Source organism: Sebastes umbrosus, chromosome 2 (genome assembly GCF_015220745.1).
Source record: "Sebastes umbrosus isolate fSebUmb1 chromosome 2, fSebUmb1.pri, whole genome shotgun sequence".
NCBI classification, from domain to species: Eukaryota; Metazoa; Chordata; class Actinopteri; order Perciformes; family Sebastidae; genus Sebastes; species Sebastes umbrosus.
Window position 1 is genome coordinate 24108500 of NC_051270.1, and position 71629 is coordinate 24180128.

The following is a 71629-nucleotide window of genomic DNA, read 5'->3' on the forward strand; positions in this document are numbered from 1 at the left end:
TGCAATTATTTTAACTGATATTGAAATTGCAATATGATTTACAATATTAAACTAACTACGGTGTGATTGTTGCAGGGATCTGTACTTAACACAGATGTTTTCTTAAGTCTGTAGAATATGATGTGTAGGCCAGGACATCTCTGCAGCACCACAATATGTAATTTACAATGATATTTTGACACATATTTCACTTTTAACAAATATTGCGCCTCCTACGATTTGAAAATTGCAGTAGGCCATATTGCAATTTTCATGAAATTTTGATAAATTGTGCTGCCCGATTTCACAGTGAAATATGTCAACATCAGCTTGATGGATTGGAACAAAAACACAAACTTTTGAACAAACATTCACAGTTCCCAGACAGTGTAGTCTACTGACTTTAGTGATCCTGGCTGACTTTTCTTCTTGAGTCACCACGTGATTGACATTTTTGCATGTTATTGAAATATCTCGATAACTATTGGATGGATTGACATGAAATTTGGTACAGACATTCATGGTCACCAGATGAATCTAGTGCAATCATCAGGTCAAAAATTATTTTTGTCCAGTACTTTATTTTATGACCTGCAAAATTAATGACATTCCCATCGGCCTCAGTTGTATCTTGTGTTAAGTGCTAATTAGCAAACGTTAACATGCTAAACAAGACTCGGTCAAAACCGAGTATATGGCTGGACCGTGTTTGATCAGTCTGTGAATTTGTGGCTAAATTTTTATACAAATAGTCAGTGGTCATGTCTATAATGTTAAATCCAGCGGTACATGGTCCAGCGAGGACACTAGTGGACGCACTGCTCCACTCAACTGGACGTTCAAGCGGTGACGTACCCTATCATTAAATGCACCTGATTGGTCCCTGGTTTTCTACTCTTACGAAAAAACACAGTGTTGTCAGCCAATGAGAATCCAGTAATGCGACTGATCCGTCTTTCATATTTCTTCTCTTTACACACCAACCTCCATCCAACCTGTTAATACGCATTCATGTGAAATGTAGTGGTGTCTGAATTCAAATATTGGCTCTGTGAAGTAAATGTCCCTCCATCCCCATTTTCAATTTCAAGAGATTTTTCACCACCAAACTTATTTGCGGGCAACCAATAATGTGTTACAAACAGCTCGAGAAAAAGCATGAACAACAAAAGGGCAGTAATGAAAGATTGAAAATCTTTTGTAAAAGATAAGGATGGCGTTTTGCTATTTTTAGTTATTGTCAACAGACAAAACTCATGAAAGACCAAAACCAACAGTCTCTTTCTCAATACTTTCCAACTTCCCTACCATGTCTGTGGCCACAAAGCTCTAAAAAACAAGTCACAAATATACATTGTCTTTTCTTTTTTTTAAAAAGGCTAATTTTCTACAGCAAATGGGCACTACAGTTTAGCAAATGTTACTCAAACAGAAGTAAATATTGTGCATTTGTATGGGACTATTTTCCGCTGCGGATTAATCCACATTTGGTGCTCTCTGAGCATTTACAGCACCAGGACAGTGTATGTAGGATTGACTTAAACTACAGTTCCATGTTCATAATGAAGGAGCATGCCACTCAGGGCAATGTTGAGTCTCATTGGTCTGTTTTTGATCAACAATAGGACAACATTGGAGCTCTGTGGCACAGAGGAATAAGCTCTATGAGCCTTTGGATACAGACCCATCAATACATTAGTAATGCAAACAGCACTTAACTATGAACATAAATGCACTTTTCTCTGCTGCTAAACACAACTGCAAATATGGTGTATGACTGCAAATTGTGTGAAATTGTGTCTGAAACGTTTACTTATTTTATTTTTTGGCATTGTTAATTGTAGTACTTATTTACCCTATCTTTTTTAATGCACTGACGGGAGCTGGGAGAAACAATATTTCATTTCCTTCTGTGTATGCAAATACTCAGTGAAATGACAATAAAGTGAATCTTGAATCTTGAATTTTGAATACATAGTTTGGTCTTTTCATGGGATTTGTTGACAATAATAATAAAAAAATAGAATATTGTTTAACTTTAAACATAACAAGAAAAAAAAATACACACTCACTTTTTGATATCTGCTCTCCTGTTGGCTTCTGGTGGTGTATACAGGTATCACAGGAGGTATCCCAAACCACATAATCCTCAATTTAGTAAACCCAAGGCTGGCCCTGAAATGAGTTGGGACAAAGACTTTAAGTAACGAAAACTTGCTATTCCCAATCACATTTATTTGTAAAACCTAAAAACAGTCTCCATGACATCACCATGCCTCCACTTAAGTGCCCCCCACTGCTCACTCATCACTGCAGCACTGATAAGTGATTAGTCAGCTGCACCTTGAGAGCCTGTTAGAATATTATCATCATTCATTACCATGAACACACAGACATGACACATAGGCCTATATTTGTAGATTTAGATTTAGACTTACACTTTCCGAGGATATCATCAGCTTATCTCCGATGTCCATGATGAAAAAATGAAAGTCCACAAATCCACTTAGACATCATAAGGAAAAGACGCTCCTTCGTGACTCCAGAAGTCGCCTAAGAATCATCACGTTTTTATGTTTTCTTCTGTATTTAAGTGATCCAGTAATACTTGTCTGTACATACATGAGGACATTGCAAACATCAACTACCAATAGATAATTCGGCATACTTTCAAGGGTACTAATTTAACAACATGTCAACAAATATAAGCTAATAAACAAAACAAGTTCAAATTGTAGACGACTGCAAACCATCTTTACTGCCACCTACTGGACTGGAGTGTGGGGTAGTAGATTGGCAAGAAAATAAATTAAAATGTATTTATTTATTTATTTGTTTATTTATTAATTTATATTAATATTTAATAAAACTAACAAAAAACAACTAAATCATCTCTATTACTTCTGCTGCTCTTAAGTAATGAATTACTTATTAATTAATTACTGACTGGAAAGGTAGTGTTTTTAATTCTTTTATCAAAGCCACTACCAAGTGCCTCAGGGCAAACACGTTTATCTTATGTACTGTGATCACATTTTTCTTTTTAATGATTTAAAGTCAATTACTGGTAATTAAATGCGTGTGGCAGGAATTACTACACGCTTTGTATCTGTTATTCTCATTTGATTTGATGTAAATACATGGTAGACATATGTAAAAACCCTTTAATTGTGCAAAGTTTAAAAAAAAAAGATGCAGTTTTATTTTTGTTGCCGCTCTACAGGCATGTCCAGAGAAGGGACGTTTTGGAAGAGTTGATTTAATTCGTTAAAAAGAGATAGTTATATGTTGGATAATAAGGGAAACCACTGAAAGGACTCTTCAAAACAAAAGTAATGGATTATCTATTTTTCTCTGGGCTTACCTTTTAAGTTTTCTAACATTATAGCACACTATAAAAAGCTCAGCAGGCACTGTAAGTGATGTAATGGGGTCTCAGCAACTATTGCTGCTACCACAGAGACTCACATTTCTACTTTTAACAAAGTAATGAATTACTTATTAATTCATTACTTTCCTTGATGTATTCTCTAGCAGATTCCCCAATGTAATATTGTGTTCAATTAGTCCTGATATTAATTCCCTTCTTAATTTCTCCATCATACCTGTTGCAATCTATTAGTACATGTTTGACAGTTTCTGGTTTATTACAGTGTGTGCATAGTTAGTCCAGTTGGGTGCTTGCCTAGACAACTTGCTGACTAGGATCGATACCATAGAACGTATAGTTGATATAAATAGAAGTGAAAGTCAATTGTTCGTTCCATTGCAACATCAGAACTCAGCAGCAAAGCAATACGCTTTCGCCATTTTGGACTATGCGACTACCGGACGCCAGTAAAACGTCTGCCTAAGAAGTGCCGTAAAAAGTTAAACAAATTAAAATAAATTCTATTGTCATATTCTACCGAAATGGCCTGTGCTGAACAACAAAATATTGTAAATATAATAAGCGCTTTCAGTCCAAAATGGCGGCAGCGGCTGTTGTCAAAAGAACACCGGAGTTTCTAGTCTCTGCTTCTATAATCTTTATCAATGTATGGCAATTTTATACTTCCTGTTTACATCTCCCAAAGCATTACGGGAACCATTGTTCCAAAATGTTTAGAGCATGATTGTAACTCAAGTTAAGACAAAGAATAATAATAGGAGGAACAAAATCAATTAATATTACCTTTTTTTCATGTTGCACAATGACTTTATATACTGTGTATATATATATGTATATATATATACATTTTTGTAATTATTTGTTTTTTTTACATTAAATCAGACATCAGGGTTGTGGAGGGACGCACATGTTTAAATTTTGTCTGAGGGTGGGGGCACACATTGTCAGACTTTGAAGACCTCTGGTCCACTGTTTATAATCCAGAACTGATTTATGCTGCTTTGAAGTCAGCAAGTCTTTGAAGTGATGTTTGATTTTTTTCTTGGTGTCTTGAAATCAAAAGTTGTGGCGAAAGATGGGAACACATTAGGCCTACATTACATTACATTACATTACATTACATTCATTTAGCTGACGCTTTTCAAATGCATTCAACCATGTGTACACAACTCTGAAATTGCAAGAATCATACAAGTACATCAACTTCAGCAATTATGCTGAACTGCTTCAAGTGCTACAATTAGAAACAATAAGAGATGGTGAAAGAGTTTTTCTTTTTTTCTTTTTTTCTTTACAAAAACACACCCACTAAATGATCTCCAATGTTAGGCCATGTTGTACAGTGTAGTATTTTATTTTCCCCTCACACAAACACAGGTAGGCCTAGATTACTCATCTGTACTGATTGTGAAGATGTTGGGGTTGTATCACTCTAACAGTTGAACTAAGTGTGTGTGTGTGTGTGTGTGTGTGTGGGTGGGTGTGCGTGTGTGTGTGCGTGTGTGTGTGTGTGTGTGTGTGTGTGTATGTGTGTGTGTGTGTGGTGTGTGTGTGTGCTTGTGTGTTGTCTTTGCTCTCAGCTGCTTGTCTCACTACGCCTGAGGTCTTGCCACAGGGAAGACTTCCGCCTGTCATCTTCACTCAAGGTAAAGGCAATAAAAACCTTAATGAGGTTCATCCTCTATCCTCCCAAAAATATTTTTTCTTTTGTGTTACCACCAGTTAAATTAAAAATAAAGGTATTGCTCTGTTATGACATGAAAACAATTGCCTAGAGCTGTTAAAAATACCATCCATTTCACAAGCCAGTAGGGTTAAATGTGTAAAATCTAGGCAATTGTTTAATTTTTTACTTTTTAACATTCCCATTTATGCTGCATTAACATAATTATCTATGTATTTATGTACTTATAGATATTCACAGATAATGCAATCCATGCATAAAAAGCTGAAGCAGAGTTAAAAGAAACACAATGATTCATGTCACCATATCTCGCCTTTCCCTCCCACTCCTCTTAGTATTTTAAAGGGAATTGAATCATCAGTTCACTTCTTAAATATTCACAAGATTCTTTCATAATGTTAACAATCAAAGCACTCTCATGTAAATCTTGGCCTTGATCCCTTTGAGTTATAAAATGTTATGATTGCCGTCACAGTTGTGAAGTGATACCAAGAGCATGAAGGCAGATGGATGATCTCCCAATCTGACTTTCACCAAGCATATCTGAATATTAAAATGTGAAATCAATCTGTGCATGTCACCCACAGCATGGTTAACATTGTTAACCTTTAACTGCTCATAAAACATTGTTTTATGAGCTGGATACTTTATGGCTTTTCCTAATTTAATGAAATTTGCTCATAAACATGATTTTGAACTGATAACATCCTTCAGAAGTCCGCTGCATATGTCTGTTTGTGGTCTAAGAGACCCCAGCTGTAAAACATGGTTAAATACAGTGGATTTTCCTGTTTTCTACATCTGTGATTGGTGTTGACAGCAATATTTATGAAGTGTATCACTCCCACATCCTAAATTAGTCTATTAGGATTAGGAGAGGAGCTAGACCTCTCTGGGGGTCTGATTGAACCCAAATAAGTAAAGTTACCAGCAGGCCCAGTTTGTGGCCAAGGGATGGATTATCACTTCAATACTTTTTTTGTAAGTTCAGGAAAAATAATGCATTTCGCAATTATTGTTATTATTTTTACTACGGCTGTCAAACGTGATAATAACATGTTAACTCAAAATTGTTTTAATGCCATTTGATGCCATTCTTTGACGCATTAACACAACTTTTTAGGTTGTATCAAGCTCAGTTTTAAAGATAGAGTGAAGATCCTGATATCATATGAAACTAGAAAACCTGAGGAATCCATTAATTAACCAACCATGTCACAGTAGCTTGTCGGGGAGGAGGTTAAATAATTTTGGTGAGGAAAAACTGGCATGGCCATATTCAAAAGGGTCCCTTGACCTCTGACCTCAAGATATGTGAATGAAAATGGGTTCTATGAGTACCCACGAGTCTCCCCTTTACAGACATGCCCACTTTATGATAATCACATGCAGTTTGGAGCAAGTCATAGTCAAGTCAGCACACTGACACACTGACAGCTGTTGTTGCCTGTTGGGCTGCAGTTTGCCATGTTATGATTTGAGCATATTTTTTTATGCTAAATGCAGTATCTGTGAGGGTTTCTGGATAATATTTGTCGTTGTTTAATTAATTGATTTCCAGTAATAAATACATACATTTGCAGAAAGCCAATTAATGTATGTTGATAAGAGTGTTAAATACTTGACAAATCTCCCCTTAAGGTACATTCTGAACAGATAAAAAATGTGCGATTAATTTACGATTAATCACAATTAACTATGGACAATCATGCGTTTAATCGCGATTAAATATTTGGTGGGCTTAATGCTCAGGTTGATCGGAATTCTTCTCGCCACCAAAATCTAATGGATTGTTCATTGTGCCACACTCCACCCCTTCAAAAAATTTTATTCAAATCCATTTCGAACCTTTGGAGTAATCCTGATAACAGAAGGACAGACAGACAGACAGACAGACAAACAGACAGACAGACAGACAGACAAACAAACAAACCAACGCCGGTGAAAACAATACCTCCTTCCAGGCCTTTGGCCTTGGTAATTCGTAGGGAGCCTCGGCTGTGCCTTTAGTTAAGCATGCGTAATAAAAGACACTGCACACGGACATAACTGCCTATTGAGTCTTGCAGGACACATAAATCCATGCAGTCCTCTCTGAATGCTGATATGACCATGTAAATACCAAGCCAATACAGCGTAATAGAGCCTACAAACAATGGCATCAATCAGGCAATCAGATTGACACAGTCTCTCTGCCCGAGCTGTACTCTCACCTGAGGGACAAACACAGCTCATTCATTCACACCATTTCATGCCTTGTGCTCATTTCAAGACCATGAACTGTTGAAAGTGGGCGAGCTGTATGCAGAAAACTTTGCCTCTGAACATAATCCAGACAGCGATTACGTATGTCAGCACAATGTAGGCTAATGTTAAACTGGGCTGCTGAGAAACACGGAGCCAAGAACGCTAGGAAACAGAGTGATTGGGCTCCCAAAACTCAGTGGTGATATTACACGTTTGCAAAAAAGACATCTGAAATTGATTGCATCAGATTCACTGTGAGAATCTATACGGCACGCTCACGATGATGATTAAGGCTTCAATGACACTATACGATATAAAATCTATCCTTGCACCAGGGGCCAATTGTCGCAAGCAAGTAGCTCTTTCTGATTATTTGTCTGAGTTTGAATAAAACCATACGGATCATTAACATTAAATACACCTAACTGAATGACAAAAAGCCTTCACTGTAACAGCTAGAGGAAGATAGCAGTGTTACATATTCCATGTCTGAAAAGGGCTTTTGTACTTGGGGGTGAATACTTTCTACAGGCACTGTATAATAATCTTTGATTAAATATATGAACAATTTCAACTTCATGCATCCATTTAATGTTCTATGCTGTTAGCATTGCATACAAATAAAATAGAAAAACAATAAAGGTCCGCAAGTTGTATTATTTGTTTACATACAGGCATGTTTTAGTGGTTCAGAATTTGCTCTCCGTAGCAATAATTCCCCTGTGTTTTTACCATCTGCGTCTTTGAATTAAATTTGTGGAAGAAAGACTGATATTCAAATTCAAAGTAATCAAGCATATGTGAGCAAGTTGTGAAGCATATGAGCTTTCATGTGCAATTCATCTGAGTCTTCATTAAATCCTGAACAATATGCTGGTCACAGACTGTACACCTATAAGTGTTTTTTTCTGCTTCTCAAGAGCCTCTCTTTATTCTGAGGCTAATTCACTGCTGTTAACTGTTAAAAGGATTTCTTGTCTCACAGCTGCGATGTTTTGTTGACTGTTCCTGAGCCCAAAGCCACAGTGAGAACATGGGTTTTGGTTTGGTTTTGCTCTGAATATGTCCATTCCTGTTACCCTTTGTTTTCTTGGATGTGTGTACCTTCCTGCTCTCCAGCCCAGTGAACAGCATAAATGATTGAAGGACCCATGTATTCAGTTGTCAGCTGAGAGAGACATTTGGTACTGAACTTAGAGTCTCTCTGTATAGGTTCTGACATCACCGAGGTGCTTCCAATAGTGTTGGGGCACAAGAACAGCATCTACCCACAATACACAAGTAGAAAAATCACTGTCTGTACTCTGTTTGGAAATCTTGGATAAAAGATACCTAGCATTGATATGTTGATATGTTTTTTTCAGGCTGTTCTCATACATTGTTCGTAGCTATGCCTACTAAAAGTTAGGATCTGTAATTTGTATATATCCCACAAAATCAATTTGTATGTAATCCACTTAATTGTGAATCAGGAAGTATAAAGAGCGACAGCGTCCTTCCTAACGGAAGTTTATTTTGAAAAGACTGTATGCATGGAACAAGCAGAAATTAAGATGTGTTGCTGGATATGGTAATTTTTATAAACACATCACCTTAAAACATTGCAGGTACTGTAGTGTTGTCAAGTCTTTACAAAGTTTACCTCTCCACACCCTCCATACATTATTAGATTATGGGCTTGGCTTGATATATGACAGTAAAATGATGAATAAAAGGTATTTTTTGTTAGACGATCAATGTACAGGCATGAAATTCACATTTTGCAACATATTAAATTGCAGCTAGGTGTATGTTAGGGTCGGATATGAAAAGAAAGTGACATAATAGTCACTAGTCACAGCTAAACTTCCATTCATTCATTATACTGTATGTAACCACTTATCCCATTCAGCCAGCTAAACTTAATATACAATTAAGTTAATAATAATAATTTAATATATAATAAATAATATTTGTATCACTTATGTAGATGAGGTTACAGGTTAATATACAAATCAAAAGCAAGGATCTTTACAAAGTAGCTGCTCCAAATGAATTACTAGCTTGAAGGGACATTTTCTAAAGAAAGCTAAAAGTCAATGCTAAAAAAAACTAGAAAGTGCTTTGGGTTTTGGCAATTAATATGAATGAATATGAATACCTTACATGCTGACATTTGCAGCTGAAACACAGTGCAGAGGGCAAGTCAAAGTGTTAACTGTTATTAACTCCCGCTAAAAACAAAATGGGCTGACATATTCTACCCTGAAACACCATGCCTTTGTCTGCACTTACAAAAATTACAAATTGAATGTGATTTTCTGCGACAGAACAGCATTTAGAGAATATATAATTTTTTGTTGACTGTTGATGTACAGTAGGAAAGTTCAAGGATAAGGTCAACTCTCCATTTGTTTGACAGATTTTCCCCTTACAAAACCTTTTTTTTTTACAGTAATGAGTGTGCTCAGGTGAAATTTTTATTTGCAAAGTCCTTCACGGTTTTAATTAATGACATACAGTACTTTATGCTGCTTTTAACAAGATTGGATCATTATTTGGACAGATGATTTAACTGCCTTCTTATATTTTTCATTTTTCATCAGTATAGTTTCCCAGTCCAGGACATGGTTTCCTGAGTGGCCCGACCACCTACACATCACAAGGGGTGAAACCAGTCTATCCTGGGCCATGACAGCTCTGCTTCCCAACGTCAGTGTCGCTCTGCTGCCGACTACAGACTGTCCGTTTAACATCACTGCAGCTGCTCAGGCAGGACTTGGTTCAGGCCAGTCACTGGCCCCTCTCTGCACCCTCTGCTGCTGTGGATTTATCAATCGTACTTTGGCAGTGGTGTTCATGGTCAGCCTGGCGTTTGCCATCGTGGTTGGAAATGTGATCACCCTTACTGTCTTTGTGCAAACGAGGCAGTCCCGAACACCACAGGGATACCTGAAAGGTAAATGTTGTTTATCATCTGACCACTCGATGCTTAACGCAAACTTGTTATTTCAGAATACTATTTAAACTAACCAAGTGTAAATCAGTGTTTAAATGCATTCCACAATGCTAATCCACAGGGAAGGTACATTTTGGCAGAAATTCAATACTGAAAATAAATAAATGGCAAAATGGAATTTCATATTTCTAATAAAGGTACAGTGTCTAGTATTTGACGGCATCTAGTGGTGTGGTTGCAGATTGCAAACAACTGAGTACCCCTCCGCTCACTCCTCCCTTTCCAAGACTGCAGTAATGTGATCCACCGAGTGTAAAACTTTGGTAACGCCGTTCGCCTCGCTCAGAGGTCATCCTTACCATAATAACACTACCACGGTTTTGCACTCTATGGCCTTCTGGCTTTCAGGTAACGTAAAAACGTGAAAGTCTCTCTCTATAGTCAGTGTTTGGTTTGTCCGTTGTGTGCTACTGTAGAAACATGACGGAGCAACATGGCGGACTCCGTAAAGAGAACCCGCTCCCTACGTAGATATGAAGGACTCATTCTAAACTAACGAAAACACAACGATTCTTAGTTTCAGGTGATTATACACCAATGAAAACATAGTTATGAATATTATATTCCATTTCTTCGAATAGATCCCCCGAAATGTTACACGCTGGATCTTTAAAATCAATATTGGTAAGGAAGAAGAAGAATTTATCAACCTGCTAGCACGAAAGACCATCTAAGGTGTAATTGCAAAGATCTAAGAAGATCTTGGTAATTTATCTCAGTGGTTTTCAAAGTGGGGTCCTTGAGGCAGTTCCAGGGGGTCCCCAACAAAAATAGGAATCATTTATTTGCACTATACTTCCATCCATAAATAACACAATGACAGAAAGTATGACGATTTTGGTCAAACATCTCAAAGCAAAAATCCAATCAGATGGGGTAACCTGGGACAAAATCTTATCAAATGGGGGTCTGAGATGTAATTTGTGGTTCTTGAAGGGGAAAAGTTTGGGAACTATTGCCTTATCTAATTGAAATGAAATGCCCATATTGCACTGACCAGATATGATTATAATTTCAATTCTCAAAATTTTTTATTCCAAAACACTAGTTTATTTTAGCCCGTTCTCATTCCCAGGGCATTAAATACTGAGGCTTTGTCACGGCCATCAGCATTCGGTACCACCGCACACGGCACCCTTTAGCGCTGGTAACGCACCGGGGGTTCCATTAACTACAATGTAAACCCATCCGTGGCAACTGTAAACGCTCAATGAAAGTGCGTCAGGAGTGTGGTGACGTAGTTTTAAGAGCAAAAAAACACACCAGACGGGTGGATGGGTCCAACAAACACTTTCTTTTTGGCTTTCATCCAGGAGACCGCTGTTCATGTCCCGTGCATCACGTTACAATCAGCTGTTGGTTCGTGTCCCATGTTCACAACATTCAGTGTCATTTTCATGTAGTTCATTTTCATTTTCACTGTACAAACGTAGTAGTTTTAAGCTCAACCATGTATTTCTTTCTAAAAACTAACTACGTGGTTTTGTTGCCTAATCCTAAAGTGACACCAAGGGTAACTATAGTGGTTTTGATGCCAAAAATAAAGTGACGCCAAGGGGCGTGACAAAGCGGCACTATCTGACGAGTTGGGATGAAAACATGTTGATTTAATACAGCAAAAAATCTAAGTAAAAATGTTTTATTTTGTACTGCTTTAAAAATATTCACAATACTGTGCTTTTCCATTTCATAGTGAAATTTTAACTAACAGAGCTGGAAGTGTATCGACAAGAGAACAGCCTGAATGTGTCCCCTCTTCTTCTTCTTGTTGTCTCTCTCTGACAGTGTCTCTGGCCATAGCAGACATGATGGTCGGTGTCCTTGTGGTCCCTTTCTCCGTCTACACTGAGATCTCTCTGATGGTGACCAGCGCACCTCCTATTTGGTACCAGGGTAGTTCTACATCCCCGGCCACCACCTCTTCTCCTGGGGGACTGGTGAGCCCTTGGCAGCCCTGCATGCTGATTGGTCCCGTGTTCGCTGGATGCACTTTTGTCTCCATCAGCACCATCTTCCTCATGACAATGGAGCGAAGCGTGGCCATCCTACGGCCGCTCCACAAGGACTCCTTGGTGACCCGGAGACGGACGCTGCTCCTCATCCTGCTCTCCTGGGCTGCCAGCTTCCTGCTGGCTCTTGCGCCCCTCATCTTCAGCAGCAACTTCACATTGGAGTACAATGAGTGCAGTCGTATGTGTAACTACAGCCCACTATTGTTCGGAGGCCAGCTGCCACCCGATGCCAACATTTTGCTGTTATTCCCAGCGTTTGACTTCACACTGCTCGGTGGCACATTAGCAGTTAACATTGTGTCTTTCACCAGCATCCGACGGTACTCTCGAAAACGCAAACTGCTCTCAGAGGGGAGTCTGAGTGACGGAGGGGGAGGGGGAGGAGTGGGAGGTGGAGGAGGCGGAGGGTGCTCTCACAGGCCATCCTTTTCAGACATCAAAGCTGCCAAGACAATTGGTATACTAACATTCGCCTTCACAGCATCCTTCTCTCCCATCGCAGTGTTTGTGCTCGGGAACGTGGTGGGATACACCTGGTGTAACTTTTCCTTTTTTGCCTTCTGGATCCTGACAGGAAACAGCTGCTGTAATGTCATCATCTACAGTGTCAGGGACCACCGCTTCAGGAAGGGCATGACCCTGCTCTTTCAGCGAGACCACTCCCACCAACATGGCGAGAAGTCCTGAGGGATACGTGAATTTAAAAGCAACAGCACATGTTTTGTGGCTACTTTTCATTAAGTTTGATCTTAAAGGAATAGTTTGACATTTTGGTAAATATGAATATTCACTTTCTTGTCGAGAAGATAGATGCCATGTCTGAACGGTAAATATGTTGCTGAAGCCATGAGCTGTTTAGCTTAGCTTATCATCAAAACTGGAAACAGGGGGGACAGCTAGCCTGGCTCTGGCCAAAGGTAACAAAACCAGCACATCCAAAGCTCACTGTTTAACACTTTATACATCCTTTATTTGTAAAAAAATAAATGTTTTTATAAAAAAATTAAAAAAACACATGGATTGTGGTTTTACGGGAGGTTATGTTGCGGACTTTTATTGGCTGTAAAACCACAACTTATCATTTTTAGTGTTCACACTTGGGTTTTTGTCAATGGGCAACCTCCGGTTCTGAAAAATGAAGCAAATGCGGAAGTGCCTTAAACCTGCATTCTTTCTAACAGCCAGCAGGGGGCGACTCTTCTGGTTGCAAAAAGAAGTCTGATTGTATAGAACTACTTCTCACTTGATTTATTACCTCAGTAAACATTGTAAACATGAGTTTATGGTTTCAATCGCTACATTCAAGTCTTCTTCTATACGGCATGATGTTCAGTTAGTAAATTATGGTCCCATTTAGAGTGAAATAGACGATAGATAAGGATATGCTTTAGGGCGTGGCTACCTTGTGATTGACAGGTCACTTCCACAGCATTGTCCGATCTGGGAGTTTTCCGTGTTTTCGTCTAACAACTCTAACCCTTTCACAGTGTGTTTTAATTGTAAAATTTTGGTCACCTCATCTTATTCAGCGTTCGGTTGTACTTAGCTCCACCCTCTCGTGTCACTTCTGGTTCCAAAAAAACAAGATGGTGACGGCCAAAATGCCGAACTCGAAGCTTCAAAATGACAGTCGACAAACCAATTGATGACATCACGGTGACGACGTCCACTTTTTATATACAGTCTATGGGCTTTGTACAGATTAAACAAACGAGATGTAGCCTACATGTGCTAGTGAGTTTTAGAGGTGCTGGTAAGCACATTTTGTTAGCTTCAAACACAGCCCTGTTTCCAGTCTTTATGCTAAGCTAAGCTAAGCTGACCGTTTCCTGGCTCGAGCTTCATGTTTATGGTACATCCGTGAGAGTGGTATCAATCTTGTCCCAAAGTGTCAAACTATTCCTTTAATTCAAATGTAAACTCCATATGAGACTAGCAAAAATAGGTAATTCAAACATAAAAGGAATGCAATTCTTTGCGACTAAGAATTGTAAATGGATCCACATTTGTCGCCTTCCTCTATCATCAAACCTCTCTCCTGAAGCTTTACATCAGAGGGCTTTTATGAGCTTTTCAATCAGGAATCAAACCTACTGTACTATATCTCCGGGAGCAGCACTGACAACCACAATAACCACACAGTTAATGTTTTGTTTTTTATGTCAGTGGTGGTTTTGTCATCTACTAATTTACAAGTGGTCTTGTGTTTAGAAATCTTGCCACTGCATCCTCCTTGGAATAATATGGATTACAAATGTTTTGGTTAAGGGAAGAGTTCATACTATAGATTTGATTCTGTTGTGTTACATACATTTACTTTTGAGAATCTAATGTGATAATAATCTGCCTCAAGTATCCGAAATGCACTTTATCAGTTATTATGGTGAGACATTTGCATTAAGCCATGTGGCAGACAATGTTAACTTTGTACAAGTTTTATTTTTAGCGTTTTATAATATTGGTTATTTTTGTCTAAGCAAATGTGAATGATAGAATGATCTGTATATTTATTAAATCAGTATAGACTAAATGAATGGGATGCCAACCACAGAGATTTAGATTATAGCAGATCCTCATACTGTGCCAGCCTATCTCTTCAGGGTATAACATACTTGTAACATGTAAAATTATTTCACCAGTGTGTCAGCTAGAAGTCTTGTGTATTGTTTTGAATTCTGTATTGTACAATTTGACAATATAATTATATATAAAAGAGGCCGAAGAGCATTTTGCAGCATAAAATGGCTGTATTTTCATTCATGATACATTTTTTTTGCATTGTTGCATTTGGAAAATAATCCAGCAACAGAATCAACGAAAACAGAAAACTAAAGAACACAATAAGGAGGATTTTTTTTCTTGCCATTAATTGCTCTAAATTGTTTCCAGATTTATTTTTGCAAATCTACAAACATTATTCCAATAATTCAATAAACATGATAGTAAAAGACCCTGAAGTGCCCATTAAAAGAATAGTTTCACTTTTTTGAAAAATATGCTCATTGGCCCTCTTGCCGTGAGTTAGATGAGAAGATTGATGCCACTCTCATATCGGTCTGTTAAATATGACGCTAAAAACAGGCAGCAATTAGCTTTAGAAATTTAATGGTCAACAAAAAGAAAACAAATCTAAATATGTCAACATGTCGTGCAAATTTCAATCAATGAATTAAATTTGTTTTTTTAGGTTTTTAATATCATTCTGTTAATCCAAGTGGTATTCCCAGGCCTCTCCAATGGGGAACTGAAGCCATTATATCACCCTCTTCAAAGCCACAAGACTACATTCACAAAAACAGTAATTTTACCTTGCAGAACGCGGGCGTATACATACAACCCCACTTCAAAAAATCCAAACTAACCCTTTCAGTTATTTCCAAACTTAGCTCAGTTAACTTTGACTCAGTACTAGAGTTCACATTATTCATAACTTTACTGAATATTGATGAATGGCTGAGTGGATGTTTCCATTTGAAAAAAAAACCCAGAAAAGAATGCAGATGGATCCGCCCTTTAATATCTTACATGTACAAACTAACAAAAAATGGTCTTTATTTTTCTAGTTTAAAAATCTGCCATAGTGATGGAAAAGTTTGAAACCTACAGCGTCCTAATCATCGTTGGTTATGTGTAAGAAAACAAGTGATTATTATTGTGCTGATATTGAATCACTGTACAGAATTGTATCAGTAGTGCATAATTCATCAGTGGTGATTGCATCAGATTCGGAAATAATAAATGTATTTGGGAACATTTCATTTGTGAGTTTAATGGGGTTCGGTGTGACAGTAATGCACTCAGCACAAGCTGCTGGAAAACAACCTCAGCATATCTCCATTTACTCTGAATTATTATTGGCTTGATCCCAGTGGGATCAGATTTGCCATGTCATTTAATGTGGAGAAGGAGCTATAGTAACACCGCAGGATACCTGGATACCCAGCAGGAGGGGATCTTTGGTGGTGTGCAGGTAAGAAAGCAGAGTGAGGTCTATAGTGTCTCATCTCTGAAACATCTAGCACATCCTAAGTCTAAAGACACAGAGGAGAAGATCTTGAAACCTAGTGACCCAAATTGTAATTTGAGGAGAGTGTGTGTTTGCAGAGATGAGGAAAAGTGTTTTTACAATTACTCTGTTAGAGAGTGATCTTGCAATTTGAGAAGACATTAGAGAGTGAGATGGAAGAGGTGAGAGGCAGCGATGTGATAAAAGCGTACTCCACCTCCAGTCCCAACATGAGATAAATGATCTGACACTTATCCGCTCATGTGACCCAGACCAAGAGTGAGGAAGACGAGAGAGTCAAAGTGTACGTGCAGTAGTTTCTGATGGGGGATTTCCGGCGTGTCAGGGGGAGACAAAAATCCACAGTGCCTTGAGCACATTGAACAACGCCTAAGTGCTAGCAGTTCAAATTAAACAAAACTGTCATCACAAACAAAGCATTATTTATTTAAACTACATTTATTAATCAGAACATTCACAATAATCACTCAAAATATGCAGGGGAAGGCGCATAGAGACAGCTGGCGGTGGGGGAGACTCATGAACACCAACCTGATTATTCTGGTGGGTCGCGACTCGAAAAAATTGAGAGCAACTGATGTAGAGAAGACTCTGTCGCAACAATGTGAGTAAAATGTTAGAAAATATGTCATGTTATTACATAGCCTTGTTGAATACTCATTTTTTAATGGGTCAATCATGTCATTCTACGGTCTGCTATTTCTTTATAGCAGACCATTGCTATGTATAACAGACTGTTGCTATGGACGCAGTTCTGATGTCGGACTCTGGAGGACCATTTTTGTGTCAAATTATTGATTTCTTAAATGTAATAAGCGGGATAATGTACAGCAAGCGGGTCATTGTTGTGAAATAAACCTGTTCAAGGCGATGCAAGACCCCTCTGTGTGCCACATCGCCCTGTCGGAGTTCATTTCACAACAGCGACCGGCTTGCTGTACATTATCCCTTACTTGTTCAATAGCTTGTGACTGAAAACCTTTATGGGAAACTGATCAAAAAGTGTTTTGTAGTGTAGGAAAGATTCAACAAGGAAAATACAAATTCAGTCCCCTATAAATGAGCTAAACACAGACAGAGAAGACTAATTTGCAAGTAAACAAAAAACCAGGATGGTGGTTATTTGTTAGTCAGAATCATTTAAATGTGGTCAAATGTCTGGGGACAGTGTGCTTGAGCTTAGTCTTTAAAAGACTATTTGCTTTGAGGAGCAGAAAAATGAACTGAAAATAGTTGAAGGTAGAAGTGAATTTCAGGGCTCCAAAGTCTATAAATAAATGTCCCACTGTCGTGTGATTTTCAGGGTAAGGGCAGCCTTGTTTTCTATATTAGACAGACTCTGTATCTCTATAGTTACACCACAACACAACCACACATAGTGCCTCCAGCAAGAGACATTGTAGACGATAGGTCAGAGCACTTTGGAGCCTCAGCAAGGTTATGTGATGTTGTCTGTCCTATTTCTATTTTATTCTCTCTCGTTTCATTGTCCTAATGAATTTTTAATTGTCTCTCTAAGCTCTTAAGGCAAGAGATGCGTGTCAGAACCGATAAAGCACAGAGACCACCTGTGGCTGGTGTCTGTTTTTGGCTCGACAGAGGAAAGGGCAAAGGCAGAGATGGCTGAGAGGGCTGATAGGGAGGGGCGGCTTTGGGAGCGATGCTGTTTTTTTCTCCACAGGGGCAACAACGAGCCACGTCCACTCCAGGTTCACAGGAGGCTGTAAGATTACAATAATCTGTAAAATGATACTGAACTACTGGGAATACCTTCATCTCTTTATTTTCTTCATCCCATCTTTGGTCTACTGTTAATTAAAGCAAAGTGTGAGGGATGACTAGAGGGGTATTGCACTTTATTTTACAAATATGGGTATGCTGAGAAACTAAACCAACATTTTTTACTTTCAGGATAATAAAATGTGTATATGGAAAAGAAGAATTAATTTATCTAAGAAGCAGAGAGCTTTATTTGAAAAGTTGAAATCTGGTATTTTACCAATCAATGTTGAAAACGGACAGGATGTCAGTCTGGAAATCTTAATGATAAAGAAAATGAGTTTAATTTTGTTATCTTTTAATTTTTTACTGGGAAGCAAGCAACGCTTTATTTAGTAAGATGAAAACAGAAATTGAATTTACGAAACATTTAAAGCAATAGTTAGACATTTTCTCCTTCAATGAATTGCCACCTTATCGTGGTGGAGGGGTTTGTGTGTGGGAGCTGTGTGGGAGCTGTGTTGTCGCGGGCATTAGCTCCTGGTAGGGTCTCCCAAGGCAAAATGGTCTCAGGGGAGGGGCCAGACCAAGAGCGATTCACAAACCTCAATGATTCGGACCATACGGACTAGAATAACCTTGCCCGGACAAGGGAGACCGGGGCCCCCTCCTGGAGCCAGACCCGGGAGGGGAGCTCGTCGCTGAGCGTCTGGTGGCCGGGCCTTGGCCCATGGGGCACAGCCGGTCTCAGCCCAAAAAGGCATCATGGAGCCAGCAACCTGTGGGCCCACCCCCCGCAGGGATAGACATTGGGGTCGAGTGCAGTGTGAGTCAGGCGGCAGGCAAAGGCGGGGATCTAGGAGTGCGGATCCCTGGCATCGCAGACTGGCTTTTGGCACGTGGAATGTCGACTCTCTGGCGGGGAAGGAACTGGAGCTGGTGTGGGAGGCAGAGCGATACCAACTAGATATAGTTGGGCTCACCTCCACGCATAGCTCCGGTTCTGGTACCACACTGAAGAGGGGCTGGACTCTCGCCTTTTCCGGAATTGCCCAGGGTGAGAAAAGCCAGGCGGGTGTGGGGGTCCTCATAAGCCCCAGGCTGAGCACTGCTGTGTTGGAGTTCTCCCCAGAGAACGAGAGGGTCACCTCTCTGCGGCTGCGAGTCGCTGAGAGGAAATCTTTGACTGATGTGTGTGCTTATGCACCAAACAGCAGCCCTATGCGGCCTTCTTGGAGTCTCTGGCTGGCGTCCTGGAAAGGGCGCCGACTGGGGACCCTATAGTTCTCCTGGGGGCTCCGTTTCAGCTCCGCTCTAACTAGCTTTGTTTGAGACCATGCCAAATTAGCCACAAGGCAGGTATTATGCAAACGTGTTACTTGGTGACATCACCACATTATGGATAAAAGGCGGAACTTCAATCAAGGCGTTTCAGGCAATTCAGGAGCAGTGTTTCTGTGGGGGAGAGTAACTCCCTTTGGCTGGACTTTGGGCTTTGTAACTGCAGACCTTTTACATGGACAAAAAACTATATAACACACTAATGGAAATGGAAAAAGCACAAAAGCATAATAGGTCCCCTTTATATTGCAGTTACAGTGCAGTATTACATTACCGAAAATTGAAAACCAATCAAACAAAGGCACCAGCAGAGGTTTAAAGGATGAGGAAATAAAATACATTCTGTATGTTCACTGTGAACAACCTCTGTTGTTTATCATTGGTTGATTCGGTGCAGAAACTCTGAGTAACCATGTGATCAATCTGTATAAAACCACCATTATTTAATTATGGCAACACATATCTTAACCACTACGTCACTGTCCCTGACCAATGTTTTTTTTCTATTGAGAAAATCACATTATTTCTCTCACATAAATAATATATACAGTATGTCAATCAGTTTACTGCTGAAGTGCTGTGCAGAGAAATTTGGAAAAGCGTGATTAAAGTTTGGGATTGACCGCCCATGCAGACTTTCTCTCACTGTCCTAATAGGAAGTTTCTATGCTCTAGAAAAGAGCAGAAGGTCCTTCGAGAGTCCCAAAACACCGGCTCAACCATCACGAGCTGTCCATCTTGCTCGGTCCCACACCTCGCAGATATGTCACCTAGATTATTCACAGCATGGCCCAAATGAGCATCAGACGAGTATACAGACTGCTGGTCTGGTGTCACGTCTACCTGGAGTCTGTGCTGACGTTAGCACCCACCTGCACAGTTCATCCATCCTCAATAAACTCACTATTGCACTTAACTTGAGTGGTCCTGTCACTGCAGCCTGTCCTCAGACAGAGAGGTTGCTCTGTAATATTTATCACAGGGGTTTTACTGTGTCTGAGGAGGGTGGTGTAATAACACAACAGCTATTGCTCCTGATATCATCAGCTTTCCAGCGAGAGGCACAATACAACTGTATCATCAGTCGGTCACATCCATCCAAACTTATAATTCATTCATTACTAATAAACACTGGGTTAAAGAGGACCTATTATGCTTTTGTGCTTTTATTCTTTTCCTTTATTGTGTTATATAGTTTTGTGTGTAAAAGGTCTGCAAAGTTACAAAGCCAAAAGTCCTGGCCGAAGGGAGTTACTCTTCCCCACAGAAACACTGCTCCTGAACTGCCTGAAACACCTTGCTTGAAGTCCTGCATTTTATCCGTAATGTAGTGATGTCACCAAGTAATACATTTGCATAATACCTGCCTAGCGGCTAGTTTGGCACACCCTCAAACAAAGCTAGTTGGGGGGTAGGGACAGAGGATGAAAAAAGCACAGCCGGTATGAGAAAAACATGTTCTCGTAGAAACCCAAAATACAAGTATGCACCTGGACCTATTATGCTCATTTCCAGGTGCATAGTTGTATGCACCTGGAAATGAGCATAATAGGTCCTCTTTAACATATTAAAGTGCTATAGAGCAACCACTTCCAGAGTTGAACGAGGGTTAACTCGGATGCCTTTCAGCCGACTTGTTTCACGCTTTCTTGGGCTAATGAGAGCTGAAGTCCCATATGGCTTTCCTGCATAACTGAGAGTGAGTGGGTGTTGCTATCGGAGTTATGTAAAACCTGAAATGATGTTAGGACAACGTTAAAAATAGAATCAGTGAAACCGCAATAGTTGGGAAGCATCTGAAGTGGGACCTTTGCACTTTTGGCTTGATAAATACTATCTCTCATCTCCTCCTATATTTCCTCTCTCCTCCCTGGAATCATGACTGCCTATGGATCGAAAAGGGCCAAAGCCCTGAGCTATCGACCAGGCTCACGAATTTACGTCTACGTCTACGATAAATACTATGAAGCTTATTGTGTTATTTCCTTCCTTCCTTTCTCCTTTCTATCCTTCCATTTCCCCTTTCTTCTTTCCTTCATCTCTTCCCTCCTTCTTTACTTCCATCATTCTTTACATCCTTCTTTCCTTTTGTCTTTCCTTCCTTCCTTCGTCCTGTGTGTTTTATATGTAAACACACACTCCCATCAGTGGTAATTGGTTTGGGCAGCGTGGTGTGTCATTTATGGCTCCGTCTGCCTCCATCACACCTGTGACTTCCTGTAGCCAGAGGCTTCGTCAGCTTTCATAACAGCCATCTGCAGAAGGACACTAGGCCGTATACTTCAGTCTCATTGCACTGCAGACATGTTCTCAAAATGCATTAAGGTCTTTTCATGATGAGTTTTTATTTTTTCATACAAAAAGGGCAGATGTAATGACACAAAATTGGACTTCTTTTTTTCTGGTCTTTTATCTTCTTTGATATTATAGACATCAATGTACTGTTCTGTACATTGTGCATTCTCAAGTCTTTCTAGATCTAAAGATAACATGGTGCTTTCTGTTCCCAGGTGGAAAGTAGTCATCTTGAGCTGAGTGGCACTCAGCTCTTATTTGCATGACACGCAGTGATGTATGAAAGACAAAGAGGGTGTGGTGACGCTGGTGTCGAGTGTGGAGTTACAGTATAATGTACTGATATGGGTTGGTTAAGACAAGCAGAAAACCACATGGAGCATGCGGTCAAGTGGTCTCCTCGAATAATGTCAGTGCCTCTACCACACATTTAAATTTAACAGGGTATGTCGTGTTGACAGTGTAGCCTTTGTGTGTTGTATTTTGAAGGATTATTTTATTTGACTACGCATACAGAAAGACAAGTATAACAAGCTAAAAATCTATAGTCAAAAAAACGAATACACATGCACATATATTGGCTTCAGTTTAGAGTCTAAATGAACTGAGAAAAATAGGAAGCAGAATGCAAAAACATATTAAATTGAGCATGATATAGATTATATAATACTGCCGAGGCTATTGTTGACACAGATGCAGTACTGAAGCCTTGCCCTGATGTATCAAGTGTATGTTGTGATATTCATATATTAATATTCATATGAAAAGCAAAGGTGTTGACTCCTGAGCAATGGATGGATGTAAAAATCAGCAAAGCTGAAGGTTGCATGTCTAACAGGCTACTTTTTATATACCGGTATATAAATTATTGATACTTAATTATTTAGCATACACGTTGGCTATTGTCCTTGACGATGTTTAAAATGATTGTGAATATTATAATATTTTATGCATGTCATTAAGCACAGTGACTGTTATCCTTCGGGGTATTGATGCAAAATAATCTAATTTAAAATAATTGACAATTTTATCTCAATATGTTCATTACCGGGTAAAAAGAATAATTCAGTACAATCATCCAAATGACATTAAAGCCCTATCAGGATTCAGGAAAAACATTTATGGTTGACCTGACCTGACAGGCTCGCAGCTGCCATGCTTCCTCCTCTTCCTCTTCTTCCTCCTCCTCCTCCTCCTCGTGGCAAACAAACACCTCAGACAGCACCTGCAACACACACAGTTACATAATCACGTCTGCTTGACATCCGTCCAACTGTCCATTGATATATTTCACCTGTTATTCAGAATTTTACAAGATTTGTCGAGGACCTGCTTTCATTTAAGACCGAGACATTTCAACGATGGTGTACCTGGATTATACACCATATGCCATTTTAGAGTTAATTTTGATAGTAAAAGTGTGGTGGAAAATTGGATGCCACTAATGATGAGGAGTCTGATAATTTGACTCCATGTTGCTCTACTATGATGAGGCAGTAAAGAAGAGATATCAGCTGTTGCATCTGGGCTGCGCCTCTCGCCTCGAGGATGTACAGAGTCACAATGTTCAGCACACAGAAACTCAGGATGTTTCAAATTCTTATTGGTTTGAATGCCAAATGAATGTATTGTAATGTAAAGCATGGCTAACCAAAAGATTGGATGATATGGTAATTTAATTTGGTCTAACTTTAGCAATTATGGGCCACTTGTTTTTACAGTATGCAACCACAACAGCAAAAATATATATATATTTTCCTCCAGAGGGGCAGCTCAGCCAAAGAGGACAAATGGGCTGTTGCTCGGGCAACCTTAACCCAGCCTTGTGCACGTCCCTCACTGCCATATTAAAGCTTCAGTAGGCAGAGTATTTTTGGCATCATTGGGCAAAAATTCCATAATAACCTTTCAGCATATTGTAATTCAAGTGTTCTGAGAGATAACTAGACTTCTGCACCTCCTCATGGCTCTGTTTTCAAGCTTTAAAAAATCTAGCCTGTGACGGGAGACTTTGGCCAATCACAGGTCATTTCAGAGAGAGCGTTCCTATTGGCTGTTCATTCAACGGAGGCAGCTGTCAATCAGTCATGAACTCTGATCAAACAGTCAAACTAGGCAGCGCTGATCAAATATGAATCAATATTCTGTTACTGTAATGCCTATTTCTCACCTCAAATGTTTCCAGAAACATCTTGTAGTGTACTGTTTAGTTTTTTAGCCGACGCAAGCATTGTTTCTTTCACAACAATGCCCGGCTCGCTGTACATTATCCCTTACTTGTTTTGTGTTGGTAATTCATTTCCAATAATAAATAAAGACATACATTTGCATAAAACAAGCATATTTTCCCACTCCCATGTTGATAAGAGTGTTAAATATTTGACAAATCTCCCTTTGAGGAACATTTTCAAAAATGTGTGATTAATTTGCGATTAATCATGGACAATCAAGCAAATAATCGGAATTAAATATTTCAATCGATTGATAGCCCTAATATCTATTTAAAGCAACAGTTATATGTTCAAGTAATTCCACGGCTGTTCGTACTTCCTTTAGTGGCATGCATAACCAATGACATAGTGACAAATCACAAATGCTCCCAACAAGATACAGTTGTGTGTACCACTAAACATTTCCTCACGTTTCCATACACAGGTTTAAATTACAGGCAAACACACAGTCTGACAAGGCCCTGCAAGGTTAAACATGCACTGCATTGTATAGCAGAAGAAAACCGACCAGATCAGCCTCGACAATATATTATATTGTATCCCAACACTTTGCACACAAGCGCCTTTGGCAGCAAATCTTGTTTACAGTCAAAGCGGATACATCTGTATCCCTTGAGCACTTATAGATTTAGCAGTTTTCTCTGCCTTCCTCACAGATTTGGTTTGGCTCAGTCAAGTCTGGGAATCGTCTGTGAACGGACATTTTCAGGTCATTTCACTGGTTTTCAATGGGATTTAAGTCGGAGCTTTGGCGTGGGTCTCTACAGGGCTTTCATGCTCTCGCTCTGAAGTTATTCCAGTGCTGACTTCTCTATGTTTGCAGTCACGGTCCTGTTAGACTAGTGTATCGATCTTAAGTCTTTGGCAGTCTAATGCAGGTTTCCTCTCAAGGATTTCTCTACATTTGTCTTATTTCACTGTTGTGTCGACTCTTACAAGCCTCCTCCATAGAATGATGCTGCCATCGACACGATTCACAGTGAAAATGGTGTTAGATGGCGACAAGATGTGCTCGGCTTTCACTAAACTCCTCAACCTTTTCGTTGCTTTCTCTATGAAATGTCTTTTAACAAATTCCAGGGTGTAATATGCCTTTTTTTCCGGGTTTGCTTTCTTCTTTTAACATATAAAGGTTTCGATAATCTCATGTTTTATTCATATGATGATTAGGTCTGCTGACGTCCCAACAGGGAAAGTGCTGTATACATTAATCTTGATCTACACCTAAGGACAACCAACACATTTTGTTTGGTAAGGGTTTACGTAAGGAGGAAAACAACCGATCAGAGGCGAGCTGGAGCCTGCCATCTCTGAGCAGCTGTCAAACTAGGCAGCGCTGATCAAATATGAATCAGTATTCTGTTACGTTAATGCCTATTTCTCACCTCAAATGTTTTCAGAAACATCTGTTCAGCTGTAAAATGTTTGTGTCCCGGCAGCCATGTTGAGATCTGTTGAGGAAATACCAAGCACCGCCGACCAGCCGGAGCACAGCCAATAGGAACGCTCTCTCTGAAATGACCTGTGATTGGTCAAAGTCTCCCGTCACGGGCTAGATTTTTGTTAAAGCCTGAAAACAGAGCCATGAGGAGGTACAGAAGTCTAGTTTTCTCTCAGAGCACTTGAATTACAATATGCTGAAAGGTTATCATGGAAGTTTTGCCCAATGATGCCAAAAATACACTGCCTGCTGCCACTTTAAAAAAAGGCCCTTATAAATAGTTTTTTCTTTCTTTTTATAAAATGTGTTCTTGAAGTTGTCAAATGACCCAGAAGCCATCTTTGCTTACCTTGAACATTCAGGGTTGATGAGTTTTGTGACCAATGTCTCAGAAGAAATTTGATCTTTTAGTTCTCATGCCTCCTCCTCATGCCTATACAACCTCCTATAACTGTTCCACAATAAACACAAATATCACACCAAAATTCACATGTTTGTAAATGTCATCTATATAAAGTAAAATAACAAACTGCATCAGAATCTAAATGTCAAACCAGAGCAGTGGATTGAGTGAGAGACCAACGCTGACCGTCTTTTCCCTGTTAGCATTCAGATTATAGCAAAGCAGGGCACAACTAGCATCTCTGGGACAGATAAGCGCTGCCTCCTGGTTATGATCGATGTTATAGGAGGAAACCGAGCATCTAAGCGGCCATCAGTTTTAAAGTTGTTCTTGTCTGGAAACCAGGCTTTGCTTCTCCTCCCCCCTCGACACTACATACGGTATACGGGCCAGTCTGGACTTGGCCTCAGGGAGAGAGAGAGGAGGAGGAGGAGGAGGATGGAGGTGCCCGGCAGCTCACAGCTGATCCTCACAGTACTGCTGCCTTCACTGGCCATGTCTAATGACCGCTGTTTATTCTGGGAGTAGCAGGCGGTGTTGTGATAGGCCATGAAGGCATCTCAATGTGTCAATGTGTGAGGAAAAACCCAATAATAACAGTAAAAGCAGCAGCCTCCAACACCATTGGTGAGGCCATGAAACCACAGCTAGTAACAACAGAGAGGAGTGAAAGCTCCGCTGAGGTGAAGAGGACCTCATGAGCTTTCTGTATTGCTGCTGGGAACATAGAAAAATCATCTTAGTTCTTCCAAGGCTGAAAATCATCAGCACTCGACAAGAAGCTTCTCTGTAATTGTTAAAATAAAAAACGACTGCAACTCTTCCCACAGTGTAACCTTGTTTTGTTTTGTTTTTGTTCTAGTTTTACCTTAAAGCACGTTTTCCAGTCTGTGTGATTCATTCTCCTCAACACGTGCTGTTCTCCACAGACACAGGAACAAAGCTTTGCTGAAATCTAAAGGACGGTTCACTGTATGTTCATATTCAAAACAAGTACATTATTTCAACCCTGCTCTCACAGAACGTATTGCAATCCCACAGCCTGAGAGTTTTTATAACTGCAGAGAAAACCTGCAGAACGGGAATCTCTCCAAAGCGACACGTTTCTTTCATCAGCCTCAAGGTCTTTTGGTGCAGGAAAAAGAGGACGGTTTGAATCAGCCTGACTTACCTTGACCAAATGTAGTGATGCATTTGCTTGGGAAGTCTTCTTTTTTGATCAACAATGAACAAATCATTTAATATTTCATTAAATAATCTCACAGGGTCATCTACACAAGGTAACTCAGGGATTACAAACAGGTTGTCAAAGGAAATTGATCACAATTCCTCCTCTGAGGAGCATTAAAGTGTAAATCGTATGCTCATTGGAGCAATAGATCTTCAGATCTGTCAATGTACAAAGTGAAAATGACGGTCTGAAGATGACAACAGATCGAGCAGTCAACACAGTCAGTATGGTTCATCCTCTGTTCATCGTCCATGAATAACCAAAGGGGAATATCATGCTCATTTCTTTTGTCAAAACGCTTTAAAAGCTGCCGACGGTCACTTTGAGCAAATGATAAAAAAAATGATTTCAATATAGCAGTCTTTACATCCTGACAGTAGTGCATGAGACAGATAATCTGTGAAAGAAATCAATCAATCACCGGACAAAGCAAACTTTCCCATCATTTATTTTTTTGCGTTATCAATCATACTATAATAGTAGTTTGATTCCAGTTGTGGATCTCCCATACTGGAACAAATACATTTTTCTTTTCAGTTTCATTATGAATATCTAGTGTATCTCAGTTGTAGGACTTTCCTCTTTTTGTACAGTATCATCTTGAATACGTAATTCATTTATTATTATTATTATTATTTATGAATCGTCTATTTTTAGATTGGACTTCTGAATTAGACAGTATGACAAACAAATTTTGCTATTTTATCCGTATAATATGTCAGATTATTTTCTTTACACACAAGAAAAAAAAGGTTTGAGAGGTTAATTGTTTACACTTTGGTGTCAGAATGCACTTGAGAAACACTTAACTGCTGTTACACTGTAACAAAGGATGGACGTCTGAAATAAAGTTACAAACACACCTCAGCTTCTTAATACAACATCAAAGACTTTTCATTACTGACTTCCCCATCATGTTCAAGTAAAGGTCTTCAGCATTTGCTCATCACGAATACTGAAAATATGGATTCAGCAGCTACTTTTTCGGACCATATCTCATCCTGGAGATCAAGGCGGACGGATGGACAATCGCAAATAGTCAACATTCATGATAGTTCAGGTAAAGTTGAGGATCGTGTTGGCTGATTGGAGGAGACGGCCGCTACAGGTGCTGCGTGTCAGTGTTAACATTTACCATCTATCAGCTCTGCTTATGAGGAGTCGACCCATCTGCTCCCCTGTGATCTGCTCCTACTGCCTCTGATACACTGCTGAAACCTTGTTCTCTGTAAAAAAATAAAAAAGTAAGGAAATAGTAAGGAATGAGAATATATTTGTGTTGAGAATTAAAGGATGTTTCCACAGTTAAAAGACAAAGCAATTGATTTACAAGAGCAGTTTTGAGTACAACTGTCATTACCCATGGAGTTGCACAAGCGTTGCTGTCTAATACTACTGTATGAAAAGGCTGATGCAAAAACTCAGGAGAGTAAAATATTTAAATAACCTTGAAGGATAAATACAGTTTATTATATTATATCATATTTACAAGCCATTTCCATCAGTTATGATAACTCAAAGTAATTGACAGTTTGTACACAAGTCACCAGTTTAGCCAGACGATCTGAATCATTTAGAGGCAAAACCAAAACTGAGCGATCTCAAATGTTCATAATATTCAGAAAACTGTGTTTACGTACAACTACAGCATTTACCGTAATTAAAAGTTGAACCAGGAAATCAGTTTATAAATTGTAATGACTATTTGTAACGGACAGTTTGGGTATTAATATTACTAGAGCTGATTGTCTGACTGCTTGTGTCTGTTGCCCTGCCAACTTACAAGTGCAACATTCACAAATTTCAGCAGCTCACAGCTGGTGAGTGAAATGTTATTTCCAATAATAAGACAATTATCCTTTAATTACTAAAAAAATGACAATCCAAATATCCTTAAACTTCCACTAAAAGATTTACCCTGACTTTATAAAAGGAAAACCTTTTCATTCCCACTCACAGTGATACTCACTTAAGAAGCTGTTCCAACTCTCTCTTTATCTTCGTCACTATGGGCGGACCCTGGTAGGTCAAAGCTGTGTAAAGCTGGACCAGTGATGCACCGGCACAAATCTTATCCATAGCATCCTGCCCAGTGGCCACACCACCGATCCCAACGATTAGTACTTTACCTAAAAATAAAAACATTATCAGAAGTGTATTTAATATAAGCTTTCTTCATACTAAGGTGATCAGAAATTGACAGAAGATATTGGTGTGTAAATAAGTACCTTTAGTGAGGTTGTACATCTCGCTCACAACGCTGGTAGAGAGGTCTTTGAGGGGCTGGCCACTCAGCCCACCAACCTCAGATTTGTTTGAATCCTGAAGTGTTTCTGGTCTGGACACCGTGGTGTTAGACACCATTAAACCATCCACTCCCAGCTGCAAACACAAGGGAGAACAAATACAGAGGAGAGGACAGGAAGTGAGCGACATGTATGTGTGCCTGCATCTACAGGAGCAGAACTGATGTATGTAGGCGCCTGTGAATGAAGACCTCTAATGTGAAATGAACACTGACAACAAGAGAGAGGCAGAGTGCTGTTTAAATTTTGCTTTTCCCTTCTTAATGTCTCTTCCATTAAGGTTTGTCTCCTCCTCACTCCAATGAGCACAAAAACACCACTCTGTATTTAAAAAAAACCCAACTAATCAAGTAGTGATGAGGTTATGAGAGCAGAGACGAAGAGAGGAGCTAAATGTTTTTGGATGCAAACTTAAAAGGCTTGGGCTGAAGGTTTTCCAGTTACAATGGAGAGTAGGGCTGCACGATTCTTGATCAAATGAGAATCATGATTTGTTTTTGGTAAGAATTGAGATCACGATTCTCAGGGAAAGTGTTTATTTTCTTCTGTAACCAAAACTAATTATTGTCACGGCTGTCAAAGTTAGCGCGATAATAACACGTTAATGCAAATTTGTTTTAACGCCGAAAATGTCTTTAACGCATTAAAGCAATCAATCTTGCAGAGGTTTTACCGGATTCAGTTTTAAAGCTAAAGTAAAGATACTGGTATCATATGAAACTAGAAAACCTAAGCCATTGGTACCAGCCATATCATACCAGGAGGCTAAAGCTAAATTTTGGCGAGGAAAAACTGTCATGGGCATTTTCAAAGGGGTCCCTTGACCTCTGACCTCAAGATATGTGAATGAAAATGGGTTCTTTGGGTACCCACGAGTCTCCCCTTTACAGACATGCACACTTTATGATAATCACACGCAGTTTGGGTCAAGTCATAGTCAAGTCAGCACACTGACACACTGACAGCTGTTGTTGTCTGTTGGGCTGCAGTTTGCCATGTTATGATGTTTGAGCATATCTTTTATGCTAAATGCAGTACCTATGAGGGTTTCTGGATAATATTTGTCATTGTTTTGTGTTATTGATTGTTTCCAATAATAAACATATACATACATTTGCATAAAGCAGCATATTTGCCCACTCTCATGTTGATAAGAGTATTAAATAATTGACAAATCTCCCTTTAAGATACATTTTGAACAGATAAAAAAGGTGTGATTAATCGTGATTAACTATGAACAATCATGCATTAATCACGATTAAATATTTGAAAATATATCGATTGACAGCCCTAATTATTGCTATTTGCACTATTGGATTTCTTGTCTGTAACAGTGTCCTACAAAGTAATAAAGCAATATGTAACAACATTTATTAAAATACCAACACGGTCAACAATATACCTCCAAATAAAAAACAAACAATTGATATACCTCACTTAAGCGAGTATATGATTATTTTATTACCATAAGATTGTTGTGCAAAATGAAATGCCAACTTATAAACCTCCTGAAGCAAGAAGGAACCTAAAGATGTAACCAAAGTTATATCAGTTAACAGTTGCTATAATTTTAATTATAAAAAGCTTTGCTTGAGGATCTTTTAAATCACTTATAAAAAAAACGTTCATTTTAAAAAGCCTTTAATCAATGTTAGTTACATTGTTTTTAATGTCATTTTCTAATTTATTCAGTGTGTTTTATTCAATTTCATTCTCTGCACTCAAGTGCTGAAATGTTTAAATCTTTTTCCGCCTTTTGAAAAGCACTTTTTTTAACTTTGTTTTTACAGATGCTGTACAAATAAAGTTAATTATAATTGTTTTACTACTAAAAGGGAGATTTTAGTGACACTTAAGTTGAGCTGTTTAGTATTTATCTGGTCAGCAAACCAGCTGTCATTCAGAAAACGAAGGAGGCTGCACCCTTTCATTGGGTGTGTGTGTTTTGCATAAGAGCATGTGATGGGATGACTCAAGTTATCAAGGAGGACCTGAACTTGATTCGGATTTCTCACTGAAAAGTTTGTATGTTTTTGAAGAGATAAAAGAACACACAACTATTTAAAAAAAACACTACAGATTCAAGATGTAACTTTATAAAAGCAGAATGTGTAAAGTTTTCTGAAAACTGAGAATTAAAATGTATCCCTCCAAAGAAAAACTAGACTCCACGGACACAAGGGACACCATCTGAATGAAAGCTGCACATACTCATACATGTAAAACACAGCAGAAAGGAAACATGGAAATATTATAAAATCTCAAGGAATAAAAATAAATTACATTATAATGAAATTAAATTAAGAACAAAATAAAAATCAAAGACATATTTAGGAAATTAAATGACTGTAACAAATAACTTACAAACCTCAGTGACAACATCAGCAATGTCTTGTCTGTCCTGGGTAGTGAGGTCAGGAGCGATCTTCACAAGGACCGGGAGTCTCCGTTCTCCCTGCAGGGCATCGCGCTCCTTCAACACCTGAGAAGATTGTATAGAGAATGTGAGTGTGTCAGGAGAGGAGAGCTACAACTATTGGAAACCAGACAGAAATACGGTGTACTGTGCTGTTAGATCCAAAGCCTCGGGAACAGGAGGGATTAAAAATTCAGCCTTTGAATTGATGGAGGCAATATATTATTATTAACGTTCAGGTTCTCAGCTTTCAGATGATGTACACCACTTCTATGTGACATCTACTGTTGGCCTGCTGTCTGCACATAAAGTCCCCCTGTACCCCCCTAAAAAATACCAAAAATGGGTCTATGGGAAAAAGCGCTGGAGTGGAAAAGGCTAAACTGTCATACGTGGCATTAGCTGATCAATTTAACAAAAAAGCAAAAAAGCAGTGTTTGCACTGTCAATTCACAGCAACAATGTCGAGTCTGCCAGTCAGACTCGACATGGTTTTCAATAAGTGGCAGAGGCTAGTTCTGCTAATTTTGCAAGCTTGTTCCTTCATGCTATTGTGAATCTTGTTATATAATGTAATATAAGTTTTGTGATTGATTATTGTTTATTTCTTAGGCCAAGACTGGCTCTTTTCTCTGTAAAGCCATTTACGATGATTAAGATCTACTGTATGTGACGGTGACTTAGGCCAGATGATGTTTCATGGTGTTTACATTTGTGTCACTGTTCGGTCCCAACCCAGTGATTTAGTGAACATTCGGACAGTCCTACCGTATGGAGGAGCTGGCGGAGCTCGGCCTTCCCTTGTAGGTCCCGGAGACCTGGCGTATTAGGGCTGCTGACGTTGACCACCAGGTAGTCAGCCAGCGGGCCCAGCACTCTCACCCCCTCCACGTAATCTGCCCCTGCGTCCTGGGACAGCTTGTTCTTCCCCAGGTTGATGCCCAGGGGAAGGCCAGCTATAAACACGGACACAAGCACATATGCAAATACACACAAACACACAAGTTCAGACAAGTACAAAAACAGGCTGCATCATCAGACACATGACTCAACTGGGGCAGAGGCTGCTGATATGTTAAATGAGCTTTAAGCAAGCATGGATCAGACACAATGAAAGGTGAGACAGGGACAGAACAAGATTATTAAAATAGAACAGAATAGTGTATTTAACCACACACCTAATTTAGTATTTGGATCCCTGTTACAAACTGACTAGTAAATAATAAATGCACACCAGAAAAAACAACAGGACATATTTATATCAGACTTATTGTAGTAGTAAAACTGAAAACAGCTTCAATTTTTAAAAAGGAAAAATAAAAACAGGTTGAAATTTTTCCCACTGAGATCAGAAGTCGCTGCCTGCTAACCTTTACTGTATTGTTGCTGTGTGTCTCTCCTGGCCTTCAGCCTCTGTTGTGCTTCTGCCAAACCACAGCTGTTGAATCCATATCTGGTGAGAAGATTAAAAATATATATATCAACTTACAAATAACAACAATCTTAGCTAGCTACTCAAACAACAAACTGAAAAAAGGAAGATTTTATCACTTTGTAACTCCAGCTTTTACATTTTCTTTGCAGTGATAACCAACTGTGCTACAAAAATAATGTAGATAAACTGATTAAATCTCCCCTTAGGGCTAAAAACACATTCAAATTTGGCTTGTTAAGGAATTTGGTTATGAGCGGAAGTGGAAACTGTATGAATGAAAAGTGTCCGAAATCACATACTATGCACTACATACCCAATATGTGCACTATTGATCAACATACTTTTGTGTGAATAAACAGAATTATGTATGTATCTTTTCGGACGCAATGAGCAGTATTTACGTTGTCATTTCTTGAGAGCCTCCTTGCCGGTTGGGGATGCGTAACCATGGTAACCTGTACCGACCATCATGTGACCAGATGATGATTTGTGAGAATCAAAGTCTGAACTAATTTAAAATTTATATTACGCCTAGCAAAGTGAATCATATACTTACATTTAAATGGAAGAGTTATTAATATACAGAGCTGTCCGTCAACATCTGTTATGAATGTTGTCGTCACTACCGCATTGTTAAACACGCATTGCATTGTGGGATATTTATGCGGCCGTAGTGTCCAGCATTTGCATACTGTATTATTTCACCAGAAATAGTATGCAATTCACGTACTATTGATTTCATATTAAGGTTTCAAACATACTAAACAATCTCACATACTGTTTTAGCGTACTATATACTGTAGCATGTTAGTGTGGAATTTCAGACGCAACCATTGCGTCTATATGTGGATGTAATGTATACAGAATCCTCTCCCATAGAGACACCTTGCAAACGGACATCCCAGATATTGGATTACTTCTCATGGGGCATCATATTCTGCTTTGCCTGCCTAATCTTCAGCCATAACACTTTCTGAGGTACTTGCTTCCTAACAACCATGGATGAAGTCTCATGACAAAAGCACGTCATTATAATGAGACATTTCTTGTTATAAAATACAAACTTAATTGTTTTGACAGCACAAACATAATTATAAAGAGAAACCTCCAGGCTGGTTTCCTATTATTTGTTGGTATATCTGCATGATACTGTATGAATGATGTACTGCAATTTGTCTGAGAGATGTTGTCTTTACATTATACATGTTTGCTTTAGTGCTAGATGCAGGATATACTAATTAAGCAAATAAGGCACTATCTCAAGAGTATATTGTGGGAATACTGTACTGCTGTATACATTATAGATAACTAGGTCATCCTTAGAATGAACCTAATCAAGTGTACTCAATACTACAACCATAACATAAAAATATGAAGAAGAGAATATGGAATAATTTAAATCAGATTGTTTGAGATCCATTGGCAAACCATTTAATTTGCAGGGGTATAGCCTGTTGAAATAAATCAGAAATATAAATTACCATAAATTACCAATTTCACTGTGTATAATGACGGAGAGAGAAACAAAATCAGGATAGAGATGGTAAATAAGAAAATCCTTCATTTAGCTCATTCAAGTCTGTGTTGCAAATTAAATCTGCAAAGAAAAAGAGGGTAAAACCATGAACTCTTATTCACAGCTTTATAATGAGAATCATTTGGTAACAAACCTGTGGGCAGCATAATCTCTTTGAAGATACTGTGAAAAGGAACATTATACAGTGACATTACCTTCCCCTGCTCTTGTTTTCTGTCTTAAGGATTTTAACATAAACGAAGACTAATGTGACTCATTTACTGTTATATAAATTGAATTAACTCTTTGTGAGATGTTACATAAAATTGGGGCGTTAATCTGCAGAACACGGCCGATAAATTATATATTTCTACTATAAAGCTTAAACTTCTACTTTAAACTTAAAATCAGCATCTATGAGATCCACCAAGCAACAGTTAAATACAAATTGTATGTGTAGAATACCTAATAAACTTACAACTGAGTGTATCAATATCTAAAAAATACTGTGACATTAACTTCAACCATATCGCCCAGCCCGACATGTGTACATTCAGTTGAGCAGCTATCTATCCCTTTGACAAAAGCGTTAAGCGTATCAAAAACGTACCTGTTAATAATTGCACGATCTGTGGTGAGTCGAAACACGCGTGGTTTGGGGTTCCCCTCCTGAGGTTTGGGAGTGATTGTGCCCACTTCAACAAAGCCGAAACCTACTTTGTACAACCCGTCTACGGCCTCTCCGTGCTTGTCGAAGCCCGCCGCAATCCCAATGGGGTTTTTAAACTTTAATCCCAGAACGTTCACTTCCTGTAGATGCATAAAAACAAACAGAATAAAGTCTTACAGTGTCTAGGATCACTGGAAAAATAATGTAAGCAGAAACTGAGGTTATATGCTTAATAGTCTCGCATAGTCAGACCTTTCTTTAGCGCTGCATCAGCAGCATTATCATTCTGTTATAGGGGAAATAAAACACTCAGGCTTGTCTGTATTTCTTTAAACTAGGGCTGTCAAAGTTAATGCGATAAAACGTTAATGCAAATTTGTTTTAACGCCACTTATTTCTTTAACTAACGCAACTTGCAATTTTTGATTAACCTCTTATAAATCCTTTTCGAACTTTCGGAGGTTGTAGCGAGTTTTAAGCGACCATGTCATACTAGCTTGTCACGAAGGAGGATAAATAACACTCCAAATTTAAGGTTAATTTTGGCAAGGAAAAACTGTCATGGCCATTTTCAAAGGGGTCCCTTGACCTCTGACCTCAAGATATGTGAATGTAAATGGGATCTATGGGTACCCACGAGTCTCCCCTTTACAGACATGCCCACTTTATGATAATCACATGCAGTTTGGGGCAAGTCATAGTCAAGTCAGCACACTGACACACTGACAGCTGTTGTTGCCTGTTGGGCTTGAATTTGCCATGTTATAATGTTTGAGCATATCTTTTATGCTAAATGCAGTACCTGTGAGGGTTTCTGGACAATATTTGTCAGTGTTTTGTGTTGTCAATTGATTTCCAATAATAAATATATACATACATTTGCATAAAGCAGCATATTTGCCCACTCCCATGTTGATAAGACTATTAAATACTTGACAAATCTCCCTTTAAGGTACATTTCGAACAGATAAAAATGTGTGATTAATTTGCAATTAACCATGGACAATCGTGCAATTAAATATTTTAATCGATTGAGAGCCCTAGTTTAAACCAATCACAATCATCTTGTGTGGTACGAAGCACAGGATGCAGCGAAGTTGCCCTTGTGAAATAGACAATCCGCAAACCGTGGAAGGGGAGGATAATGCCGCGTGAAATCCGCAGCGGTTTATACTCACAGTCTAAAACCGGTGAGTCAGACTATATGCTTACCAATGATGCAGGGTCCTGGTAGCGGTTCAGAGGAACCAGACCCAGACCAATCATCTTCACTGCTAACACATGCGCCGTCTCTGCCCCCACAATCCTCTGCAGCAGGGGCATCAGCTGATTGGCGTAGAAACGCTCATCTCCAACTGCAGTGAGGTAGGAGGCAAACAGAAGGCTACCTGAGCCGATGATCTTCGCTGCCTCTTTGAACTGCTTCTGTTGACAAGAGCATGAAAATGAATACATAAAACTGTGTCTTCAAAAGGACTCACATTAATTAACGTGAATACCAGCTTCTGAGGAGGATACTATCTGTCTCTGTAGCTGCTAGATAAATTCTCCACTTGTTTATGTTATCTGTGCTGTTTGGTGCTGACTGCTGGGTGTACAGTGGGATTATGAAAAGCTTCTGCTGTGGCCGGAAATGAGATTGATGAAATCAGAGTTACGGGTCGGAAAACCAAAACAATCATCTAATAGACGCTAACGTTCTACGTGGACGTACAGGTTTGAGTGGTAGTTCTTTTTGGTTTTATTCTTTTGAAGAGGTCTAATGCTTCAGAATAATAGCAGACACCAGTGTGGATGGAACAAGGATGGACAGGGATTTAAGATTATAAGATTAAGGCATTTATATGACATTAGTGAATTATATCTTCCAGAGGATTCCCGACTTTTTAACAAAGATAGAATTCACAGCTACAGTGTTTTGGACTCAACACCAAGACAGATGTGTGTGTTTTCCCACTGATTGTTTGGCTTAACATGACAATTTCCATGATGCGTTATTATAATTATAATCACTGTGCATTTATTGTATATAAATAAATTGGAATTAAATAAATTGGGTATCACTGTAAAGCTGAGACTCTTGTGGATTCAATGAGCCCAACTGTATTAATGTGTGATGATGTTAGTCCCCATAGTAGCCATTTCATTATAGTGAGACCATTTTTTTTAAAAACTTGACCTCACTGTATAAAATGACCTGTGGTGACCTCTAGGATAATCACAGCCTCATGAAACTTTACAATTACAAACTAGAGACCTAGAGCATTCAGAGGATGGATGGCTTTCCTACGTATATTGACAATAAGGGGGTTTCTGAGCAGTTTCCACAACAGAAGTGCTCGCCATCCAATTGCTGAAAAATGCAATTCTTGCAGAAAGTTTCAGATCAAAAGTTTTTGATACCAAATCACAGCATGGCTTTTTCTATGGTGTTCCTCAAGGTCTTGGTGTCTTAATGTGGTATTTTGAAGGGATTATTGATCATTTGCACTTTAAACTTTAAACTTTACTTTACACTACATCCCATATACCATTTTATAGACTGTACATATTACATCTATTTATTGTACACTAAAATGTTTATTGACGGACGGTACACGCTATGTCCATTCACTATGTCCATTCACTATGTTCATTCACTATGTATATTCTGTATTTCTATTTATTGTTTTTATAATCTTTCTTTTTGTACACCTGTACCTCTGTACCTGCGCTTTGCGGCTTTGACACCTGAATTTCCCTCTGAATTTCCCCCTGGGGATAAATAAAGGTTCATCTTATCTTATCTTATTTTTATTTATTCTCAAGTGGTAAAAAAAAAAGTTAAATTAAGCACCAAATCTGTGTAACAAATGGTATCAACACAAAATTTGATGCAATAACTTATGAGACATAATAGAGCATGTGGATGACCATCATATACTTAGATCATAATGTTCTAAGCCCTCATACACATTTACAATTTATTTTAATCAATGAATTAATTCATGTTTATGTCTGATTTATGACTAGAACAACTTGACACACAGTACTGAGCAGCATCTCAAATTAATCTTTCCAGTTCCCAGCTTTCAGATGATGTACACCACCTCTATGTGACATCTACTGTTGACCTGCTATCTCCCCCTAAAGACCTCCTGTACCTCCCTAAAAAAAAGACAAAAACAGGTCTATTGTGGGTCTCAGAAAGTTAATAGCTAAAAACATTTCATATTCTTTAATATTCTTTGTGCAGTTTTCTTACAATAACCGTGCAAGTTTTCAAAGGGGCAGTAAAGCTAATAGCAAAGACACCACCACTACATGTGTTTCTGTATGTAAAGACACAGCAGAGCTACTCAGCTGTTTCCTGGTTTAACATTACTATAGCTCAGTTAGCTCAGTTAGCAAACAGGAACTACTGTCACAGCAAATCTCGTGGCGACGTTTCAAATATCTCATTCAGCCAAAAGAGAGGATATTAATTGAGGTGTCTGTGAGATTACCTTCAGGTGTCCCGCCATGGACGCAGCTCTATCATTGCATGAAAGGACATTGAATAGATTTCACAACATGTTACAGAAACACACGTGGTAACAGCTTCCTCTTTGTCTTCTCGCGAGATTTCCATCCTGGGCTGTGTGAGAAGCAAAAGTGGAGGAGATGCAGATGGCCATTCAGTTAGTTCAGGGGTCAGCAACCTTTACTCTCAAAAGACACATTTTAGGTAAATAAAAAATGAAACAAAATCTGTCTGAAGCCACAAAACATTTGAGCATTGTGATGAAGGTAACACAGTTTATAGTCTAAGTATATAGTATATAAGTCTAATGCAGTGAGGGCCAAAATGCAAATGTACCACGGAGTATTAGGGCCACATTGAGGGAAAAAATATCTGAGATGTACAGAATAAAGTCATAATATTACGAGAATAAAGTCATAATTTTACGAGAAAAAAAATCATAAAATAACGAGAATAAATTAATAACTACAAGAAAAAAAGCTGTAATATTACGAGAATAAAGTCATAACTTTACAAGAAAAAAAGAAAATAACAAGTAAAATTACTACTTTATAATATTCTGACTTTATTCTCATAATATTACGACCTTTTTTCTCGTAAAGCTATGACTTTATTTTCGTAATATTATACAATATTCTCAAAATCGCAGATTTATTTTTTCCTCAATGTGGCCCTAATACTCGGTCGTACTGTCATACCATAGACCTACAACAATGATAAATAAAAATTAAAATGTAAACATTTATTATTCATTTCCACTGATTTTTTTAAAAATCCACAGGGAGCCACTGGAGAGGAGCTAAAGAGCCGCATGTGGCTCCGGAGCCGCAGGTTGCAGACTCCTGAGTTAGATGCTTCTCAAGAGGCAAAATTAAGGCAGTGAGTATTTAGGGTGATTTACTTTGAGAATAAGATATTTGCTTTTAAGAAATTCTCATTATAATACATATGATAATAATATACAGTATGTTTTTCATAAAACGATATGATACGATACGATACAACTTTATTGTCAGTTTGCACTGAAATTCATTTTACATTCATAGGCAGCTCAGTTTGAGAAAAAGTACACATACAATAGGCATACTGTTACCATAGACAGACAGACAAGTAAGACACATCAGACAAAAAACATCACACATCACAATTATTCATACATAACCCATTACAAAATGACCATATGTCCTCTGGATTTACATGTCTTTAGCAGCACATTAATTATTATTTAGCAACAAGATGGACTGATGGACAAAAGCGTTCTTTAGCCTGATGCAGTCAAATGTAGGGACTCTGAATCGCCTCTTGGAGGGCAGAAGTTGATATTCCCCATTTAAAACATGTAAGGGATCAGAAGAGATGCTGTTGGCAAGTCTGAGCATACTCTTGTTGTGAGCTGCTTGAAAGGAGGCTGTCACAGGTTGGCCAATGATCTTAGCGCAGATTTTGATTTGGCTATAAAGTTTAGTTTTAAGTTTTACAGATATACTACTGAGCCAGGCCGTGCTGCAGTACAACAGGACACTCTGAATCACTGAACTGAAAAATAGAAAAATAATCTGGCTACTGGCTCCAAAGGATCTGAGTCTGCGAAGAAAGTAAATGCGCTGCTGTATCTTCTTACAAGTAAATTCAATGTGAGGGTCCATGATCGGGTGGAGTCTATCAACATAACTCCCAGGTATTTGAGGGAAGAGACCTGTTTAATTTCTACATTATGAATTGTAACTGGAGGCAGCTGACAGTCAGGAGGAAGGCCAAAAATTATTTCTTCTGTCTTACTAGTGTTAATGATAAGAAACATGTCCTTGGTCAGTTTAGGAGGTTCAGCTTGTTTGACCTTTAGTGATGCCAACTTCACTTTGCATCTTGTTTGAGTTTCTCCAGTGATTTTACTAATGTATTGAGAACGTATGCAGAGTGTTTTCTGGAGAAAGCTCCCTGATTTCCATGTGACAGACGAAAGTGATCTTGCTCAGCTCCAGCCACAGTTCCTGCACCATGCACTATGTGCTTCAGCTCTGTACTTTATAATAACTATGGGCATGTTACTCCGAACCTTCGTCTTTTTGTGGATTTCAGTTGGATTTCTATCTTTACTGGAAGTAAAGTCTGAGGCCTGTACAGGCATCGACTTCCCTGGGCGGTGTGAATTTGTTTTCAGAAATGTCTGCTTTGAGTTTGTTGGGGGATCTGAAACCTGGTCCCAAGCCAGGAGCAGCTGTGAAAAGCGCGGAGGGGAGCTCCTGAAGGTGATGAACTACCCGATCAAAACGTTCCTGAAGAACATCCCCAAAGAGGGAAACACCAGCAGCTTCACCTGGTGGCTGGGGAACGGGGTCCAAGGGCAGTACCAGGAGCCCACCATAAGTGAGTGTTTTTCACCTGTGATCCTTGAAATCAAGTCTGTTTGAGACTTTGTGTCACATGCTTTACATGCAGAATGGTGGATAGTTCAAGCACAAAAATATTACTTTTTCTTTTAAAGTTGTTTGATTTGATTTATTATCAGAGGGCTTGTGGCTAAAGGTTATTCAAGATTTCAAAGAAAAAACAGTATACATTAGAAAAATGTATTCACAATACCACAAAATTATCCCAAGGGAAGTTCCCGAATTTCTTATGCAAATAAGAAAGGGCGGGGTTTCATTTGAAATGTTTTAATGCAGGTACCAACACAATGTGAAATTTTAATTGGTTTTTATATATAATTTTTTTCATCTAACAAAAGGTAAAAAAGACAAACTTCTCAAATGCAAATCAGTGTTTAATGTTAACACAGACAGCAGTACAAGAGTTTTCCCGGAATACAGTAAAAAAATTCACAAAATTCTTATTTAAGTCCGAAAATACAACAATTAAACAATACAAAATCATTACTGGAGAGATTAGCAGATAATTAATGAAATGTAAATTGTTATTTTTAAATACATAACTTTTAGTAGGGCTGCCCCCTCTTAGTTGATCAGTCAACTAAAAGATTGTTTTGGTCTTCGTCGACTAAGATTTCTTGAGTCGATTAGTTGTTTTGATGCCTTATTTATGCTGAATGACTTATTTCTAGGAAACATATGAGCACATCTCTGGTAAACACAAGATTAAAGTGGTGCTTTTGTGTGACTCTTTGTGGAGAAACTCAGTTTCACAGATCTGTCGATTAAATCAACTAATTGATAAGTCAACAAAATCATGTGTGTATTAGTCGACTAAGAATTTCTTTGTTCGAGGACAAACTTTACTTTTTGTTTATCAAGACGACACCATAAAGTATTTACTGCATCATGAAATTACAGAACAAAGTATTTAGATCATAAAAGTTGTATCTGATTTTGTTCAAAGCGTCGCTGAGTCGAGGCACTTTTTTCATATTGTCCTTGAATTTGTCAATTTTAGTTTTTATGTCACTACAGTATTCACTGGTTTAAAGCCACCTGTCCTTACTAAACTAAAATTATTTAGAGTGCTTGAAATGAGTCCATCAAGAACAGAATATTAACAGGCAACAGTTTGATAATTGATAAATCAGGTGTTTCAACATTTTCTGCTTCGAGCTTCTAAGGCATGAGGATTAGCTGCGTTTGTCTGTATTATATCATTAAAAATAAATATGTTTTGGTTTTGTTGGTTAGACAAAACAAGCCATTTGAACACTTTACACTGGGCTCTGGTAACTGTAACTGATGTTATGTGCAATTCCCCCTTTAATCCACTAGGTTTAAAAACAGATTATTGATAGTTGCAGCCCTGATTGTTTGTGTATTTATTGGGTTCACGGTAATGCAATTGAAGCCCAAAATGAAGCTTTCCTAACGTGAGTTTGTGTGTGTTTATGTGCACACACACTTTTTTTTTGCAAAACAGAGAATGCTGACATTTCAAAGGGCAACTGCACGTACATGAAGCTGGATCCTCTTCAGCTCGTCACGACATTTGACTGCAACCAGAGACGAGGCTTCCTCTGCACCCACAGTATGATAAACAGCCTCCTAATCACTAATTTCACTCCGTCCTTCCTCACCTTTTTCTTTCCTTCCTTCCTTTCCTGCTTTCTTCTCTTGTATTCACTACAACTAAGTGAAGTTTATCACAGTTTTCTTTGTTTTATTTCACTTTATATGCAACATGCTGATTGTTAAAAGTGTCATTCTTGTTTTAAAGATGAGTGTGTGTCTTCGTCAAACACAGAGGTAAGAGAAACATTTCACGCTCAGTAAGAAGCTGCATAAACATCCAGACTCAATTTTCATGTTAGTTTTGTTAATTTTTTTTGTTTCTTTGCAGAACACAGTGGTGTCCAGCCGTGCAACCAGATCTCGTAAGTTAGATTGAAACGTTATGTGTCTCATCATTTCAATCAACAATGAGAGGGAGGAACAGAACAGTCATTAAACTGAGTTTGTGTCTCTGCCTCTCTTTCTTTCTCAAACACACTTTGATTTCAGGACCCAAAAGGGATGTAAATGCCATGGGTTCAGCTATTGAAGACATTGACAAACTTCTCCAGGTGAGAGATGATGCCTCATTAATTTCACATAGATGTTTGACCAATGAATCATAAAGGTCATTGAATAGCTAATTATACCTCAAAGTTCACAAGTGCTGTTTTTCTGAGACAGGAAGCAGATAAAGAACTATATCGAATGGAAACGACAGAAGGGGAGCCGACAAACAACAACAGGGTGGGTTTCTTCACTTTGGAAAGTATTACATTATTGTTGTTGCATTATTCACCTTTTTTATGCTGAAGGCACGTCATGGCACATTAACGGGAGACACTAGGTGCACAGAGTAATACATTTAACTAATAGATATCGCCATGAAACTCCCCCAGTTGGTTAATTACATTAAGACATTCATTTTTGTATTACAAGTTTGCTGAAATTTCATGTTTAAATTTGCAAATGAAGCATTATCTCATCAAATATGTGCTAATTTGCATTGAAAATCTGAACATTGGATAAAGCCAGATTCTTATTTCATTTTGTTGACATATTATATTCAAAGGTTTTTACAGAGGGGGCTTTTGTTATCTCTTTTTTATCACTCCATATATCAGAAAATACTGCCATTTTTTTTAGGAATAAAATATACATATATATGAATTAGGCCATGAATGATACATGAACAACCCTCTCTGTAAAAACATTCAGAACATAGATAGGAATTAAACTGGAAAGTTTGGGGTTCGTAAGTGCTACTAAAATGCTCAGAGTATGAGAATAACATCATTTTGAGAAAACAACCTTATGTATTGTCAAATTCTAAGACACTACAGGTGAATAGGGTAAATGATTGTAACTGTTAGATATCACCATGAAACGTCCGCAGTTGATTACTTATAATTATGTTTTGTATTAAGAGTTTTCTGAAATGGTATGTTTAAATATGCAAATGAGGCATTATCTAATAGTAACTTTGGGTGAATTTAGGAGAAATCTACAGACGCAAATAGACCAAGTGTCGTAAAATAAACATGTAAATGTGTATTTTGGTTTTCTTTCCACTAGTCTGACTCTGTTATGGAAACAAAATAGCCAAAAATCTCTAAATTGACCAGTGGATGAAAAAACATTTGCCCCTTTAATGAACGCCTATTTTTTCCTTTCACAGGACAAATTCATTCAGTATTTGTTGGCAAGTACTAAAAAGCTGACTGGAAAATTTGCTTTGGAAAACAACAACACCATCAGTCATATCATCAACTGCAGCACCGGCATCCTCCTCCTCTCAGTGAACAAATGTGACATCAAGACCAACCCAAACCCTACCGTAAGTACTGAGACATTATGTCGTCATTATGGCTGTTACAATCAGGTGATGTTGCAATTTTTTTTGCCCTCTCCAGTCTTTGTTTGAGGAGGTCTTTGAGATCTATCGGACTATTTCAGTGCTGATTGGTTCGACAACCACAGAGAGAATTATCATCAGGCACCCAACAGGCACCATCTATCAGAGCACGTAAGTATTTCCTTTCAGAGTATCACTCACCTGATATTTCTTTATAACACATTTTCTTCCATTTTTGAGCATATGAATATGGCAGCAAGTATATTTAAAAAACTGCTATACAGTATATTCCTCATTGTATTTCCCTCCCCACAGACACACACCTACTAGCCTCAGCAATGCTGTGCTGGGTTCAGAGCAAGATGGGGAGTATGTCGTACTCCCATCATTTGCAGCACTTAAGTCACAGCTAGGAGGGTACAGCAAAATCATCGCTCAGGTCTGTGTGTTAGCCTTGTGTGTGTGTGTTTGTGTGTGCTTGCACCTTTTTTTGGTCATCTACAGCCTTTTAAGCAGAGTTTTTCTCTCTTAGATGGCTTCATTCTCAAAGAATCCCCATCCGTCTGACAACAACATCTCAGGAACAGTTTGCAGCCTTTTACTCAGTGATGGAACCACAGACATAAAGCTGACAAACCTGACAGAGAATATAGAGGTACAACCAACATGAGATTTCTGTTACAAATTGGGGAGAAAAGGTGATAAATATACTATTACTAAAAAAAAAAAGATAAAGTGTTTTTTCTTTATTATTGTGTCATGCATATAAATGCATATACATATACCCACATGGGCTTTCAGGAAAAGTTTTGAAATGACAGGCTACTACAGAAATCCAAAACTTAAGAAAATCATATTTTAAACCTTCATGTTTACAACAAAAATTATGTAGCTAAGTGAGTAAATGCTATTGAAGGTCCAGTGTGTAATATTTCATAGGATCTATGAGCAGAAATGGAATATAATATTCATAACTATGTTTTCATTAGTGTATAATCACCTGAAACTATGAACCGTTGTGTTTTTGTTAGCTTAGAATGAGCCCTTCGTATCAGAGGGAGCAGGTCCTCTTCATGGAGTCCACCATGTTGCTCCGTCATGTTTCTAGCTCAGAACGGACAAACCAAACATTGGCTCTAGAGAGACTTTAGCGTTTTGACGTTACCTGAAGGCCACCGTAGTTCTCAGACACACTTGTGAAACTGCCGTAACGTGAGCTTCAGAGTGTAAAAGCGTGCTACCGCCAGTCACCGTCTGACATAAAGTTGTGTTATTGTGGTAAGGATGTCCTCTGAGCGAGGCGAACTGCGTTACCATGGTTTTGCACTCAGTGGCTCACGTTACAGCAGGCTTGGAAAGGAGGGGCGGAGGGGTACTCAGTTGGTTGCAATCTGCAACCACACCACTAGATGTCGCCACATCCTACACACTGGACCTTTAAGTAAATGCTGTTAAATCTACTAGATATATTAAAGTCAACTCACCTTCTTCTCTGTAGTTTTGAAACAAACTTAGCAAAAACATCAGTTTCAAATAACCATGCCAATTTGATCATCTGTACATATAAATATTTCTCTCTTTTTTTGGAACCTTTTCATGAAAAATTTGCTCTTATATCATTGTCGTATATACAGTCCATTGGAAAATGAAACTCCCTTTCCTACAGAGTTCACACAATCTATTTTCGTCCTGGATATTATTGAATCTACCAACTTTATTGTTTAGAGGAAATATACCTCTTCTTAATTATGCAACTAAAGATCTTTGTAGCATATGATGCAGGGCTATATTTTTGATGGATTAACATACTATAGTTCTGTAACAGTTTTAGTTCAGAGAGTGAGACCCACAAGACAGCTTGACGAGCCAAAATTCAAAAAGCTGTTAGACAGAAAAAGAAAGAGGCAGAAAGTAATTCAAAGCATGACACAAGGGGAGAGTAACTTTCAAAATAAAACAGGAAACAAATTACAACCAAAACACAGGACCATGACAGTTTAATTTTAATAGTAATACTAACTTGCTTTGTCTGGTTTCTCCAGATCTTTCTGCCTCACCCAAATGCTTCAGTAGTGACGAACAGTACTGTGTTGGAGAAGAACATGAAAGTGGTTACCAGATTCAACATCTCTGACCCTGATGTGACCATCTTCTTCAGCGTGGAGCCCAGTGCCAATGTGTCATTGGCTCTTAGGTTGTCTGCAGGGTCCCCTCCTAACGCCACACATTTCAGCAACAGGACCATCTTGAGCGCAACAGGTAACTGTCACTACAAGCAGGCATTGCTGCATACCCTCACCTCTGATTTGAATAGTCACTGAGTTAAAAAATGACATAGGGCCACTGTGATCCAGGTGGGTTTAATAATAACACAAAATAGCAATAGACACTATTTTACCATGGTTTGCTTTATGTGCTCCCACTTCTCTCATGTATGAATATATCATTACTATATTGGTTCTTGGATTATGAGGTCATACGTTGGCTGATTTTTGCAACAGGAGGCTATCGCTGGATGATAACCCCCGAGATGATGCAGCAGACTACTGGAGTCTGGTATGTTGACACACACCTCTTCAATTCCACTTGGGAGCCAGACCTAACGCTGAGGATCTCTTCTTTTATGGGCAAGTGCTTGTTCTGGGACATAAAGAGGGAGAATTGGAGCACTGATGGCTGCCAGGTGAGTTTCCACCTGGATAAAGTCTGATGAACTTGGCTCTGCATGTTCAGTAATGTTGCATATCAGACAGTGATGTGCCGTCTTCGTCTCAGGTGGGGGACAAAAGCACTCCGGAGCGAACACAGTGTCTGTGCAACCACCTCACTCTCTTTGGGAGCTCCTTCTTTGTGAAGCCAAACTACGTGGACCTATCTCGCACAGCAGAGTTGTTTGCCAGCGTGACTGAAAACTACGTGGTGCTGGCTCTGCTGTGCACTTTCTTTGGGCTCTACCTGGCCACTCTGCTGTGGGCCTGCTATGCTGACCGCAGGGCCCGCTCTAAGGTCAGTCTCTGCAAATAGCTCTCGTAAAACATGTCTTTTTATATGCGTTTTTCATATTATGTTATTAATTAATGTGTGAGGTTTCAACCAGTGATGGAAGAAGTAATTAGATATTTAGCTAGCTAGTTAGCTTAATCTATAATAATACAAAATACTTTATTAGTTTATTTATATTTTGCATTAAAGGTACAGTGTGTAGGATTTGGAGACATCTAGTGGTGTGGTTGCAGATTGCAAGACTGCGGTAACGTGAGGTAACGTGAGCCGCCAAATGCAAAACCGTGGTAACGCCGTTCGCCTCGCTCAGAGGCTATCCTTTCCATAATAACACTACTTTAGGAGCAATAGGAAGCAGGGCCAGCTTGAGGTTTAGGCATATAGGCGGTTACCTATAGGGGGGCATCTTCTAGGGGGCGCTTGTCACCTGCTAAAAATAATAATAATAATTAATAAAAAAAATGCTGGTGGGTACCCTTCCTCATTTTCTGCATTGCAGAAACAAATGGACAAATAAATTAAGAAAGAAAGCAATAGAAAGAAAGAATTACATTTTTCTTATACTTTCTCACACCTTTTCATCTGCCCGGCTGCACATATTTGTTAATAAACGTTTAAATTGTGGTGAAACTGACTAAACACTTTTAAGCCAACAATATCAGGGACCAATTGTTTATTTATATTATTATAAATACTGTTATTTATGAAAATAAAAATCTTAATTTTTGTATTAAAACCATTGTGATGTGTCAGACGACGGCTCGTGGTACCATAGTTTTCCACCCTGCGGCTCATGTTACCGCAGTTTCACAAGCGTGTCGGAGAACTACGGTGGCCTTCAAGTAACGTAAAAACGTGAAATGCTCTCTCCGGAGCCAGTGTTTGGTTTGTCCATTCTGGGCTACTGTAGAAACATGCTGGGGCAACATGGCGGATTCCGTGAAGAGGACCCGCTCCCTATGTAGACATGAAGGGCTCATTCTAAGCTAACAAAAACACAATGATTCTTAGTTTCAGGTGATTATACACTAATGAAAACATAGTTATGAATATTATATCAATTTCTGCTAATAGATCCCTGAAATCGTAAATAATGTTCCTTTAATAATGTGAATCTGCAAAGTAACTAGTGTTGTCAAATAAATGTAGTGGAGTAAAAAATACAATATTGGCGGCTTCCAAATGTAATGGATTAGAAGTATAAAGTAGCATAAAATGGAAAAGTACAAGTACCTCAAAATTGTACTTACAAGTACAATACTTGAGTAAATGTACTTAGTTAAATTCCACCACTGGTTTCAACCCAGAGTGCAATGTTACCATGTAGGAACGTTGCGAGACATAAGCGTACTGTCTCCCAACATTAAGCCAAAATGTCTTTTTTTGGGAATGGTGGATATTTTGTTTGGAAACGAAACTCTTCATATTCACTCCACTGCCCAAATACAGCAATGTATGCCAACACATTCATATTATGTTGTTTATGTTGAACTATCAGAGGAAGATGACTCTGCTGGAAGACAACCACCCAGGCGCTCAGTACAACTATCTGATCGCTGTCCAAACTGGCAATCGCAAGAATGCTGGGACTACTGCCAATGTAAGAGTCTGCTTTCATTCACAGAATTACAGTATGTTTATTTTCTTTTTAATGTTTCTGACAGAGAATTGAAATAGCCTATTTTACTGAGGGCACCACACATCTTGGCTTGCTTTAGAAAATGGTCGGCAGTTTTGTCAAATGTAGAGAATTTGTAGTAAGTGGACTAAAATGTGACACTATAGTGTGGTCCTTCACACAATCTTGGTTCAGGTCACTGATGTGTGAACTGTTACATCTGTTCGTTGTGCTGCCCTGTAGGTGAAAGTGAAGCTGACTGGCTCAGAGGGCGAGAGTGACATACACAACCTCACAGATCCCGACAAGCCTGTGTTGGAGAGAGGAGCTGTCGATATGTTCCTGTTGGCCACACCGTTCCCACTGGGCGAAGTGCGAAACCTCAAGCTGCAGCACGACAACTCTGGAGGTCACCCATCATGGTACTAGAGAAGCTATTAAAACATTAAGTACTATTTAATTTCAAGAGCACAACTGCAGGGATATCACTGAATTACTTTTGGATCGTCTGATTTATTTGTTAACATCATCACTGTCATTGCTCATAGAAAACAAAGGAAAATTCCTTCACAAAAAATTCACCTCTGCAATACCTTTCAATTATTTTATAAAACCGTTTCTCAAATCTGGTAACACTTGTACATACACATATACATATATACAGTATATATGGCAGTAAAAGGTGAATGAAGAAGAATATCCCTATGGTTTGCATTTTCCACATTTTATCGTTAAGTGTGTCTCACACTGGTCTTGGTCTTGACTCGGTCTTGCCCTGCTTGGGTCTTGGTCTTGACTTGGTCTCAACCCCTCAAAGTCCTGGTCTTGTCTCGATACACTCTGGTCTTGGTCATGACTCTGTCTCGGTTTAGGTGGTCTTGACCACAACACTGACAGAAACGCTAATTTCCCAAAGTTGTTCCTGGCAGGCAGCTATCTGAAAACGGCATGATTTGTTTTGAAACCAGTATAAATTAAGTCTGCTTCCAGCTTTATGTCATTTTTAGGTTGTACCTCGACGTGATCTTTACATAGTTGTGTGTTTTTTTTTATTATAGGATTGATTCATAATTGGTGGGTGTCACTGTGAAGCTGTAAACAGGGTTGTTAGAGCTGCGTGCAGGTAGCGTTTATTGCCTCTCTGCAGGACAGCTTGCTGGCTTCTTCACGGTGACACTTTGAAATGTCAGGCCTGTCTCATCATTTAGCACTACCTTGTTATCACTTCTCATTAAATACCAGACTGTTCACATGCATAAACTCACGCTTTGGGGGGAGAATAGATCTGAGCTATAGTATATTACAGAAATAAGATTGGTCATAAAGAATCACACAAAATGTACAGTACTGTAGTACTTCCAATAAGATACTATGACACTATCAGAGGTTGATGTTATCTTTAATATTGGCTTTGCCCACAGGCAAGAAATCTCTGCGTACAGTAAGTGGTAAATGGAAAGTAAAATACATAACGTACATAATATAGTTAGATAATTCTCTCCTTTTGCTGCCGTTTTCTGCTCCCTGTTTGCAAAGTTGCCTAGTGTAGCTTAAATATTATCCAACATTTGCATTTCTCACATAAAATTACTCCTATGGTAAATATACAATGTTTGTTGTTTCATGAATTCCCCTCATAATAAGGTATATAAACAAGGTGACCATACAAGACCTCCAAACACGACATGTGTTTCACTTCCTCTGTGACTGCTGGCTGAGTGCTGACCACGGAGACAAGAAAACCTTCAATGCTGCAAAGAACAACGAGATCGCCAGCTTCAGGTCAGACAACTCTACACTGCTGAAATGCACCCAATTCGACTGTTATCGGGCCATTAAATAGGTGTCATCGGTCGCTATAAGCACCATAGATGTGGGTCAATGGGGGCCAACTACGCCTACTACGATGTAAAAGTGAAAGCGAAACTTAAAAGCTACACGTTCTGAAACTGAATGAAATGGTACGTTTTGAACACAAACAAAAAGGTTTCTTTAGGTTTAAGAAACAAAACCACTAAGTTAAGTTTAGGGGAAAACATCATGTTTTGGCTTAAAATAACTACATTTCACACTGTCTGTACTACAGCACCTGACTTCCGCTTCTGCTCCTGTCATAATTACTATGGTCACTAAAGGTCGCTGTCATGTTGTGTTATACCTTGTTTTGGTGATCTATCATGTGAATAGATGATAAAACCTACTATTGGGTGTAGTAGGCCCCTATTGACCCACATCTTATAGCGATTGATGATACCTATTTAATGGCCTGATAACAATCTGAAATAAACCAACTCTGCTCTTGAGGATGTGTCAATATTATGGGTTTCTGTTTTTTTTCTGCCAGGAATATTTTCCAGAGTAGAACATCCACTGGCTTCAGGGATGAACACATCTGGGTGTCCATAGTGGATCCTCCCTCACGTAGTCCATTCACACGAGCCCAGAGGGTCTCCTGCTGCATGAGCCTGCTCCTCTGCACTATGGCCATCAACATCGCCTTCTGGAACATTCCTGTAGACGAGGACTCGGCAGTACTCTTCGAGTTAGGTGAATTGCGGAGTCTTTAATTGTTTTAGCTGTTAAGTGGCTTTATGACCTGAAGAGCAAATTTTCATTTAAAGAGGGAAAGCTAATCTTTATGTTAATGTCATCTGTGTTGTTGTTGGTTGATTGCGATTGTGTTATAGGCATCTCTAGAATATAAGGTCACTTACACAACACACCCACAGTTTTATAAGAACGTTACTATATTGATCATAAAACCTAACAAACATCTAAATTGTAATATAATGAGAGGTTTTCTTTAGGTCTCTAAGTTTTAGATTAACGGTCAGAGCCTGTACAGTATGTAAGCTGGAGCGGAGAGTGTAATTTGAGAAACACGTGAATTGGCTGTCTCTTGATATGTTGTAATATCTTCTCCAACACCTCTGCTTCCACATGTGCAACTGAAACATTTCGATCTGTTGAGGCGCCATCAGCACAGCCTCAACAATAAATGAATGTGTGTGGGATGAGAGACACCTTGACAAACTTCTGCGTAATGCTGACCTTGTTTGTTTCCTCTGAGATCACCGGTGTTTGAACAGCATATGTTGGTAACATGTGTGCGTACACGTGTGGGTGTATGCTTATTACAGTCCTGCAACAACCACAGATATATTTTTTTTCCCTTTCTTTTGTCAGAGCATTTGATTCATTGATTGCCAAAGCGAACTTCAACAAATATAACAAAAAAAAATTCTAAAACACATTACCCACCCTCTTGCTTTTTGAATTTGCATCCTATCACCACTTTTTTCTAATGCACAAATAAAATCTGATCAGGACCGTCTTCCTCTCATAAGTAACCAGAAGGAGGACAAAGGACATACAATGACACACACTATTAAAGCTAGGGTAGGAAATGCTGAGAGACTAGCAAGAGTACAATAGATTTTAAAAACGGTCCAACCGAAAAACCAAGCCCAGTGTAGCCAACTCTTTTCCAATAAAAGTAGCTAGAAGCACTAACTCCAAAAGTCACAAAATTAAGCGAGAAAGTCGGCAACACTGACAGTCCATCCCTTCAAGCCTCCCTCCAAAGCCAGCCCCCCAAAATTATCATAATGAACATAAAGATATCATAATGAAAGTGAACGGAGAACATGGCTATTGTTAGTACTCACAGTTGTCAAGCTAGCAGCTTCAACAAATATGACAAAACATGTATTTGAACAGCACTACCAACCCTAGCGTTAAAGCTCAGTTTTCAGTAGAAAATTGTGTCAATATTGCAAAAGCAGATCATTTTCTTGCCAGTAGATGGTGCTCACTGGCATGTCTATATCTGCAGATCTAAACTTCTAAACTGCTGCTTTGTTTTTGTTTTCTTGTTAGAATCAGCTGGTTGGCCGTGAGGTAGGAGGCAAACATAAAGCTGATGACCTTCGCTGCATCTGTTGACAACAGCATGAAATGAACTGTGTCTTGAAAGGACTCACATCAGACAATAATTACTGAGAATAGACTGGTAATAGTTCAATAAAGGCAATAATAACCTGAGTTTGTATACAGTATTTTGTTGTCAGGCAGGTAGTGTACAGACTTTAGAGAGCCATACAATCAACTCAGTTGCTTCTCATAACTCACTGACACTGTGTCTTTGTTTTTTTCTTTGTCTCTCTAGGTTCATTGAAAATCACCTGGCAGGAGCTCATGGTCGGGGTACAGAGTGGTCTTCTCATGTTTCCAATCAACATCCTCATCATCACCATCTTCCGAAGCATCAAACCTCGCATGATTTCTAAAAAAGAAGTCTCAGAGGAGAACTTGAGACCGCCCGCAGTTACCATACCAGCTATTCTGAAGGTGTGTTTTGCATGCGCTAATCTCTTTTTAGTGTGACTTGTTTTGTGCATTACTCTGATGAATTACACTTGCCTCACCACCGACCTTGTAACGCAGCCCAGAAATACATTTTCCATTCAGTTTATGCTGCAAGTGCCCCTTGTTGCTTTGACCTCTGCTGACCTTTTGCTGTAAAATATGTACTCTTACTTTTCCATGTGTTCGATTTAACAATATACAAGTAGCATTTGGTATTGGTTGTGCATCCCTCGGATGTCCCTAGGATACAGAGAAGGTGATTTCTTCTGTGAGCAGTAGTCCGAGGAACAAGATGTCACAGATGAACCTGCTGGTGTCCACCGCTGACCTCTGCCCTGCCTTGGACAGGGTGCATGAATTCATCCAGCTTATGCAAGGTGCTTTTTATTACAGAAAAATAGCAAACATTGACTACCTCCTGTTAGCCTGACTCAATTAAAGAAAAATTGGTTTTCTGTACTGTTTGTTCAGTACAATAAAAGTAAATAAAGGTAATAACCACAACTACATTAAACAGAAATAAAAAATCCAAACGAGCTAAAATGGGGCAATTGGATGAATAAGTCGCAAGTGGTCCTTGAGCTAAACAGACATGTAATCAGGGCAAAAATGAAGCATGGCAGTGTCCTAATAAGGCACAGATATATCTCATTAAAAGACCAAACCAATGAAGTGAGTCTCTGCCAATTAGACTGTTATCAGGCCATTAAATAGACATTATCGGTGGTTATAAGCCCCATAGATGTGGGTCAGTAGGGCCCTGCTAAACCCAATATTAGGTTATATATATAAGGTTTTATCATCTATTCACATGGTCAATCACCAAAAGAAGGTATAAAAGAACACAAAAACAACCTGTAGCGACCGTAGTAATTATGACAGAAGCAGAAGTGGAACTCATGCAAAACGCAGGGCTTTCACCCAGGAGACTGGGTTTCGCAACGTATAGTTGTCTTTCCGTGTCTTCAAATGAGACTCGTGAGCTCGCGTTTACATAATATGCTTGGCGTTCAAGGGGTTAAGTCGTGAGAACACGGCTGCTAAGCAACGGTAATATTAACGTTACTGTCTGCGTCTAGAAGCCACAGAGGCTAACAATTTAGCAAGATAGCAAGTGGGTAACATAATGCAGGACATGACAGAGGAAAAAGATGAAGTTGTTGGGAATATCAACATTTTCCTCAGACATATTATAAAATTACGAAGAAAAACAATATACGACTAAAATTACAATATATTAACTTATCATGCACCGAAAAATGAACTTCCATGGCCTCCGCCATTTCTGACCTCAACAAACACGTCACAAAGTCGTGTACTCGGAGCTTTCGGAAACTTTCCACTTACAAGAGGGGGGCGTTCATATGGACTCTTCTCATGAACACAGTAAACACGACCCCATTTGAAGGCACCATTTGTGTTCACAAATGTTAAGTTTCACCTTCACTTTTGAAACGTAGTTATTTTAAGCAAAAACATAATGTTTTTACCTAAATTTAACTAAGGGGTTTGTTGCCTAAACCTAAAGAAGTTGTAGTTTTGTTACCTGAACTTAAAGAAACCATTTTGTTTGTGTAAAAAATGTAACGTTTCATTCACTTTTACAAAGAATGTGTTTCGCTTTCACTTTTACAACGTAGCAGGTGTCGTAGGCCCCTAATGACCCACATCTATCATGCTTATAGCGAGCAATAACACCTATTTAATGGCCTGATAACAGTCAACAGTCAGTCTGTTGCTCTCAGTCCCAAGCCCATTAATTCCTACTGAAGATGTGAATCTCGAAAAATAGGTCACAAACATAATACTTTAATTAAAATAAAAGATGGGATTTGGTATTGGAGTATTGGAGTGTATATGCTGTGCAGAGAAATGTAATGGTCTGTATGTAATCCTGTCAAGGGGAGATCGAGAGTGACCCCCACTGGGTGTACTGCAGCAAGTTCCTCCTGGCTGGTCTCTGTCATCTCCTGATGTGCCTGGAGAAACTGGATGAAAAGCACTTCTCGAGTCCATACGAGTACCAGCAGGCCCTCAACCTCACCAATCTGCTGGTTCGCAAGGCTGAGATGGTCTTCAGCAGCCACTTGGCCTACTGGTCAGCACTCCGGACAACACACAGAAACAATATATCTGTATAAAGTACAAATATTTGATTTAACTGGAACATCTTGTGTGTTTTCATCTCATTCCTTCCTTCTCCTTGGGCCCAGCCCGCCTCCCGTGAAGAAGAGGAAGAAGGGGTCAGCGAGCTGCTGGCTGCCCTGGTGGTGTGTGTTCCTGGGCTGGTTCCTGTTGCTGTCCATCAGTGTGCTATCCACTTACTTCACCTTGATATACGGCTTCACGTACGGCAAAGATGGGTCCATCAAGTGGGTCATGTCTCTGGGCCTCTCCCTCTTCCAGAGCATCTTTATACTGCAGCCTCTCAAGGTGGGTACATTTAAACTGTATCAAATTGCATTTAGTCTAAAAACTGTATTCTTTCCAGCATGTCACACTACTTAAAGGATAATATGACTACATTTAAGATAATTTGCTTTCTTGTGGCTTGTTTTTGTTCACAGGTGATTGGCGTTGCTGTGTTTTTTGCCCTGCTGCTGAAACCTGTAGCCGTGGAGGAGAGTGAAGAAATTGAGCAGGTGATGTTAGGTAAGAAAAACATTATGCAGCCTGTCTGTTACCAGAGGGGGTTTGGATGTACAGGCTCCTAGCCGTTAGTAAAATATTATGTAGTGAGTGCTGCGCTAAAAAATATCATATCTGTTACAATTGTTTCATACGGCCCAAACCTTTATTGTTTTTTGTTCTCTCTCAAAACTTTATTTTTGGATATAGCTGCTGTTTTCAACCAAAAAGCTCTAAAAACCAAGTGTACACTACCTGCTCAGCACCAAACAGCAGATTTAGCAACTCGCTGGTCAACATAGTGGAGCATTTAGCTGCTAAAAGAGCTAGATATTTCCCTCAGGAGTTGGTGGAGACCAAAAACAGAGCTAAAACAGAGTGAACTAGAAGTGCACTCGGAGAGCGCAGACCTCCACCAAGGCAGGTCTCATGTACGTTGCTTCATTCAAATCTATTGCAGATTTTTGGAGTTATTCTCCAAACGGACAAACCAACAATCAAACCAACCAACAAGCAAACACCGATGAAAACATAACCTCCTTCCTATGCCTTCGGCCTTGGCGGAGGTTATAATGGATTTACATTCAAACAAAGCCGTATCTGGGTCTGTCCGCAGTGGGCTGGTTGCTGAACCTGCATGATTTTGTCTGATTTTGCGCAGAATCCGACCCGGTGGCACTGATGACAAGCATTAAGAATAACTAAATAGAAATAACCAATCTTCTAGCTGATGGTCTTGTTTACTTGTGTAGGTCATATAGAGTCATCACTTTTAAATTGAGACTGTTTCGTAACCAGTTAAAAGTTCCTCACAGTAACTTTAAAGGTGATAATATGTCAATGTTGTGTTCACAGCTTGTTTCTGCTGTCCTCAAGTGGACAACATTTAAATTAATGCAGGTTTCATAATTATAACAATAATGAAATAACGCTGTAACCCTAAGGGGAATAATTAACTTGTTTCAATACATCTTATTTGCTTAAAAAACTTCTTTCAAGCTTGTCACTTGAAACAAAAAAAATCATAAAATAAATATATAATATCTGTGACAACTAAAATTCTACAATCTAGCAAAAAATTTGTATAATGAACAAATGTTAGATAGCCTCTAAATTACACATAAATTTAGTCCAAACTACCTTTTCATAATTCATAAAGCAGACAGAGGTATCCATTCCATTTAGTTTCGGGTTGACTGCAGAGCTCTTGCGTAATGATGCATATGAAACAGTGAAAATATTTGCTTTGACAAATATAAACTAGTAGTGACCCTTTTAGTTTTCTGCTCCTCCCAAGTGACTTCTTTCTTAAGTGTATCAGTGCATCGCTCCTTCAGTTTGAGAGCAGTAAAGTACTGAGAGTCTTACTGCACTGTCTTCTCCATTTAACAGAGCAACAAGACAAGTGTAGACGCTACTCTGGCAGGGACACGCTGTGAGGAAGCTGCATTTAGCGGGATAAGTTGTTTTCTCCGACTGGCACAGCTGCGATCTACTGCATCCTCACTTCTTAAACACTCTTTTGCACTTATTGGAAGTTTCAACTGTCTGAATATAAAATGAATCTTGGTGTTTTGTGTTTGTACAGAATATCCAAAGCCTGAAAATAGTTTTCTGAAACAGAGTGAAAGTAAAGGGGTAATTAAATAACTATTGCTCTTGCATGTCAATGTGTTGCTTACTATCCGCTTTGATGTATGTGTATGTAAAGAAAATCTCTGGCTGCTTTTGTTCATTTCATGAGGCTGTTATTTTCATTCTCCTAAGAAATCTGTATCTATGTCCGATCCCATTCATTTTGCAAATCAAACACTAACCATCACAAAACCTACAAATGTAACGGTACGGTAGAAAACTTGCCCAAGTTAATTGCAGTAAAGCACACAGGGTATAAAGACAATCTGGCAGGGCAACAAGGAAAACAAGGGAGTATATAAACAGGGTAGACTAGTGGCAAAATCAGGGGCAGGTGAGGATAATCAAGGAGGTGGGAAAACACACAAAGACAGGAAGTAAAGCCAAAAATGACACATGAGTCAACTTATCAAAATAAAATAGGAAACACTACAACCAAATGCCAGGACCATGACACCAAATACCTTGTAATATTCCTCAATTCACATCACATTTAAAGAAACCACATTCATAACTTAATGAAGAAGCTCAACCAGAAATTATAGGTTTATAACCAGATCAGACCATATCTCATACTGTCTTGGACACATATCTAAACACAATCATTATTTCAACATTATCCTACTGTCTCCTAATTTGTTCCACACCACAAAGGAAACCATTGACAACCTTCCCCCCATAACTCACCACTGCACTTTCATATTCTAACACCCTGACTTTTCATAACTTCACAAATAGAGTGCTACAGGAATGAGTGTTAAAACCCGGAAATGAGTTAGCATTTTAGCACTTCCGGTTACCTCGTCTGGAAGTCAATAGATTTTTTCAATGGGTTTTTAGTTAGATGCCTGAAATAAAGTCTGTGGTTAACACAAGCTGAAGAGACTTTAACATGTTGTTCTGTGACATAAAATACATTATGAATGAATGTGAACTTTGAAGCATTAAGGTGTCTTAAAAAAGGCGGTTGCCAACAAGTGGCTAATTGAGACTACAAAACGTCATCACAGCGTCGTTGTGTATACTCACACATATGCAACCGTGGTTTGCTTATAGCCTAACGTTAGCTTTTTACTTCCTAACTTCCTGGTTGGCCTACAAAAATACGTCATCCCTGGAGCACTCTATAATCTAGCCATTAAATTTTACTTTCAGATCCAAAACAATACTCCCCTCCAACACTTACTGCTCTACTTCCAAGACACAAGTCAGGAACGCATCACTAGATCGATTTTACATGTACTTATTTACCGCCTTACAAAAACAATTATGGTCAGAGATATTTTCTCACTAATAAACTAAAATCTGGATGGAATGAGATCCCATATATATATATATATATATATATATATATATATATATAATAAAATTATATATATATATAAAAAATGAAAATATGTCGACATACAAAATTGGTATAATCCATTTACAGCTTCAAGAGGCATTGAAGCAGCTTTGGATATCAAAAACAGTAAGACCTATCATGAGCTCTTTGAGTTATAGTTTGAGAGTAAAAAACTGTCTTAAATCAATTGATAAGTACACAAAACATAATCAACAGGTAATTAAATAGAAGCCCTGCTAGAATTAGTAAATGTCTGTACAAATTAAAAAAGTCGGTGCAATCTGCAAAGAAAATATATATATGTTTTGTCCTTCTTGTTAATTTTGCCCAAATTAATTTGGGTTTTAGAGGAGCATTTGTTGTTCCATTATTGTTATAAACAATATTTCAAAGGCTCACCAAAGGGTGGAAATACTGAATCCCTTTGTTTTAGCATGAAAATGTCAGCATTCAAAGACTCACAACCACAGCCAGCTGCTGTCAACATAACTAGTCACCAAAGTGTATGACGTCCGACCACCGACTGCACACCAGCATGGACTTTCACTTTTAGTAGAGAGGGAAGGTGCTTTTATGTAAAATATATATAATATATATAATGTGATATATATAATATATATGGGAGCTGATTATTAATTGATCACTTTTTTCATTTCACCTTCATGTGACTGTAATACATGCTGAAGGTGCATGTCCTGACTTTCATCATACATGCCAACTTCTGTGCGATTCAGTATGTCCTCCCGCTGAATGATTTATGTAGTAGAACTAACTACATTCAAGTTTGTGCTTTTGGTTCAGGAATACAGGCAGGTCTGCAGACACTTTAATGTCCTGCCTGTCTTAAACCTTCTGTGCTTTTATTTAATCACTGGTTTATTTATTGTTTTCATGTATTGTATGTGTGAACTTGAATAAACTGATATATATTATATTTATTATCTAATATTTTAATGTATTTAATCTATTAGTGCGCTGCAGACATAGTAGCTGATAAGTCTGTCTGCCTCACTGTCACTATTCATTATATATATATATATATATATGATCTGGTGTGAATGCAGCCATAGCTCTTTCTAAAATGCACTTAACACTCTTATCTGATCATTTCAGTCCCACTCAGAGCAATTGGTCAAGTCAAAGTTAGTAGTTAGTGAAGTATTAACACTTTATGCTACCTATATCCAAGCAGAATATATATCATTTATCACAATATCAAATTTTCACTATTATCGTGGCCAAAATAATTCACAATAATGATATTATCATGATATCTACAGAAAATGTAATAATAATAATAATAATAATAATAATAATAATAGTAGTATCAATGAAATTCATCTTTAACTTTGTTTACTGTGCGTTTTGTCTCTTTTTTGGTAAATATATTATACTCAAAAGAGGAGTGGAGAGAGAGTCTTTAACCATAACTGTATAAAAGCGTGATTTAAGAGGTGCTGGATTATTTACAAAATACTACCATGTGTGTATTATTAACATTATATCAATATTTAATTTTTTAAATATCACTGTTATCGTCAATACTGGCATATCCCGACGCCCCTAATATACCTTTTTGGGTGCTGAATAGACATCTTTGTGTTAGTATTTTTGGTTTGTGAGTTTGTAAAAGTGGAAATTGATTTAATGTCATTCAGTAAATCTCACTTTTGTCATTGTAGAACATATGTTTGGATATTATGGTAATCACATCAAAATGAATACACAATGGCACACTTTTAAAAAGGTTTGCTGTCTAATAATTTCTAATCACCACTGAAAAGGCAGTAGTACTGACAGTCTGGCCAGTCCAAGTGAGGCTTACATCACCTGTACTGGACAATCTTAAACATCACAAAGGACACAGGAAACTAGCACAGTAAATTATCATCTCAACCCGGGTGAGATAACAAACCAACAACAAAACTAGCTTGTGATTGTTTCCTTTGCAGAATACGTCCTTCCAGTGGAATAACCTTTGAAGATGAAAGCAACTTGCTTGTTATTGCAGCTTTGACCAACAGCTCACATCTCATGTTGTATCAGCAGCAGCATTTTTCTTCACAGCACTCCAGCAGAGTAGCTTGACCCAAATTCATGTCACAATAATCCGCTGATACACTGAAGTAAAAGGAGGAGGTGACATTGTCATTACTGCTGCGTATTCTAAGCTAATGATGAACTGCGTAACTTTATTGTGTGATGTTTACAAGGAGCCTGGAGTACCACATAATGATAAATCATGGAGAAAAAATTGCTAGGCCTTTCTATAGTATGGTCTCAAATATAAACCTGAATCCGTTAGGGTCACTGGACCACAAATCAGATATGTGACATTATGATGCAACACACGCTTAAACTATTGCTCAAAAGTCAACCCAAATACTTTATATTAAACATGTTTGATAACATTTAGCTCTTGTTCCTGCAGTTCTATGCACTTATAGTAAGCCACTTTGGACAAAAGTGTCAAAAGTGTCAAACGTTAACAAATAGGATTTGTTCATTCAGCAAAGCACCTTTCTAGCTTAAAATGTTATTCACACAGAAAGCACTTCACTCTTCAGCAAACACTAGACTTGAGTATTTAAACCAAAACTCTATGGTGGATTATGTAAAATAGGCTCTCTTCTCAGCCACAGACATCTATTTTTACAGACTCTCAATACTGATTCTAAGACTTAATGAAAAGAAGAGTCCACAAAGAAGACTACTTCTACAAGAATGACTCATACACTCAGCTTTCAGAGTCTCACTCTTCAGCCACTTATGCTAGTGGATATTATCTAAGATTCTCATTTTCAAATGCCTCATGTACCACATTTTGCAAAGCACAAATGAGCTCTACAAGCTCAACAAAACTGCAGATATATCCCACCTTTCAAGATATCTCTGATTATCTCCAAAAGTGTGCAAGTTAATAGCCTGAATGCTAACAGTTGCCATTATTGGCTATATTCATACATGTAGAGGTCAGCAGGTAAAATGTGTCTGAATATGATGCAGGATTGTCAAGACATATAAAGGTTTCTTGTAGGTCGCTGCTATAGTGCTCAAGCATATATATCTCCAGGAATAATCCTTTCCTTTACACCGAGGACACCTGCTGGTTACCATTTGACAATACAGCATTGTAAAGCAGAGGAAGTGTGAACAACAAATAGTGTAAACAATATTACCATCTTCCAGTTCCAAATAATCTTTTATTAAATTGTTATTTTAGTATACAGTGGAAAAAAAACTCCTCTTTTTATGCAACAAGACACCATTTTTTGTGTCTCAATGTTTAGCATGAAAGAACAGTCCAACATAGAAAAGACAGTGAGCAGATCACAGTTCTGTAGTGTTAATAATCGCTCTCTACTTCAACACATGTAAAACCTATCAATAAACTGTGTCTATCACCCAGCTGAACCAGAGATCGCTGACTCATTTTTATTCAAGGCCACCCTCCATTTGCCATGCAAGCAGAGCCGGGTGCGGTGAGGTTGCAGCGACGCGTCACGTCTGTACGACAACAAAACCCTCTCACTCCCGTATTTCTCCACAGGAAATAGAAACATCGACCTCTATTACCAGTACAGATGATTTTTTTCATCAAGTCCGCAAATTTCAACTCAACAGATTTTTAGAGAGTTGTTTATGGGGCAAAGCAAAATAAAGCAAAGTGTAATCTAGTCCACTACAGGTAACAAGTATCCAGTCTTGATGGACAACTAATGCATAATCCTAGTGCAGACTGGCAAGGCCTCTGATGAGAAATGGTAACTAAGGCAAATGCAGTGGTGCACATAAAGTGTAAGACACATGCACAGAGGACAACAGGAACCGATTACCTCTGGGGACAATATTTACATCAATCAAATCAGGTTGTTGTTTGGCTGCACACATTTTGCTTGTAAATGAAGTACTTCAACGATAAGAAGGTGCAGCTATTTGGTCGGACTGACATTCAAAAGGGGTTTTTTTTGGAGGTACTGTGTATTAAAAAAACTGATTTGTCAAATATTGAACAACTCCCTACTACCAAACTCTTTTTTGCTATACAGTTCAATCATTCGTGTAAATAGGTCAATCTATATCATTGTTAATGTATTATATTACAGATTTCCATACACTGTTTTATCACTTCACATCTGTGCCCCACCACCCCTGTAACAGGTTTGACATGCGTCACCGTGAACTCATACAGTATACCCATTTTTTCTGGTATAAATAAACAAGGAGTGTTTCATAATGACCTTTCCGCGGTGACAAAACTGCATGACTACGCAAGACACTGAAAATATGGCTTCCATCTGTCATGATACCTTTATGTAAAAAAAAAAAAAAAAAAAATCATTGAGTATGGAGCCTTGCCTGGGAAACAAACTCTAGCCTTTGTTAGTGTGAACGCCAGCTCCCCATCAAACTGGGGCGGCCGGTCGGGCTTGTTTGACTAGTCTGAGACTGGAGTGAGTGACACAGTGGGAAAGATCACAGCAACACAGCATTTGCAAAGTAGAATCAAGGCATGTACTGTAAATATTCATCAGACCCCCAAAAAAACACCCCAGGGAAAGCTACAATTAAAATCTAAGTTTGGTTATATAATAAATCATACAGACGAATTGGAAAAGTTAAAAGTCAGTGTGACCTTCAATGACAAGGAGAGAACAGAGGTCAGCAACCATATGATTGTATGTCAGAATATATATTACGTGCCCTGTAGAAAGAAATTAAAACATATGGTACTCACTGGTACTGTCTGCTGACTGACACGGTCATATTTATACAAATGAGGTAAGATTACATGTATGTTTAATATCTATGTAAGATTACTTCACTGTGGAAGGGGGGAGAACTATTCAAATCTGACTCAGAGCCTTGAACCTTTTTTCATTTCCTGTTCTGAGCTGCGTAGGTGATGGTACAGGCCCGTGTGTATGTGTATGTATATAAACCAGGGATGTAGCAGTTAGGCCTTCTTCTTCAGCTCCTCAAACCGCCTTGTTAAGTCGTCAAAGTCGATGTCATCCGAACTGGTGGGGTTTCTGCCGAAGGAAGATGTGGGGAGTGTGTCTGGAACAGAGGGGAGCTCTGGGAGAGAGTTGGTGTCAAATGGCTGGAACGAAGGACCAGGACCTGGAGAGTAATATATGGTATTCAATTTCATTTATGCAGCAGTATATCTGGCAGTTTATACAACAGCAAAACATAACAGGGGGAGTTTCCAAAAAGCAACAGGGAATAAAGGCTTTGTGTGCAATGACAAAAATGTTAACAGCACATAATGGAAAGTCAGAAAGCAGAACTACTCAACAGAAAATGCAAATATATGAATGGACAAATGCTGTTCTTGCATGAAAGACCTGAGGGAAAATTTCCATAATATTTCATGTATACATCTAATGATATCCTATATTTTTCTTCTTGTCAAAGAATCCTATGAAAAGACCAAACCAACTATGAATTTATCGTAAGTATTGCCAGTGATGCCAAAGCCTGATCTGCTTCTGAATGTAGTTCCCAACAAATACACAATCTACTCTTAGTTGGGTAACATTTGCTAAAATCTACAGTGCCCAGCTGTTTTAGGAAATTGTTTAGTTGTTTTTAAAAATTAGACTATATATCTGTGACCCATTTTTTTAAAGACTTAATAATAATATGGGTTTAGGGTTGAATATCTTTTTGGATATGTTGACAGTAACACAAATATTGAATATAGGCAACCTTAACTGATTGTTGGCAGAACTCACCTACAGCCTGGGAAGGAAAAGAGGGTTTGGGAGTTAGGTCATCAATCTGAAACACATAGAAAATGTGTAAATGATCATGTCATCTTCATATATTTAAATAAAATAATATTGTATGTGTTAGTGTTGAGAAATAATTAATAATTATGTTCAACAATGTAGAATGAACAGTAACAAAATAAAATAAAAAAGGGAAAACTGCAGGGGATATTTGAGAAACCATCACCTTTAGTGTGTGACACAAAAACAGACTTAAGGACTTAGGCTGCTTTCACACCAGATCAGGCGTTTAGCGTACAGGGTTGGGAAAGTCCCTGCATATTTTTTCGGCACCCCCTACGGCTGCTGAAGCCGTAGCCCAAACGCACTACCCCCATTCAAAATGAATGGGAGGACACCTGATCTGGTGTGAATGCAGCTATAGCTCTTTCTAAAACGCACTTAACACTCTTATCTGATCATTTCAAGTCCCACCCAGAGCAATTGATCAAGTCAAAGTTAGTAGTTAGTGAAGTATTAGCACTTTATGGTACCTATATCCAAGCAGAATCTGGGCCTACTCTGAGAAACAGTGTAAAAAAGTATAAGACAAGTAGAAAGTAGAAACTGCAAGCAAGCTAAATGAACTGCTCTTCCCTGAGTGATGCCCTGCTCTGCCCGTCTGTCCATCTGTGGGAACGGGAAGGGGGCATGGATGGGAGGGGTTCAGTCACTTACAGACTCATATGTGGGGGGACAAGTGGGCAGCTGAGGGGGATGCGCTCCTCCCATGGGGTGCTGGAAGTTGCTGTAGGTTCCGACGGGATTATACGGTCCCTGGAGGAAAACAACAGTCAGGAACAAGTCTGAGGGAGGCAGGTGACTACTGTAAATGTATAATTCTCATCTCTTTCAAGTCATCCAAAGAAAGGATAATGAAATACAATTGTTTTCAGACCATTAGGGCTGCCCTCTCTTAATCGACTAATTGGTCATAGTCAACTAATATGTCTTTAGTCGATTAATCGTTTTTTAAGCTTTTTTCATACTGAATGACTTATGTCCAAGAAACTTATGATCACCACTCAGGTAAACACAATATTGAAAGTGGTGCTTTTGTGAAATTCTTCGTGAAGAAACTCAGTTTCACAAATCTATTGATTAAATCAACTAACTGATTAGTCCACAAAATGGTATGAGTGTCAATCGACTAAGAATTTCTTTGGTTGAGGACAGCCCTACAGACCATACATCATATTTTGGGTGCAATGATTGGCGATAAAACTACATCTTTCTCACATTGAAACACTGGCATATCATTGCAATAACAGTCTTCATCGCAATAATTAAAAATCAATAGTTTATAAATGCGCTAAGTGTTAAGTTTACTTCAGAATAAAATGGACCGTATTAGGTTTAAAGTGTATGTTAATTCAAATTACAAAACAATAAATCACTGAAGATCATATACAGACTTCTTTATAGCAGCTTTAGTTTTAGGAGAAAATACGAAAAACTAGTGACCTGGACAATGCTTATGAAAAAACACATTGGTATTTTTAAAAGGTAATTTTTGGATGCTTTGAGCCCCAAAAACAAAATTCCATTCACATCTGTTGTAATGGGCTGGTAGCCTTTCTTTTATGTGGTATGGGTGAACTTTCCCTTTAAAGCTAGTTATAAGGATGCAAATCTCAAATGATGATCACCTTTTTTTTTAAAGAGATGTTGTATTATAAACAAATCACTAAAGTGTTGTTTGTTTTAACTCCATTTGAGGATTAAATAAATATCAAGATAATATTGTACATTACAATAATTTTGGCAAAGGTAATTGCACTCCATGGTTGCTTGACATGACAATATATACTGTAATTGAAGATTTCATCCATGTCGCCCACTCCTATTCCATAAGTTTTCTATCACCAAATGCATAACTCACAATAAAATCATAAAGAATGGGTCTTTAAAAGGAATCTCTTACGGCTCCTTTGGGAGGTGGATAGTTGAAAGCTGTTGGCATGGGCATGGACATGGGCATAGGCATGCCCATGGGCATGGGCATAGCACCACCAGGAGCAGTGAAACCTCCACCTCCACCACCTCCACCTCCTCCTCCTCCTCCTCCTCCTCTTCCAGACTTCTTGTCGTTGTCCACGTCAATCAGGTCTGCCTCCTCTCCAAGAGACACCTCAGGCTGTGCGGAGACAGGGGTGGATGTGATGAGCAGGTAAATAAACACAATGCATGACTTCATCCTTCTTAGTGAGTGATAAAAGAGTCTTTAATGCTCACCCGGACCATGGCGTCAGGTTCGTACGGCACATTATAGTTCTTGGCGATTTCTATCAGGTAGCGCTCCACCAAGATCTTGGGAGGGGCCTCCACGCCCAGTTTGTGCATCAGCTATAAACAAATCAGATATTTGATAAGATGCCGCTAAAAAGCTACAGGGCTAAAGGTTCATGCATTCTTGAACAGACTTGTGGGCAGTCAGTGGAAAAAATTGCCTACCCTGTCGTTGACTGTGCCAATCTGGTTTGTCCTGCACAGCTTGCCGTACTCCTTGCTATATTTTGCACATAGCTGATCAGATACCTGACAGAAGCATTTAGAGATAAAGCTGTCAAGCATAACATAAGGCATAATAGGAATAAATGGACAATACTTGTTCAATATTATTGGCAAAGCCGCCATGCCAGCATTATATTATATCTAGACAGTTCTTACAGTTCTTAGTTCAGACACTTCTGCCTGGAGACGAGGCGCTGCCCAGATGAGGGTGGAAACTGCCTCCTGTAAGCCTGGGTCCAGTTCCCTGATTGGAGAAACAGAAAAGGGGTTAAAAAAGAAAAGAACACTGACAGAAAGTTAATAAAGTGAAAACCCCACATTCCCCATAGTCAATTCATATACATTGTAGATCAGTATGTTCAATAAAAGTTTGTACTGGTGCACCTCATTGGCTAAGTTACTCACTTCATGGACTGAATGAGGCCAAAGCGAGTCAGCAGCAGGTCACAGTAAAGCTCCAGGATCTCCATGGCTTCCACCAAGTAGTCTTCTCTGATGATGTGCTCCACACGGATCCGGGCCCGCTCATCCTTTCCTGATGACAGGTAATCTGCGATCTCTTTCCTTGCCTTTTGAGCAAGCTCAGCTTCATTTCAAATTTGTGAATGGGAGTGGGGAAAAGGGTAAACTGTCATTACTGAGAGCAACATAACATGAAACAAGAAACCCACTGATTCCACATCAACTGTAGTAGAGTAGGACCAGGGTTTTTTATTCAGCCCAGGACTTACTTTTCTTTTTCTCAAGGAGTTTGAGTCGATTGATGACCAGCCGGAGGTTGACTCTTAGTCTCTCTGCTTTGAATCCTCCTCCCAGCATGATGACAGTCTATCTATGAACAGGATAGCATGAGAGGAGCAGAATACACAGGGAAGGCCAGACACTGTTTGATACAGTTTAAGATTCTGCACAGGTTACATTACATTTCATTCTTTTCGAGGATTTTTAAAGTCCAAATAAAACCAGATCCACTTTTAGTTATACTAGGAGCTTCCGAAAGCTCTAAAATCCTACAGAACACACAGCATCATCTCCTGACCTATGGTCTCCTTTGTGCAAAGAAACTGATTCCCTTGTTCTGGAAAGGGAAAGAGGTGCCAACATTTAAATCCTGGATAACAACACTGACTGATACCCTCCACCTAGAAAGAATCCGATATACTCTTAATGACCGACTGGAGGTATTTGAAAAGATCTGGAGACCGATGATCTCCTCTATAGAAGGGACGGACAATCAAGACGCAATACACACATAGTCTTTAGTACCTGAGGTATCACTGCTCAGGGATGGGAAGGTTCGGGGGGGGGGAGGTTAACCATGTTTATGTATGTCGCCATTGTCTCCCTGATTTGTGTGCTTTAGGGTGTTGTCTGTGTTTTTTGTCTCCGCATCAGATCTGCTCCCTCTACAGAGTCTTTCAAAGCACAGCTCAAGACCCACCTCTTTTCTATGGCTTTTGAATGTACTTGAATTGTGATTCCTAATTGGCCTTTTATAATGCTCATTATAACAGTCTTTTACTCATGGATTTGATCTTGATCTCTGTCTGTGGATGTGTGAGATTTTGTTGTCTGCTCTGTTGACCTGTTTTTTATTCTGCCTATGTCTGTGAAGCCCTTTGGTCAGCTCATGTTGTTTTAAATGTGCTATAGAGATAAATTTAACTTGACTTTTATTTATTAATTTTTTCCTTTAACTACTTATGTTCTTTGTATTTGCTTGTCTCCATTTTTGTTTGCCCTTAGTTCCTAGTATTGTCTGTTTTTGTTGATATATATATAAAAAATGAGGCATGATACACACCCTACAGAAGTCTGTATCACTGACATGCACATGCTTCCTAATAAAAACATATTAAAAACAGACTCAACCCGGAAGTAAACAACCAAAAACCAACCCAGAGTCCACTAAACCTCGCCCCTAACCTCTGATCCAGTGAGTCACTTAATCATGTGAGCATGACCAAACCCACCACAGAATGACTCTGCATATTTACTACTACTGAACAATTTACCAAACAAACACAACACACAGGAGAACATAAACATTAAGAACATGAAGTCAGCCTGAACACTACAGCTTTAGCTTTCAGCTGAAGTTAGCCTGACAGCTAACGCAGGCTGACGTCACCTCACGCTGTTATAAACCATCTTATCTAGTTCATCTCACAGGTTTTCATATACTTACTTAACCCATACTAGTACATACTCTGTTATAAACCCGAGCTCGTGTGTTTGTGTTGCTAAACCTGCCTGTTAGCCGCTAGCTGTTAGCAGTGTGTTTGTGCTAGCTGACGTTAGCTTCCTAGCTTCTCTCTATAAACGCTGACAAAAACAACACAAACTAACCTTAACCGAACAACCTCATATAGCTTGACTAATGAGACAGTTTATAAGCGATCAGTGGTGAATACAGAGGCAGTAACTCACCTGTAAGTTTCAGAGACGCGTCAACACAACAACTTATTTGTGTTTCTGTCTGTCGACCGTTTCACTTCCGCAATGATCTGTAATGACGTCATGGGAATGTTACCTCGAGGGGGCGTGGTCTCTTCATAGTTTCTGTCAAACAGGAGTCAACCACACAGGTGTGTACATTCACTGAAGTTATGTGAAGTAGTAGTACTTATATAACTCATAGTACTTTTACTTTTATACAGATTTTTCTTTTTGACTTTTACAGCAGTATACAGGACTCTCACCAGCAGACTGAGGAAGTTTTTTTTCCCCCAGGCCATCAGACTTTTAAATAGATAATTCATATGACACCTTCTCACACAAAAAGTGCAATAAACAGGTGCAATACTTCAATTATATATCTTATAGTGTATATACTGTTTATGTCCTTAATGAAACTGGGAAATCTGATTACTTTTGATGAATTTAAAACATTAATGAAAGACCTAGAAGCAGAGTCAATCGGGAGCTGTCTGTGTTTCTGAATATTTTCACTTTAACGTTGGCTTCAAACAGTTGATTTTGATGTGTTTTGTATGATAGTATGCTATGTATTTATTTTGTTTTATGTTGTGGCGTCTGAAACTTTAATGTATGTTTAAATGCTGCTGTCTTGGCCAGGTCTCTCTTGCAAAAGAGATTCTTAATCTCAATGAGTACTACCTGGTTAAATAAAGGTTAAATAAAATAAAAAATAAATTAATATGCCTGTATATGTTCTTAATATGCCTTGTACAAAGTATTTCTTATATATGTACATTCATACTTCCTGATATGTATATGTTCTTAATATGCCTTGTTCAAAGTATTTCCTTTTATAATTGTAATATAACTTATTATTTTTAATGGAGCTTCCCAGCAAAAAGCATTTCACACGATTGTACTTGTATAACTGGCGTGACAATAAACATCTTGAATCTTGAATACTTCAGAGTGTAATTTTGCACAAGGTAGTCCTAGGGATACACCAAATAGACTTTTTCAGTCTCAATACCTGGGCTTTGAGTATCGGCCGATACCGAGTACAGATCTGATACCAGTGTTTAATAAATAAGCTGTATGCCTCACTGTGTGGAAATGACTGGGATCATTCTGTTATGTGTAAGGATGGAAACATCAGGCCTTACTTTAACATTGCTTTCCTAACTTTGTAAAACAAAAGGTAATATAAATATATAGATATACATTTACTGAATTGTTATTTATCATTAAAATAATAAATCGTGCACCAGCAACTTTGTAAAAAATCTACAAAATTAACAGGAATTACAATTCAAGTGAATTCAAGTAAATTAGCAAGCAGTATAAAGACTAGTTAGCAGAGGTGGAAAGTAACTTGTGTATATTCCTAATTTTCTAATGAGAAAAAACATACCATTAGGGTTATGAACAACTTCACACAAACACTGTACTTTCATCTTTCCACAAAGGAAAGTGCTCTGATATTTTCATTTGAATGAACATTTATTATTTGTTGAATTTGCTCTACTCATTGTCAAACAAAACACAAACAATCTGAGCAGTTGATTTATTTTAATGAAAATTGAAACATTTAAAAAGGACTTTCAGATTTAATATATTGCAGTTTTCTCATAAAAAAGAATCTGTACAATAAAACGATCTTCCACAACAAACCATCACAGTTGTTACAACTTG

General features: G+C 38.6%; 5 protein-coding genes and 1 long non-coding RNA gene across 9 annotated transcripts in view; 2 read left to right on the plus strand and 4 right to left on the minus strand.

The window, feature by feature from the left end:
* Positions 1-747: 747 nt before the first annotated feature.
* Positions 748-2685, minus strand: LOC119500541. 2 transcript variants are annotated; one of them, XR_005209637.1, is made up of 3 exons: positions 2360-2685; positions 2052-2154; positions 748-974 (listed from the first exon to the last, which is right to left on the minus strand). It is a non-coding gene; the product is annotated as an uncharacterized LOC119500541 (long non-coding RNA). The 2 variants fall into 2 exon arrangements; XR_005209636.1 differs by having other exon boundaries at positions 2418-2681.
* A 6767-nt stretch (positions 2686-9452) lies between these two features.
* On the plus strand, positions 9453-16054 carry LOC119500530 (trace amine-associated receptor 13c-like). Its single transcript, XM_037790308.1, has 2 exons — positions 9453-10239; positions 12085-16054. Exons 1-2 carry the CDS (start codon positions 9972-9974, stop codon positions 12996-12998), a joined length of 1182 nt encoding a protein of 393 aa, XP_037646236.1. The 5' UTR covers positions 9453-9971; the 3' UTR covers positions 12999-16054.
* An 11384-nt stretch (positions 16055-27438) lies between these two features.
* dhodh (dihydroorotate dehydrogenase) lies at positions 27439-38949 on the minus strand. Its single transcript, XM_037757247.1, has 9 exons — positions 38828-38949; positions 36555-36767; positions 35283-35482; positions 33092-33174; positions 32490-32677; positions 31674-31787; positions 29228-29381; positions 28969-29128; positions 27439-28225 (listed from the first exon to the last, which is right to left on the minus strand). The coding sequence occupies exons 1-9, from the start codon at positions 38843-38845 to the stop codon at positions 28141-28143; spliced, it is 1215 nt and encodes a 404-aa protein (XP_037613175.1). The 5' UTR covers positions 38846-38949; the 3' UTR covers positions 27439-28140.
* Positions 38950-40836: 1887 nt separating this feature from the next.
* LOC119500836 (polycystic kidney disease protein 1-like 2) lies at positions 40837-58499 on the plus strand. The gene is made up of 23 exons (XM_037790782.1): positions 40837-41211; positions 42703-42810; positions 43000-43028; positions 43123-43156; positions 43284-43345; positions 43458-43520; positions 44452-44610; positions 44687-44799; positions 44944-45067; positions 45161-45283; positions 46671-46887; positions 47130-47311; positions 47404-47634; positions 49130-49231; positions 49493-49671; positions 50894-51031; positions 51594-51796; positions 53418-53599; positions 53862-53994; positions 55520-55715; positions 55831-56050; positions 56185-56269; positions 57638-58499. The coding sequence occupies exons 1-23, from the start codon at positions 40881-40883 to the stop codon at positions 57682-57684; spliced, it is 3261 nt and encodes a 1086-aa protein (XP_037646710.1). The 5' UTR covers positions 40837-40880; the 3' UTR covers positions 57685-58499.
* A 3909-nt stretch (positions 58500-62408) lies between these two features.
* Positions 62409-70090, minus strand: ist1 (IST1 factor associated with ESCRT-III). Of its 3 annotated transcripts, none has more exons than XM_037750567.1 (10): positions 69947-70090; positions 68248-68348; positions 67922-68102; positions 67673-67760; positions 67457-67540; positions 67238-67348; positions 66927-67139; positions 65681-65779; positions 64967-64973; positions 62409-64349 (listed from the first exon to the last, which is right to left on the minus strand). In XM_037750567.1, exons 2-10 carry the CDS (start codon positions 68333-68335, stop codon positions 64183-64185), a joined length of 1038 nt encoding a protein of 345 aa, XP_037606495.1. In that variant the 5' UTR covers positions 68336-68348; positions 69947-70090; the 3' UTR covers positions 62409-64182. The 3 variants fall into 3 exon arrangements, with proteins under 3 accessions (XP_037606495.1, XP_037606477.1, XP_037606486.1); XM_037750549.1 differs by having other exon boundaries at positions 64967-65012; XM_037750558.1 differs by having other exon boundaries at positions 64967-65012; positions 68248-68344; positions 69947-70085.
* A 1397-nt stretch (positions 70091-71487) lies between these two features.
* mphosph10 (M-phase phosphoprotein 10 (U3 small nucleolar ribonucleoprotein)) overlaps positions 71488-71629 on the minus strand; it is a 6401-nt gene continuing 6259 nt past the window's right edge. Inside the window, exon 11 of the mRNA XM_037754570.1 lies at positions 71488-71629. This exon is cut by the window's right edge and continues 140 nt beyond it. Within this exon, the coding sequence (XP_037610498.1) occupies positions 71620-71629 (10 nt within the window). The 3' untranslated portion in view covers positions 71488-71619.

What these genes read in the sequence shown, in the direction of transcription:
- LOC119500836 (XM_037790782.1), top strand. Translation starts at nt 40,881, where the DNA reads ATGGGCATGTTACTCCGAACCTTCGTCTTTTTGTGGATTTCAGTTGGA. An exon ending in GTACCAGGAGCCCACCATAA is followed by an intron (nt 41,212 to 42,702) that starts GTGAGTGTTTTT and finishes TTTGCAAAACAG; the next exon opens with AGAATGCTGACATTTCAAAG. An exon ending in AGCAGCCACTTGGCCTACTG is followed by an intron (nt 55,716 to 55,830) that starts GTCAGCACTCCG and finishes CCTTGGGCCCAG; the next exon opens with CCCGCCTCCCGTGAAGAAGA.
- ist1 (XM_037750549.1), bottom strand. Translation starts at nt 68,335, where the DNA reads ATGCTGGGAGGAGGATTCAAAGCAGAGAGACTAAGAGTCAACCTCCGG. An exon ending in ATCCACCTCCCAAAGGAGCC is followed by an intron (nt 65,780 to 66,926) that starts GTAAGAGATTCC and finishes GTTTTCCTCCAG; the next exon opens with GGACCGTATAATCCCGTCGG. An exon ending in GTCCCCCCACATATGAGTCT is followed by an intron (nt 65,013 to 65,680) that starts GTAAGTGACTGA and finishes TATGTGTTTCAG; the next exon opens with ATTGATGACCTAACTCCCAA.
- LOC119500530 (XM_037790308.1), top strand. Translation starts at nt 9,972, where the DNA reads ATGACAGCTCTGCTTCCCAACGTCAGTGTCGCTCTGCTGCCGACTACA. An exon ending in ACCACAGGGATACCTGAAAG is followed by an intron (nt 10,240 to 12,084) that starts GTAAATGTTGTT and finishes TCTCTCTGACAG; the next exon opens with TGTCTCTGGCCATAGCAGAC.
- dhodh (XM_037757247.1), bottom strand. An exon ending in TTGCTGATGTTGTCACTGAG is followed by an intron (nt 29,382 to 31,673) that starts GTTTGTAAGTTA and finishes TTGTGTTTGCAG; the next exon opens with CTGGGAGTGGATGGTTTAAT. An exon ending in GATGTACAACCTCACTAAAG is followed by an intron (nt 29,129 to 29,227) that starts GTACTTATTTAC and finishes TTTTATTTTTAG; the next exon opens with GTAAAGTACTAATCGTTGGG.